Source organism: Nothobranchius furzeri, chromosome 2 (genome assembly GCF_043380555.1).
Source record: "Nothobranchius furzeri strain GRZ-AD chromosome 2, NfurGRZ-RIMD1, whole genome shotgun sequence".
Lineage (NCBI taxonomy): Eukaryota > Metazoa > Chordata > Actinopteri > Cyprinodontiformes > Nothobranchiidae > Nothobranchius > Nothobranchius furzeri.
Window position 1 is genome coordinate 99,059,997 of NC_091742.1, and position 68,094 is coordinate 99,128,090.

The 68,094-nt window shown below is 43.8% G+C and overlaps 3 protein-coding genes and 1 long non-coding RNA gene across 5 annotated transcripts in view; 1 reads left to right on the forward strand and 3 right to left on the reverse strand.

Moving 5' to 3' along the window:
* The first annotated feature begins 9,054 nt into the window (after nucleotides 1-9,054).
* On the forward strand, nucleotides 9,055-10,492 carry LOC139066255 (uncharacterized). The gene is made up of 2 exons (XR_011519179.1): nucleotides 9,055-9,516; nucleotides 10,246-10,492. It is a non-coding gene; the product is annotated as an uncharacterized lncRNA (long non-coding RNA).
* An 8,053-nt stretch (nucleotides 10,493-18,545) lies between these two features.
* On the reverse strand, nucleotides 18,546-60,393 carry LOC129154749 (zinc finger protein 721-like). The gene is made up of 20 exons (XM_070542434.1): nucleotides 59,989-60,393; nucleotides 57,215-57,299; nucleotides 51,220-52,731; nucleotides 50,047-50,182; nucleotides 46,966-47,028; nucleotides 46,765-46,856; nucleotides 46,374-46,403; nucleotides 45,627-45,729; nucleotides 39,261-39,409; nucleotides 38,463-38,526; nucleotides 37,259-37,336; nucleotides 37,036-37,145; nucleotides 35,625-35,687; nucleotides 34,499-34,646; nucleotides 34,306-34,408; nucleotides 33,091-33,159; nucleotides 31,926-31,998; nucleotides 30,753-31,049; nucleotides 22,852-22,911; nucleotides 18,546-20,880 (listed from the first exon to the last, which is right to left on the reverse strand). Exons 2-20 carry the CDS (start codon nucleotides 57,222-57,224, stop codon nucleotides 19,280-19,282), a joined length of 4,761 nt encoding a protein of 1,586 aa, XP_070398535.1. The 5' UTR covers nucleotides 57,225-57,299; nucleotides 59,989-60,393; the 3' UTR covers nucleotides 18,546-19,279.
* LOC139066247 (gastrula zinc finger protein XlCGF57.1-like) lies at nucleotides 25,419-30,509 on the reverse strand. The gene has a single exon (XM_070548674.1). The coding sequence runs from the start codon at nucleotides 30,375-30,377 to the stop codon at nucleotides 29,562-29,564; it is 816 nt and encodes a 271-aa protein (XP_070404775.1). The 5' UTR covers nucleotides 30,378-30,509; the 3' UTR covers nucleotides 25,419-29,561.
* Nucleotides 60,394-65,865: 5,472 nt separating the features above from the next.
* kif1ca (kinesin family member 1C, a) overlaps nucleotides 65,866-68,094 on the reverse strand; it is a 39,110-nt gene continuing 36,881 nt past the window's right edge. For both annotated transcript variants that reach the window (XM_070548404.1, XM_070548402.1), the window contains exon 28: nucleotides 65,866-68,094. This exon is cut by the window's right edge and continues 788 nt beyond it. In XM_070548404.1, the coding sequence (XP_070404505.1) occupies nucleotides 68,077-68,094 (18 nt within the window). In that variant the 3' untranslated portion in view covers nucleotides 65,866-68,076.

Genomic DNA, 68,094 nt, shown 5'->3' on the forward strand with positions numbered 1-68,094 from the left:
CAGATGAGGAACTGAGTGAGAAAGATGGAAGATCTTTAATCTCAGATGAGGAACTGAGTGAGAAAGATAGAAGATGTTTAATCTCAGACGAGGAACAGAGTGAGAAAGATGGAAGATCTTTAATCTCAGATGAGGAACTGCGTGAGAAAGATGGAAGATCTTTAATCTCAGATGAGGAACTGAGTGAGAAAGATGGAAGATCTTTAATCTCAGACGAGGAACTGAGTGAGAAAGAGAGAAGATCTTTAATCTCAGACGAGGAACTGAATGAGAAAAATGGAAGATCTTTAATCTCAGATGAGGGACTGAGTGAGAAAGATGGAAAATCTTTAATCTCAGATGAGGAACTGAGTGAGGATGACGATGCAAGATCCTTAATCTCAGATGAGGAACTGAGTGAGAAAGATGGAAGATCGTTAATCTCAGATGAGGAACTGAGTGAGAAAGATGGAAGATCTTTAATCTCAGATGAGGAACTGAGTGAGAAAGATGGAAGATCTTTAATCTCAGACGAGGAACTGAGTGAGAAAGATGGAAGGTCTTTAATCTCAGATGAGGAACTGAGTGAGAAAGTTGCAAGATCTTTGATCTCAGATGAGGAACTGAGTGAGAAAGATGGAAGATCTTTAATCTCAGATGAGGAACTGAGTGAGAAAGATGGAAGATCTTTAATCTCAGATGAGGAACTGAGTGAGGATGACGATGGAAGATCTTTAAACTCAGACTAGGAACTGAGTGAGAAAGATGGAAGATCTTTAATCTCAGATGAGGAACTGAGTGAGAAAGATGGAAGATCTTTAATCTCAGATGAGGAACTGAGTGAGAAAGATGGAAGATCTTTAATCTCAGATGAGGAACTGAGTGAGAAAGATGGAAGACCTTTAATCTCAGATGAGGAACTGAGTGAGGATGAGATGGAAGATCTTTAATCTCAGATGAGGAACTGAGTGAGAAAGATGGAAGATCTTTAATCTCAGATGAGGAACTGAGTGAGAAAGATGAGATCTTTAATGTCAGATGAGGAACTCAGTGAGAAAGATTGAAGATCTTTAATCTCAGAAGAGGAACTGAGTGAGAAAGATGGAAGATCTTTAATCTCAGATGAGGAACTGAGTGAGAAAGATGGAAGATCTTTAATCTCAGATGAGGAACTGAGTGAGAAAGATGGAAGATCTTTAATCTCAGACGAGGAACTGAGTGAGAAAGAGAGAAGATCTTTAATCTTAGACGAGGAACTGAATGAGAAAGATGGAAGATCTTTAATCTCAGATGAGGGACTGAGTGAGAAAGATGGAAGATCTTTAATCTCAGATGAGGAACTGAGTGAGGATGACGATGGAAGTTCTTTAATCTCAGATGATGAACTGAGTGAGAAAGATGGAAAATCTTTAATCTCAGATGAGGAACTGAGTGAGGATGACGATGCAAGATCCTTAATCTCAGATGAGGAACTGAGTGAGAAAGATGGAAGATCTTTAATCTCAAATGAGGAACTGAGTGAGAAAGATGGAAGATCTTTGATCTCAGATGAGGAACTGAGTGAGAAAGATGGAAGACCTTTAATCTCAGATGAGGAACTGAGTGAGGATGACGATGGAAGATCTTTAATCTCAGACTAGGAACTGTGTGAGAACGATGGAAGATCTTTAATCTCAGAAGAGGAACTGAGTGAGAAAGATGGAAGATCTTTAATCTCAGATGAGGAACTGAGCGAGGATGACGACGGAAGATTTTTAATCTCAGATGAGGAACTGAGCGAGAAAGATGGAAGATCTTTAATCTCAGATGAGGAACTGAGTGAGAGAGATGAGATCTTCAATCTCAGATGAGGAACTGAGTGAGAAAGATGGAAGATCTTTAATCTCAGATGAGGAACTGAGTGAGAAAGATGGAAGATCTTTGATCTCAGATGAGGAACTGAGTGAGAAAGATGGAAGACCTTTAATCTCAGATGAGGAACTGAGTGAGGATGACGATGGAAGATCTTTAATCTCAGACTAGGAACTGAGTGAGAAAGATGGAAGATCTTTAATCTCAGAAGAGGAACTGAGTGAGAAAGATGGAAGATCTTTAATCTCAGATGAGGAACTGAGCGAGGATGACGACGGAAGATTTTTAATCTCAGATGAGGAACTGAGTGAGAAAGATGGAAGATCTTTAATCTCAGATGAGGAACTGAGTGAGAAAGATAGAAGATGTTTAATCTCAGACGAGGAACAGAGTGAGGATGATGATGGAAGATCTTTAAACTCAGACTAGGAACTGAGTGAGAAAGATGGAAGATCTTTAATCTCAGATGAGGAACTGAGTGAGAAAGATGGAAGATCTTTAATCTCAGATGAGGAACTGAGTGAGAAAGATGAGATCTTTAATCTCAGATGAGGAACTGAGAGAGAAAGATGGAAGATCTTTAATCTCAGATGAGGAACTGAGTGAGAAAGATGGAAGACCTTTAATCTCAGATGAGGAACTGAGTGAGGATGACGATGGAAGATCTTTAATCTCAGACTAGGAACTGAGTGAGAAAGATGGAAGATCTTTAATGTCAGAAGAGGAACTGAGTGAGAAAGATGGAAGATCTTTAATCTCAGATGAGGAACTGAGCGAGGATGACGACGGAAGATTTTTAATCTCAGATGAGGAACTGAGTGAGAAAGATGGAAGATCTTTAATCTCAGATGAGGAACTGAGTGAGAAAGATAGAAGATGTTTAATCTCAGACGAGGAACAGAGTGAGAAAGATGGAAGATCTTCAATCTCAGATGAGGAACTGAGTGAGAAAGATGGAAGATCTTTAATCTCAGATGAGGAACTGAGTGAGAAAGATGGAAGATCTTTAATCTCAGATGAGGAACTGAGTGAGAAAGATGGAAGATCTTTAATCTCAGACGAGGAACTGAGTGAGAAAGAGAGAAGATCTTTAATCTCAGACGAGGAACTGAATGAGAAAGATGGAAGATCTTTAATCTCAGATGAGGGACTGAGTGAGAAAGATGGAAGATCTTTAATCTCAGATGAGGAACTGAGTGAGGATGACGATGGAAGTTCTTTAATCTCAGATGATGAACTGAGTGAGAAAGATGGAAAATCTTTAATCTCAGATGAGGAACTGAGTGAGGATGACGATGCAAGATCCTTAATCTCAGATGAGGAACTGAGTGAGAAAGATGGAAGATCTTTAATCTCAGATGAGGAACTGAGTGAGAAAGATGGAAGATCTTTAATCTCAGATGAGGAACTGAGTGAGAAAGATGAGATCTTTAATCTCAGATGAGGAACTGAGAGAGAAAGATGGAAGATCTTTAATCTCAGATGAGGAACTGAGTGAGAAAGATGGAAGACCTTTAATCTCAGATGAGGAACTGAGTGAGGATGACAATGGAAGATCTTTAATCTCAGACTAGGAACTGAGTGAGAAAGATGGAAGATCTTTAATCTCAGAAGAGGAACTGAGTGAGAAAGATGGAAGATCTTTAATCTCAGATGAGGAACTGAGCGAGGATGACGACGGAAGATTTTTAATCTCAGATGAGGAACTGAGTGAGAAAGATGGAAGATCTTTAATCTCAGATGAGGAACTGAGTGAGAAAGATAGAAGATGTTTAATCTCAGACGAGGAACAGAGTGAGAAAGATGGAAGATCTTTAATCTCAGATGAGGAACTGAGTGAGAAAGATGGAAGATCTTTAATCTCAGATGAGGAACTGAGTGAGAAAGATGGAAGATCTTTAATCTCAGATGAGGAACTGAGTGAGAAAGATGGAAGATCTTTAATCTCAGACGAGGAACTGAGTGAGAAAGAGAGAAGATCTTTAATCTCAGACGAGGAACTGAATGAGAAAAATGGAAGATCTTTAATCTCAGATGAGGGACTGAGTGAGAAAGATGGAAAATCTTTAATCTCAGATGAGGAACTGAGTGAGGATGACGATGCAAGATCCTTAATCTCAGATGAGGAACTGAGTGAGAAAGATGGAAGATTTTTAATCTCAGATGAGGAACTGAGTGAGAAAGATGGAAGATCTTTAATCTCAGATGAGGAACTGAGTGAGAAAGATGGAAGATCTTTAATCTCAGACGAGGAACTGAGTGAGAAAGATGGAAGGTCTTTAATCTCAGATGAGGAACTGAGTGAGAAAGTTGCAAGATCTTTGATCTCAGATGAGGAACTGAGTGAGAAAGATGGAAGATCTTTAATCTCAGATGAGGAACTGAGTGAGAAAGATGGAAGATCTTTAATCTCAGATGAGGAACTGAGTGAGGATGACGATGGAAGATCTTTAAACTCAGACTAGGAACTGAGTGAGAAAGATGGAAGATCTTTAATCTCAGATGAGGAACTGAGTGAGAAAGATGGAAGATCTTTAATCTCAGATGAGGAACTGAGTGAGAAAGATGGAAGATCTTTAATCTCAGATGAGGAACTGAGTGAGAAAGATGGAAGACCTTTAATCTCAGATGAGGAACTGAGTGAGGATGAGATGGAAGATCTTTAATCTCAGATGAGGAACTGAGTGAGAAAGATGGAAGATCTTTAATCTCAGATGAGGAACTGAGTGAGAAAGATGAGATCTTTAATGTCAGATGAGGAACTCAGTGAGAAAGATTGAAGATCTTTAATCTCAGATGAGGAACTGAGTGAGAAAGATGGAAGATCTTTAATCTCAGACGAGGAACTGAGTGAGAAAGATGGAAGATCTTTAATCTCAGACTAGGAACTGAGTGAGAAAGATGGAAGATCTTTAATCTCAGAAGAGGAACTGAGTGAGAAAGATGGAAGATCTTTAATCTCAGACGAGGAACTGAGTGAGGATGAGATGGAAGATCTTTAATCTCAGATGAGGAACTGAGTGAGAAAGATGGAAGATCTTTAATCTCAGATGAGGAACTGAGTGAGAAAGATGAGATCTTTAATGTCAGATGAGGAACTGAGTGAGAAAGATGGAAGATCTTTAATCTCAGATGACAAACTGAGTGAGAAAGATGGAAGATCTTTAATCTCAGACGAGGAACTGAGTGAGAAAGATGGAAGATCTTTAATCTCAGACTAGGAACTGAGTGAGAAAGATGGAAGATCTTTAATCTCAGAAGAGGAACTGAGTGAGAAAGATGGAAGATCTTTAATCTCAAAAGAGGAACTGAGTGAGAAAGATGGAAGATCTTTAATCTCAGATGAGGAACTGAGTGAGAAAGATGGAAGATCTTTAATCTCAGACGAGAAACTGAGTGAGAAAGATGGAAGATCTTTAATCTCAGATGAGGAACTGAGTGAGAAAGATGGAAAATCTTTAATCTCAGATGAGGAACTGAGTGAGAGTGATGATGAAATATCTTTAAGCTCAGGTGATGAGGTTTATGTGGACATAACATGGTCAGATATTGAAGAAGGATTAGCCGATGGGTTAGGATTAGATGCAAATGCAGCTCAAAGGTTGCGGGATTTTGTAGAGAAAGGTAAAACATCTCAGAGAAGAGAAGAAGGCAACGTTGAAAACGTAAGTTCAGGTGAGGAAGAAGATGGAAGATCTTCATATGAGAAGACAAGTGTGGACGACGCCCTTCCAAGCATGTCCTCCGGGATGTCGTACGAGCCAACCCCGTATCCTCAGAGGAAACATAATGGATGTACGGTTAAAGAAAAATCATCAGTTCCTACAGGAACGAGTTCAGGAGTAAATAAAAGTGGAACCTCCATCACAGGAGCCAAAGCTCTGAGGTCTCTGGTTTCTGGCAGAGAGACTGAACCAGAGTCCTCACAGGTAAGCCAGACTAAAGCGTCAGTCACACCTGGAAAACACCTGAAGGGACTGAAGAAGAGGTGGGGTATGTTTAAGAAGAAGATAAAGTTTTTTTTACTGAGGAAGTCAAGAAAATTAAATCTCTAAAAAAAAGTAGATGCACACATATTCTATCACTGCTTTTTAAGTTTAGGCTCACTTGGTGACTTAGAACCGAGAAGCTGTTTAGATTTCACTAGCAAGTAGAAAACATAGAAGCAAGAACAACAACATTTTTATAAAACTTATGTCTTTTCTATCAAATAAAATAAAATAAAAAAACTATTTATAAAATACACAAAAATAAACGTCCCTCCTGCAGAATCGCCACCTTATCGTGGTGGGAGGGTTTGAGGACCTCCATGTTCCTGGAAGCTGTGTTGTCTGGGCCATCAGTCCCTGTTAGGGGCTCCATGGCAGCAGGGTCTCAGGGAGGCGGTCGGACTAAGAGCGATTCAAACACCTAAAGATGAAACCTCCTGTATATGGATGACAAGAGCGAGCTCTTCCATGTAGAGAAGGTGCTATCCACGGCCAGTCATGTTGATTATTTCATAGACGGGGATCTGACCTCTGCAGGACAGCAGTGGGGACACGGCGTCTCCTTGGTATTTGATGGAGACTGGTGCGCTCTTCACTTAGACACTGAGGGCTGTGGGTGTAAAGTGGGGTGGTGTGGTGGCATCAGCTGGCATAGGCCAGATGATGCCTGCACTGCCCGCTCACCGCAACCACGAATACACCTCATCAACACGCACCAACACTGTATTGGAGCAGGCGGAGGGAGACTAGGGGTCTTAGCACACCTCTGTTGTCGCTTGGCTTCCTGGGGCTGGAGGCTAGGAGGGAGATCTGGCCGTCTGGTTGGGGTCTGGGGTGGTGGGTTGTTTTGTTCGGGGTTGGGCGGGGGAGCCTGCTCATCAGCACCCCAGCAGAAAGGGTCAAACTCTGGTAACCGGTGATGGTTGTACCCCATGTGCAGCAGTACCGGGGCCAGAGTGAATTTTTGAAAATACTGTCAGTACTACTGAGTCAAAAATATGTTTATATGACTAATAAATAAAAAATGTGGTAATTGCAGCGTCGAAACTTAATCATCCCATAAAATTACAACACAATTTTATTAGTAATTCTAATGATTCTAAAGTTATGCAGGGATGAAGCAGAGTAGGTGAAGATGTATATTAAAAAAATCCCCATCTCACCCTCCATGGGCGGTCTCATCCTTCCAAGCTCGGGTGCTCTACCAGAGGCCTGGGAGCTTGAGGGTCCTACAGTACCTTAGCTGCTCCTAGAGCGGCACCTTTCTGGACTCAGATGTCTGATGTTTTCCTGGGATCTGCTTTAGCCACTTCTCCAGTCTGGAGTTAGTGCCCCGATGACCACAAGTCCCACCGATGTCTTCACCCTCTAGCCTTTTTCAAGTTCTTCTGTGAGGCCCTGGTTCTTCTCTAGTATCTCGTGTTCCTTTATCCTGATGTTGCATCACTTGGTATCGCCACATCAACCACAACAGCTGTCCTCTGTTGTTTGTCCACCAACTCAATGTCCGCTTGGTTCTCCATCACCATGTTGTTGGTCTGGATCCAGAAGTCCCACAGGAGCTTGGCTCTCTGGTTCTCTACCACCTTAGGGGGTGTTTCCCTATTTGACCTTGGGGCTTCCAGTCCGTACTCTGCACAGATGTTCCTGTAGCTCAGGAGTGGGGAACCCTGGTCCTCGAGGGCCGGTATCCTGCATGTCTTTGCTCCAACACTTCTATTTCAGTGGTTGGTTCACCTGTTCTGCAGCTCACCAAGCTCTACAGAAGCTTGTTAATCACCTGCTGATTGAAATCAGGTGTGATGATGCAGGGTTAAAGTTAAAGTTAAAGTCCTATTAGTTGTCACACACACTAATGTGTGTGCGAAATTTGTTCTCCGCATTTGACCCATCCCCTGGGGGAGCGGTGAGCTGCAGACACAGCCGCGCTCGGGAACCATTTGGTGGTTTAACCCCCCAATCCAACCCCTTAATGCTGAGTGTCAAGCAGGGAGGCATTGGGTCCCATTTTTTCAAAGTCTTTGGTATGACCCGACCAGGAATCGAACCCTGATCTCCCAGTCTCAGGGCGGACACTCTACCACTAGGCCACTGAGCTGGTTAAAATTAAATATGCTGGATGGCGGCCCTAGATGGACCAGGGTTCCCCACCCCTGCTGTAGCTGATGCTAGCCAACTGGTTGTGGCGTTCCAGGTATGCTTTCCCTGCCAGCATCTTACACCCTGCAGTTATGTGGTGATTGTGTCAGGGGTCTCTTTGCATAGCCTACACCTTGGATCTTGCCTGGTGGGGTAGATCTTAGCCCCTGTTGCGCTGGTGTTTTATATATGTATATAAATTTAGTGCATGGTATGCTTTTATTTTGGGGAACCCAGGAAACTGGGAGGGTGTGTGATTTTATTTTGACGAGCTTGGACAGATGACATCCGGACCGGAGCAATTATCTGCACCGGTGGCAGATTAGGAGCGCCTTTTCTTTTGGTGGAGACGGTGGCAGGAAGCGGAGAGTCGCCGGGTGAAAGGACACCGATTGTCTGTGACGAGGCTTCATGGAGATGTGGGCAGGGTATTCCTCTGCCCTGGCGTGTGAGTAGCGGCCTGTGACAAGGTGTGACCCGCGGTGTGCGATCGAGCAGTGACTGCTGTTAAATTGCACTGACAGGTGGACCCGCGACGGAGGAGGACGACAGCGTGGCGCGGTGACGTGGCCGAGCCAGTAACGGATCTGCAGGAGGAGGCGGCCGATCAATGGAAACAGCGGTGCGGCAGACACGCGTCTTGAAGGAGGAGGCGAGCTATCGAGGGAAGAGGAAACCGGCGGCGTGGCGGCAAGCGTCCCGAAGGAGGAGGAATCTGCCCCGCAGCATCCAGATAAGGCTGCAGACTCACTGGGCCCAGTTCCGGCAACCGTTTATAGTGACTGGCCTAAGTCTTTTTTTAAAATGATGTTTTAATTAGTATTTTTAATAAACCCTGGTGCGGTGGTCAACGGCTGTTTCCTTTGATCTCTGGCAGTCGCTCTCAACTTACCTGGTGTAACCCTTGGGTGGGATTTTGTATCTTGTAGATAAATAGTATAGCCCACCCACCCGGTAGGAAGGTGCCACACATCTTCCACTTTCTTTAAAAGTGGGATGTAGTTTAGTTTGGTTAGATCTGCTAACTTGGGAGAGACATTAATTCCCAGGTATGTGATATTCCCTGACTCCAATTGTGTATTAAGTAAATTGACAAATGTAGAGCTGAAACAACTAATCGATTTAATCGATTATAATCGATTATTAAAATAGTTAACAACTTTTTTAGTCATCGATTAGTTGTTTAATAATCATATTTTACCGCATAAAGTCTATTTTTTACCACAATCTGACATCGGTTACAAGCTGTTAAATTTGCCGCCAGTGTGTGGCAGTAATGAGCCACTGATCTACCAGTGGAGCCGTAGAAGAAGAAATGAGCCAATGGGTGCCCTCGGTTTTCATGACGTATCACGTTACTGACGCTCATCTTGCTGTGAGAAAATGGCGGAACAAGAGGAAATACGGAAGAAAAATAGAAGCGACAAAACTGAAGAGAAACCCCGGACAAAAACCTCACGAGTATGGGAGCACATTTGAGACGAAAGCATGTGGGGGCTGATGCAGCAGAGGAAGAGCACCGCGGTCAAGTGAGCCGTCATTTGGAAGAGCCAGCCCGGTAAGTAACAGAAAATAAACAAGCTGGACTTAGTGTTTTAGCTGAGTTCGTTATAGTGGATGTTAAACATGTTTTTTTGCCGCGTCAGTCTGCGGTGTTCTACTTCTGATTGACTAGATGCAATCGTGAATCTCCTCCGTGTTGTGTATCATGCGCTTGCCAAATTTAGCACGTCTGTTTATAAGAATGTTCTCGTTAAGAGAAAAACGGCACAAACCCATAACTATGTTCCTCATTCAAAAAAGGACAACTCCGCGGAGAAAAATATACAGACAAGCTGTGTCCAGGTGAATATAACGCGGCATAGTTGTACACTTTCAATTTTTAAATACAGGAGAAATTCAGAAAAAGTCATTTTTTTACTATTAAAAGGCTGTTTTACTATCTAACGCTGTAAAACGCCTCACAACACATTTTTATCATGTTTCTTAAACAGTATTACACAAAATAAACATTTTTCACATTTCTCTGGCTAATTTAAACACTCCCGACTCAAAGTAAAAACCTCATGAGCTTCTTACTTAGAGCTTTTTAATAGTAAAAATGTTTTACTTTTTTTCTGAATATCTCCTGTTGCGGGCTATTTTGTAGAACGTAACCCTCAAAATAAATGATCACTGTATATTGTTAATTAATTCAAATAATATAATATTGATTTAGTTTTGTAGTGTGTGTGCTGCTTTATTTTATATGTGTACTTATTTCAGTCTATTTGTGTTTCTTATGCAGAAAAAAACAAGCAACGATGGACAACTACATGGGGAAGAAGACACTCACCCCCCAGCAATTCATACCACTTACAAACTCTATTCTAAACATGCTGGTAAAAGACATGAGGCCACTATCCATGGTGGAAGGAGCAGGCTTCCAGCTAATGCTAAAAATTATTCTGGACTGATATTTTGCACTGTTTAGCTCATTTTATACTGCTGACTGTGTTCATGTGCAATAAAATAGATTGCAGTCAACTGCACAATTCTCTTATGTTTTTTTGTTCTTAACTGAAATGCATCCATCACTTGTATAGGTTAAATAGCTAAACAATAACAAACCGATTAATCGATTAATCGAAAAAATAATCGACAGATTAATCGATTATGAAAATAATCGTTAGTTGCAGCCCTAGACAAATGAGAAATTAATTGGTAGAACTGTGGATTTTAACCAGTTTATAGAGTAATCTGAAACTTTTGAAAAAGAGTTTATCAGTTCTATTGAATGAGAGAGAGAGACGATTGAGAATTCCGGAGAAAGAGTAAAACATCATCTGCATAAAGACTTATCTTATGTTCTATTTTCTTACACTTTATCCTTTTAATACCTGTTGTTTGCCTAATTGTTGCCACTAGTGGTTCGATAAAGATAGCAAACAGTGAGGGGGAGAGTGAGCATCCCTGCCTGGTCCCCCTCTGAAGACAGAAGCTAGCTAGTATTTGGTCGTTCGTCCTGACACGTGCAGTTGGCGAACTGTATAATGTTTGTAGCCAGTTTATGAAGAAGTTCCCAAAACCAAATTTATGTAAAGTTGTAAATAAGAACTTCCAGTTAACTCTATCAAAAGCCTTTTCTGCATCTAGAGATAATATACTAGTTTCTATGTTTCTACTGTAAGAGACATCTATCAAATTAAGTAATCTATGTGAGTTTGTGGATGACTGTCTACCCTTAATGAAACCAGTTTGGTCAGGGTGTATTATGAAGGGGGTTACCTTCTCTAATCTTCTTGCCAGGGCTTTACAAATTATTTTGAGATGAACATTAATAAGGGAAATTGAGTGATAGCTGGTAGGAAATGCTGGGTCTTTGCCTGGTTTTAACAACAGACTAATATTGGCTGAATTCATGTTTGGCTGTAATTTGCCGCTTTCTTCGATTTCCCTCACCATTCTGAAAAATGTTGGAACCAGAATGATCCAGAATTCTTTGTAGAACTCTGCTGGAAACCCATCTGGACCTGGAGCTTTCCTATTCGTCATGGATTTAAGGGCCTCCTGGAGCTCCGCTGATGTTAGTGGCGAGTCCAGGACTGTAACTTGGCTGTCTGATAATTTAGGAAGTGTTATCCTGTCAAGGAACTCATTGATCTCGTTATCTGATGGGTTTATCTGTCGTGAGTACAAAGTTTGGTAAAAGTCTCTGAAAGTGTTGTTTATTCTTTCAGGGTCATAAACTATATTCCCGGTTGAGTCTTTTAACAGCAGATATGGTAGTTTTCTCTTTATTTATTTTTAACTGGCTAGCCAAAAATTTACCTGATTTATTACTATGTTCAAAGTTTTCTATTCGTAGTCTTTGTGCTAAAAATTGTGTCTTTTTGTCAATAATTTCATGAAGTTCTAATCTAGCTTTACGTAATTTGCTCATTAACTCTTCTTCTGTGGATGCCTCTAAAGACTTGATGATTTCTTCTAACTCCTGAATACGTTTGTTTTCCGTTTTTTTCTTATGTGATGAGAAAGAGATTATTTTAACTCTCATCGCTGCCTTTCCTGCCTCCCAGAGAATAGATGCTGATGTTCCAAGCAGGTCATTATGTTCTAAATATAAAGCCCACTCCTTTTTAAAAAATTGTATAAAACCTTCGTCTTTGAGCAGTGATGAATTAAACCTCCAGTTTTTGCTTGGTGGGATTGTCTTCTTATTTACCAGAGTTAATGAAACCGGAGCATGGTCGCTGACAACAATAGGATGTATCTCAGTGTCTGAAATGTCAGCCAACAATGAGATGCTGATGTTGTGAACCTAAATTAGGCTCTGCCAATTATGTAGGACTATGGTTTATGCTCTTTTATGAAAGAGGAACCATTCTACATATTAATTTGTGATATTAATTTTATTAAATTAATAACCAAATTGTATAGTTTTAAGAAGACTCAAAGGTTGTTTTCATCGATAAACTGACAATAATATCTGTGTGTCTGTGTTTCAGTTCAATGAAGAAACAAGTTTGAAAGTTAAAAGTTTTAATTCTTCAAATTAAACTAGTGATTTTGAAATAACAAGCATATGAAACAACAATCAACATTGGCAACTTTGTTGAACAATCTTTAACAGTTGATATTGTAAACTTGCTCAAATAGACCTTCTGTTGGAGGTGCTGAAGATTGAGAGTGATATGACGTGATTATGGATGCGTGTGTGCAAAGTGTAGTGAGAATTGAACATGAGGTGAGATGGATGCGTGTGTGCGTCTGATTTTGCTTCAGGAAGAAACAGGTGTCTGAGTGAAAAGTGATAGTTTGAATAAACTTAGGTTTTGTTGGAAAAGATGCATCAACGCTATCTATCGTGTTCTGTCTCACCGTATTCGGACCCTCCTCTTGGACCCGGGACGTCAAAGGACGATGTTTCATCCAGGGGTGACACCTTGGCTGGCAGAGAAGACGAAGGCGTGCTGCGATCCGGTCCAGGAGATGACCTCGGTACACGTGATGATAAAGCGTTTGCAGATGCGCTTCCTTAAGTTTAATTCACTCAGAAAATCAAAGACTCTGGACGAGTCTGCGTTAGCGATTGTAATTCAGCTATTCCTGTCTGTCTTGGCAGGAACAGCGTGAGAGGGGGGGGAAGGAAGGAGCCGGTGGGCTCCGTTCCCCCGTTAGCGGTTGTTCACATGTCCTCTCTCTCCCGATGTCAAGCACCAACTGAATCATAAGACTGAAACTTACCAAAAGCCTTTCTCTTCTCAAAGCAAAACGTGTGCGTCAGCAAATGTGTTTTGGAGTTTACTGTGAGAATCTGTGTGTGGGTGTATTTGAGTGTGTGTGTGCGTGAAGGTCGTTAACAAACATCCTCAACCATTATTTAATCAAGTATGGATTCATTAATCCATTATAATTACCCAAAGCATAATAATCATTCATTTGATTAAAACACATTTATAATGAGCAAAATGAGAATGATTAATCGTTATCATTAAAATAGAGAAAAGGAAGTTTAAGACTTGTTATGACTACATTTCCTGGGAACACATCTTCTGGCAGACTGCAGGTGTTCAGATGTTATGGTTTCCAGCAGACTCTTGCAGACTTCATGTCTGCAAAGGTCTCAATCTGTGGGTGAAAGTTCTCAGCGACCCAGCTCTTTGACCCTGCCGAGTCAAATGACCTTTGTGAGAGAAAACCCAAATTTCCTCACGTTACACTGACTAGAAAATAATCCAAACGTGAATGAGAGTGATGGACGTGTGAGAAAAAAGTATACTCACTACGGTTAGGATGAAGAGATCGCCATGCATCACAAAGCCCATAATCACTCATGTACTGTTTAATTATATTAGTGGATTGCCAATTGCGCTGAGTCCCAGCTGTACTGAGCCTGTCTGTTAAGGAATTCATCCAAAAATTAAAATCACCTCCAAGTATAAGTGGACAGTCCAAGTGTTCGGAGAGTACAGAGAAAAAATTATGAAAGAATGGAGGGTCATCAATATTTGGACAGTAAATGCTGACAATACATAAGCTTTGGTTCTGTACAGATATTTTTAACATTATAAATCTACCCACTGGATCAAAGACTGTGTCCAATACTGTGAAATTGATGTTTTTGTGTATTAAAATAGCTACACCTCTTTGCCTAGAGTTATAGCAGGCAGAGAACATGCTGGGAAACTCAGGTGTTTTAAGTTAATCTGCAGATGTGGCAGATCTATGAGTCTCTTGTAATATTATTACGTCTGCTTGCACTCTCTTTAGCTGATCAAAAATCTTTAATCTTTTCTCTCTAGAGCCAGCTCCATGTACGTTCCATGAGACAAACCTTAGTGCACCCATAGATGTGTGTGTGAGTAGCTATAATATGACACCTTCATGTGAATAAGATGGAATAAGTATCGAAATGTATAAAATAGTATGTTAATAAATAGCAGAAAAGTAAATAATAATAATAATAATAATAAAGATCCAACAGTTTGTGGTTGTATTATTTGACTCATAAATTATGATATTGTGCTGTGAAATTAATGTATGTGTGTGTGTGTGTGTGTGTGTGTGTGTGTGTGTGTGTGTGTGTGTGTGTCAAGCCTGATGCAGTGTTGGAAAGTTGTGTGGTTGTGCCATACAGGTGTAAAGGTGCAGAAGCAGGTAAAGAGGAAGGGAAAATACAGATACAGGTTAAAAAAGAAGAAAGAACTAAAAAAAGGTGGTAGGGGTGTGAAGTGGTGATGAACAGGTGATCTTATCATCTAGAATACGGATTTAGCAGCTGTTTAATCCTGACGTGATCAAACCCAGTGAATCCTGATAAGAATAGTAAATGTCTGACCTCATGTTGGGCTAATACAGCCAGTCTGTCACTCCTCGCTCCTTGTAAAGCTTATTGTCCACATAAAGCTTACCCACCGAGATGACAGCTCTCTTCCCATCCTGGATAAACTTTTTGCGCAGTGGAAAGAGGACTCGGCGCCAATCCAGAATTTCCTTAGGGAACTGATCATTAACGCTGAAGTCTTTCCCTTTGAGCTCTCTTCCGTGACTTTTAACAAGATTCTTCTGCTTAAAATGTTCAAATTTAGCCACGATGGGACGAGATCTTCTGCTGTCCCCTCTTTTAGCTCCAAGGCGATGTACCCGGTGAAAGGTGATGTTTTTTACCTTTTCTTCGGGTATCTTCATTCGGGTCTGGAGAAAGTTTTTTATTGTTTGCTCGCAGTTCTCCGTCCCTCCCACCTGCTCCGGCAGGCCTGCGAACACCAAATTATCCCTCATGCTACAGGCCAGAAGGTCCAAAACCATCTCCTTCAGAGTTTTGTTGTCCTGGGTGATCCGCGTTATTCCCTCTTCCAGGGAAGAAACGGACTCCCGCAGAGACGCGCGTTCTCAGCAGCAAGCCGCTCCACCTGCTCCTGGCTGAACTCCAGAGACTGACGGAAGTTCTGAAACTCCTGGTGTAGAACCTCAAGCAGATGAAGACGCCCCTCAAATCCCAGAAGCCGTTCATCAATAGAATCTAATAATTCTAATGTCTTTCCGGGGAGATGAGGCCTCAGGCGAGTCCTGAGGACGGCTCCTCTTGGTCCCAGGAGTTTCAGGCTCAGCTGCTGATTTCTTCTGACCCATGACGAAAACTTCAAAAACTTTGTCAATATAATTTAGCAAACTTTCTAAATTTCCTTCACTTACCTCCAGATTGAGCGAGTAAAGCCTGCTTTACGCTTCTTCGTCAGCTCCGCAAGGGACAGACACGCACGGATTAACGGAAGCATTTTGCTCTTTTACTTCTCCGTCTCCTGGGGAGTGTTGCAAAGCAATTGCCCGGCAGGACAACAGAGGGCGTAGCGCTGTTCTGTGGTATCATGTCATGTATCCGGTCCAAGATAGTGCATTTATATTGTGTTATTTGTGAATATAAGAGACTTTTAACACGGACATATTTGTCTCTCATTCTCCCACCTCTTCATGCGCTCCCCACCTCTAAACCCACGTTTCCTGTCATTTCCGTCCACAAATAAAACGCTTGCTGCGCATCTTTTCACTCCTCCAGTCACGGGAGGATTAAACGTTCACATTTTTAGAGATTTTTCGCGAGGTATTCTTCAAGCTTCTCCGTGTCTGCCGCTAGTTATCCTCGGCTCTCTTTGCACTGGCGGCGCTGTAAACAACAGCGGCGTCCTGACCAATCACAAGCTTGCGTAATCCGTCTCGTTCGACGGATGTTTAAAAAAGTGGGCTCGACTCCGTACGTACATGCGTGCTTGCAGGATCCCTACGCAAGGATGGATAATGGCGTTGCGTGTGCTCTGCACTGACGCAGACGGAGAAGCATAAATCAGGCTTTATACTTATCAGATTATTTTTGCGTTGTCAGTAGTTAAATTAGGCAAAAAAGCATCTGAATTGTTTGTGGATGTTTGCTAACGAGCTGCCATCAGCTTCAAACGCTGCTGTGTCCGGTGATCGGCCGTTAGCGCATGTGCATCTCTCCCGCCATGTTTGAAGTCTGTTGCAAAGAAGGATTCTCCAGAGAATCAAGAAAATGATGGACAACCCTGAGCATTCTCTTCACAAGACTGTCCGACAACGGAAGAGTGTCTTCAGTCAGAGGCTTCTTCAGTTTGGCTGCAACACTGACCGCTACTGGAGATCCTTCCTGCCAACAGCCATTGTAATATACAATAACTCTTTGATGACTTGATTATTATTATTATTCTGAGCTACTACAGCAATCAGTTTCCCTCTGGGATTAATAAAGTATTTTTGAATTGAATTGAATTAAAGTTGTTGCTGCTGAGGGCTAAGGGAATAGATGGTTCAGAGCTATGATTCTGTGTAAGTTTGGCAACTGTACTGAAAATAAATTCTGGATTATTCTTATTTTCCTCAATTAGCGATGAAAAATATGTAGTTCTAGTTTGTTGAAGCTTATTTTTATAAAGCACAAGACTATTTTTCCAGGATCAGTAGGACGCCTCCTGGTGTGTAGAGTATCATGTTCTCTCCAATTTTCTAGTTTTGTTTTAAAGGGATAGTTTGCTTTTTGAGATATGAAGTTGTATGCGTTCCTTATCCCACCCAGTGCTCTGTAAACAATGACCCATTTCACACACACACCCTGCTCAGAGATTTTCAGAGGGAAAGGGATTCAGGAAACAACTTCTGGCTAGTTTCGGGGGTACTGCATCGCCGCCGTTTAGCGTCACAAAAGGATTTGCCTCTGAAAGCATGACTAATGTACATCTCAGAAACACAGCCAGGTAAATTGACAACTTCACATTAAAACGGGACTTTTTATCATTCCTATCATGCGCCACTCGGCGCAGGGACAAAACGGCGTCATCTGGCTGCTATAATCCTGGCTGTATGAGTGAAACAACAACTTCCAAAATCACTTAAAAGGAGTTGTTCTTACATATATAGAGCCATGGTGCGTACTTGCAGTTTCCCGGTTGTAACAATAAGGATGTTACAGGATCACCTTTTAGGTTCCACACTTTCCCTGTGAAGGCCGCTTCTCTAGCATCACTTTTGGCAATCGGCTACACCATGGATACTCGGCTGGAATGACTCAAAACATTCTGTTTGTGCAGTGCACACTTCAAAGAGGACGATTACATCAAGAAAACATTCGGGAACAATGAGAGACTCTTTTTGAAGAGTTTGGCCGTACCAGAAATCTGGGTAAGTTTTGTATTTTTTTATTAATTTATTCCGGCTATGTCCGCCGTATTCATGCAATCATCTTCACACCAATGATGGTTGATCGTAGACTGCAGTAGCTTTGTCAACAATCTGTGTTGATGTGTGAGTTTTGTGTAGCAAATGCACGTAACGTAGCACAGGGGATCATCATGTACTGTTATACCTGTTGAAGCGTTGCTAAACTGAAAAATGAATCGTATTACAGTTGTGCAAAGTTGCAGTGACAGTGGCTTTCAACTTCGACTGGGCGGGGGCTGGAACATCACATGGTAACTCTCCCGGTTCATGACAGAGAACTGTTTCTCTACGACAAAAATCATCAGCTAGCTATTAAAAACTGGCTTGTTGTTGTACAGGGAAACATTTATCTAACCGTGCATAGGACAATAAAAAGTTTCAGTCTAATTAAACCTATTTGATCTGATGTTCAACAAGGTACGCAGTAGTACACCTTCTGCTACTAGTGGAACCGAAACCACAGAGGCCTGCAGTTACACCCAGCATATGCAGAACTTGAAGGACTCCCAGAGTCAACACCTCGAAATTCTTCAGCTCAAGTACAGCACATGGAGCTGATTCGGAAAAGTCCTGCTGACACCTTCAGAGGAACAACCAAAGCCAGACTTGAGATCCGCCTCCTAAAGGCTACGCTCAGACAAGCTGGTCTCTCCACATCAGATGAGGAAGTCTGAAATTATTGTGGAGTTGCAAAATTGTTACACCAGTTTCCAGCACTCACCTGGAAGGTATCTCAGAACAGCGGTTTGGTTTTTGGGGTGAAACTATGTGCTCCAAATACCACAGAAGTCAACTCTACTGGCTGTTTGTATCAACTTCTCCGACCGCTGGATCACTGGCAGCCTTGACCACAAGGACTCGTAGATTCTGCACAACTGGCGTGGGATGGTGTTTTTAATAGAGATTGTTAAACCATACATTCAGACGTATTTTACAACCCAGACATCACAATTTTCTAAGACACTTGGTTTTGCTACATAACATCTAAGTACACATTCCATCATTTCACTCATTGTCCCAGTTATCTTGTTTCAACCATAATTTATCATCATTTGTTCCGTGTCATCATTAGTAAATGGTAAATGGCCTGTATTTGATATAGCACCTTCTAGAGTCCTGGAACCCCCCAAGGCGCTTTACAACACAATCAGTCATTCACCCATTCACACACACATTCACACACTGGCGGGGATGAGCTACGATGTAGCCACAGCTGCTCTGGGGAGCACTGACAGAGGCAAGGCTGCTGAGCACTGGTGCCACCGGTCCCTCCGACCACCACCAGCAGGCAAGGTGAGTTGTCTTGCCCAAGCACACAACGACAGTGACAGACTGAGCGGGGGCTCAAACCTGCAACCTTTCGATTACGGAGCGAGCACTTTACTCCTGTGCCACCATCCACACAGTAGTAGAAATGTAGTATTAAATTTGTTTTTAGAAACTATTTTTCACTCGGTCTCAAAATATTACAAAGGTGTGATTTCCCCGAACTACCAAAATGACCTGGTTTCATTTTAGATAAAATTTCAAAAGATCAATAATATTGATATTTCATATTTATATGGAAATATCACATCTTATTGATCATTTAATAAAAGTAACCACTTACATCAAGTTACACAACCAAAAGGCTTCTGTCCTGTGTGGACAATTGTGTGTCTCTTTAAACTTGTCTTCTGACTAAATCTTTGTCCACACAGCTCACAGGCAAAAGGCTTCTGTCCTGTGTGGACAATTGTGTGTCTCTTTAAACTTGTCTTAAAACAAAATCTTTGTCCACACAGCTCACAGGCAAAAGGCTTCTGTCCTGTGTGGACTCTTGTGTGTCTGTTTAAATCTGTCTTTCGGTTAAATCCTTTTCCACAGAGCTCACAGGCAAAAGGTTTCTCTCCTGTGTGGATTCTCATATGATCATTTAAATGTGTCTCATGACTAAGCTTTTGTCCACACAGCTCACAGACAAAAGGCTTCTGTCCTGTGTGGGTTCTCATGTGATCTTTTAAATGTGTCTTTCGGTTAAATCTTTGTCCACACAGCTCACAGGCAAAAGGCTTCTGTCCTGTGTGGATTCTTATGTGTCTGCTTAAATTTGGTCGTCGGTTAAATCTTTTTCCACAGAGCTCACAGGCAAAAGGCGTCTGTCCTGTGTGGATTCTTATGTGTCTGTTTAAAGTTGTTCGTCGGTTAAATCTTTGTGCACATAGCTCACAGGCAAAAGGCTTCTGTCCTGTGTGGACTCTTGTGTGTCTGTTTAAATCTGTCTTTCGGTTAAATCCTTTTCCACACAGCTCACAGGCAAAAGGTTTCTCTCCTGTGTGGATTCTCATGTGATCTTTTAAATGTGTCTTATGACTAAACTTTTGTCCACACAGCTCACAGGCAAAAGGCTTCTGTCCTGTATGGGTTCTCATGTGATCATTTAAATTTGTCTTTCGGTTAAATCTTTGTCCACACAGCTCACAGGCAAAAGGCTTCTGTCCTGTGTGGGCACTCATATGACTGTTTAAACTTGTCTTATAACGAAATCTTTGTCCACACAGCTCACAGGGAAAAGGCTTCTGTCCTGTGTGGATTCTTATGTGTCTGTTTAAATCTGTCTTTCGGTTAAACTTTTGTCCACACAGCTCACAGGCAAAAGGTTTCTCTCCTGTGTGGATTCTAATGTGATCTTTTAAATGTGTCTTATGACTAAACTTTTGACCACACAGCTCACAGGCAAAAGGCTTCTGTCCTGTGTGGATCCTCATGTGACTGTTTAAACTTGATTTTCCTATAAATTCTTTTCCACAGTGATCACAACTAAATGTTTTAGTCTTTTTCTGGACTTCCCTACATGAGTCTGCATGTTGCGTCACTATAACACATTCCTTACTAGCACAACAGCCTGAAGACCTTGTTGCTAAATAACTTGTCATTTCTGCTGTCACATGGTCAGCTGAGCTGCTCGCTGGAACATGTCGGTCTTCTGTTTGCTGCTGATGAAGCTGTGAGACGAGAGGTTTTTCTTCATCATCCTCACTCTTTATAGAACCAGCAGTGAATAGAAATCTGGCAGCATCAGTCTCCTTCAAATGTCGCTGCTCTCTCTCCAGACTGGTCCAGAGGTTGTCCTGTTCGTCTTTTATGTGGAGGTGTTCTGGTTCCTGCTGGTCCTCACCAGCACTCTGTTCTTCATGAGCTTCTTCTTTAACCAGCGCCATTATTTTAACACCTGTAGGAAAAACAGAAACACAGTGAATTACTGAATGCTGTAACTTTCTATTCACACATTAAACAGTAATATTATTGCTTTAAAGAGCAAGTAACACCCAAACCAACTATTCTTTTGGCTGATAAACTGTATAAATGAGTATCTAATAGTGTTGTAGACATTCAAGTTTTTTCCTTTCAATTCAATTCAAGTTTATTTATAAAGCGCAAAATCAGGACCAGAGTCGTCTCAAGGACCTTCCACTCCAGTACAGGTCAGGTCATTAAGCCGATCAGTAACAAGTTCCTTACATAAGGAACCCAGCAGGTCACATCAAGTCACTGACTAGTGTCAGAGTCTTTACAGCAGTCCTCATACTAAGCAAGCATGCAGAGACAGTGGGGAGGAAAACTCCCTTTTAACAGGAAGAAACCTCCAGAGGATCCTGGCTCTGTATAAGCAGCCATCCACCACGACTCACTGGGGATGGAGAAGACAGACACACACACACACACACACAGACACACACACACACACACACACACACACACACACACACACACACTCGCTCCGAGCCTGCGGCAGTGCGGACTGATGCTAGCTAAATTACGTGAACCAAGTCCACGTCTCTCTTACTTTGTAACTATAGATATAGCGATTATAGCTGCAACATTGCAGGAAGGGAACGATCTTCAGAAGCAGTTAAAAGTAATTATTTAGCTTACTCATCCAAGTGGTACCGTTACGTACCGGTATCGATTCGTAGGTACCGGGAATTAGTACCGGATCGATTCAAATGTCAAAGGTACCCATCCCTAAGACACGCCCATCTACTTCTGGACCACGGGTCCCCGCAAGAACGAGGAAATGAACGCAAGTCAACGGGGCTAAAAAGGCTATTTTCTAACCCCGCTTATGTGCCATGGACTTCATATACGATGTTCGTCTATTTTAAAGACGCATTTTCATGCCAAAAACGCGCTCGTTTTCAGACGGTTGTTTCAGGTTTTGTGTGAAAACGTGCAGGACTACAACTGTGCATCACCAAAGTGACTTCATTCAACCAGACACGGAGAAAAACGGAAGAAAAATGGCTGAAAGTTCAGCGACCCTCAAATCCTTCCTTCAGGAGGAAAGAACCACCATAAATCTGGTCATGTGGTGAGTAGCAGCTATGCTAGGGGGAGGACTATGTGGTGACGCCAATGTGTGACTCGTAGTCATAGTACTTACGAACTTTTACAAGTTGAAAGGCAAGTTTGTGCCTGGACTGGTCCAAACACACATCATTGCTTTTTATTTAAATTGCAGTCTAACGCGTGTGATCCTGGCTCTAAGGCTGATTTCGCCCCGCTCAGGGACCCTTAAACCGAGCGGAGAGGGAGGAGATTAGGCTCCCTATGTCGTGGTTCTGCTGTCTTCTCATCTTGTTTTGCTCCTCTAAGTTTGTTGCAGGTGGGCGTGTCGGAGTGTCAGCTGCGGCTGATTTCCCATCAGCATGGCCAGGGGATTTAAGGAGCGGTGTTGCCACACTTCAGCGCCAGTTGATACTCTCACGTAGCGTAACCTCTAGCCACATCCCGCCCAGTCGGATTAGTTCTGTATCCTGTGCGTTTTGTCCTGTGCTTATTCAGCCCTCCCTGTTAACCGCAGTATCTGCCATGGATCCTCGTCTCAGTTTGCCTCAACGTCGCTCACCTCCCCTGGTCGTCCGCTCTCCACAGTCCACCTGCCCTGGATCCTCCTCAACCATCAACCACTCGCCCCCGCCTGACCCCTCTCTGCACAGACCTGACTTGCCTCCCCTTTCAGCCCATTCTCAGCCCAGCACCGTAAGATCATTCCACTTTATTCTCTTGGTTCTCAGTTTCCTGTTTCTCGCCTCGTTTATTCTTGTTTTAGACCCGGAGTTACATCCTGTCTCGCTTATGGAACAGCGCCCTTAGTTTCCCTTCTAGTTTCTTTAACAATAAACTTTTTGTAATTTCTTACCTGTGTTCCTGTGTGGGATTCTCTCATGCGGGTCAGGAAACTTCCACCCACCATGACACCCTATGGAGAGCAGATAGGTGGTGTCACTACAGTTTACAATGAAGAAGCTAATGAACATCCCAAATGATGATAAAGGATCACCGAACGTGTTACTGGATTAAACTAACTGATGCAATGTGGTCAGCATGTGTGCAGTGGTATGGCGTGTTAACCTGGTCCCACTGCAGTCAGTGTGTTTTAATATCTGAGCCGTTTCTGGTGGATCTATTGGCAGATGGTCCCTGAGCACTGGCTCACCGGAGGAAGGTATCGCTGCAGACCCGGAGACCGCAGATTCAGGCCGACTGCAGATTCAGGCCGACTGCAGATTCAGGCCGACCGCAGATTCAGGCCGACCGCAGATTCAGGCCGACTGCAGATTCAGGCCGACTGCAGATTCAGGCTTGTACTGTTTTTGAGACAGCGCCGCCCACTGTTTGTTTGCTAGCATTCCAAGATGGAGTACGATCGGATAGAACGTGGAGAACAGTATTTAATTAGTAAAAAGGAAGAAAACCAAAAACATACCATCCAATAGGACCAATAATGATGCAGCTGGGTTTTAAATAAAGTTTTACTTGAATAAAATGTGTTCAGTTCATCATAGCAAAGTTCCACAGCATTCTGCATTGAATTAATGAGCCACGTGTGTTTTGGCCCATCAGGGCGTTACGAGGTGGTTGAGCTAAGGATGTCCAGAACCAGGAAATTGGAAAAAGTTTTTTTTTTCTACAAACAACTTCAATTAGATAAATATGATAAAAGCTTTTATTAAAGGTTACTCAGGAGTTTCCACATTTGTATTCTGAGAGCGACTTCACTGAAGATTTAACAACGAATTAACTATTTTTAATAAGCTTCACCAGTCATTACATGTTTTTATATGTAATGGTTAAACAGCAGAAGCTTCAATCTGCAGTTGCAGTTACACGTTGGTCCTTTAGAGGGCGCTGTCTCAAAAACAGTACCAGCCTGAATCTGCGGTCTCCAGGTCTGCAGCGGTATACTCTTGCAGCGAGCAAGGCCGGATTAACCATATGGGCAACTGGGCAATTGCCCAGGGCCCACAAACTCTAAAGGACCCAGGGCAGCAAGGGCACGAGCAAAATACTGTAGGCCTATCTGTAATCTCCCGCTTTATATTAAACTAGGGTGACCGTACGTCCGGTTTTCCCCAGACATGTCCACTTTTCACTCTCTGTCCGGGACGTCCGGACTGCGGGTTCTTGTATTGATGAAAATGTCCAGCTTTTCATCCAGGAGCAGGAACCGAATTATGGGGAGCTGTATATCCTACACATCCAGGGGAGCCGGAAAAAAGTTTTCTACCTATATTACATCATTTATGGACTCTTGAGCAGAGAGCACAGAGAGCGGCACAGCGCTGCATTGTTGCGCAGCGATCCAGGCTGCTGCTTCCAGCACACGGTCCATTCTCAAAGTGGCGCAACCAAAAAACTATAATTAACACACGATATTCTTGGAACCACCAGTAGACCTGCAGTCTGAGAGCGAAGTGCTCGGTTAGGAACATATGGAACAATCAGATCACTGATGTATGATGGAGCTTGATTATTAAGAGCTTTATATGTGAGAAGAAGGATCTTAAAATCTATTCTGAATTGAACAGGTAGCCAATGTAGGGAAGCTAAGACAGGAGAGATATGATCTCTCTTTTTAATTCTCATCAGAACTCTAGCTGCAGCATTTTGGGCAAGCTGAAGACTTTTATCTACATTCTGTGGACTTCCTGAGAGTAATGAATTACAGTAATCCAGTCTTGATGTAATAAATGCATGAACTAGTTTTTCAGCATCACTCCTGGAAAGGATGCTTCTAATCTTAGCAATATTCCGAAGGTGGAAAAAGGAAATCCTACAAACTTGTGAAACCTGGGATTTGAATGACATGTCCTGGTCAAAGATAACACCAAGGTTCCTTGCTTTGTTCTCGGAGATCAATGTAATGCCATTAAGGTCAGGCGATTGGCTAAGCAATTTCCTTTTCTGGATTTCTGGTCCAAAGATGAGAACTTCCGTCTTGTCTTGATTTAAAAGCAAAAAGTTTAGAGTCATCCAAATTTTTATGTCCTCAAGACAAGCCTGTAATGTACCCAAACGATTAGGTTCATCAGGGTTAATGGATAAATATAGCTGAGTGTCATCAGCATAACAGTGGAAGTTTATCCCATGCTGTCTAATGATTTTACCAATTGGGAGCATATATATAGTAAAAAGAACTGGTCCAAGCACTGAACCCTGTGGTACTCCGCAAGTAACCCTGGAGTATGAAGACAATTTGTCATGTACGTTTACAAAATGAAATCTGTCAGACAGGTAGGATTTAAACCAGCCTAACGCTGTTCCTTTGATCCCTACAACATGTTCAAGTCTTTCTAAAAGAACATTGTGATCAACCGTGTCAAAGGCAGCACTGAGATCTAACAAGACTAGAACAGACACAAGATTCTTATCTGAGGCCATGAGAATATCATTTGTTACTCTCACTAATGCAGTTTCAGTGCTGTGATACTCTCTAAAACCAGACTGAAATTCCTCAGAGCATTAGTGTTTAAATGCTGACATACTTGGATGGCCACTATTTTCTCCAGGACTTTGGATAAAAATGGAAGGTTAGATATTGGTCTATAATCACAACTTTAATGAATTTACTTTGAGTACATGATACGCCATAATTATCTATGAATTTATTATACGATAATGCGTTGCCATCATTGTCTAACAGGTGTAAAACAGTCCAAGTTCCATGATCCATCCAATCCTTACAAAAAATGGATTTTCTTTTTAGCAATATACATCTGTTGTTCCAAACTGAATTTGTATGTGGAGAAAAATGATGCTTGTAAATCATTTTCCAGTACTGTTTATGAAAATTAGATAATTTAATAGGTAATTTGGAAATTTCAAAGTCACAATTTAAGAGAAATTCAATGCCACCAAGCTTCTCGAAAATTACTTTAGGGAAATAAAACCAAATACTGTTTGAGTTATTTTTGAAAGACTGCAACCATTTGAGTTTGATGGAACCATCCATTGCTTCAAAATCAGTCGCATTCAAACCTCCTTCTTCAAATGATTTCACTACATCATTCTTCCTAATATAATGTTGCTTGTTTCTCCAAATGTAATTAAAGTTAATTTGATTTATATTATTGATTAGTCTATTGGAAACATATAAGCATTGTGATGGATGAATCAGTCGAGACATACCTTCTGTTTTGGTAAGTAAGACGCGTCCAAAGATGGAGAGGTCTCTTTGTAACCAGCTGATTAGGATCTTTTTAGATTTCTGGGTAATATGCTCAAAATTTAGATTTTCTCTATTATTTGTATTCTTTGAGATTATAATACCCAAATATTTAATTTCAGTTTTAATAGCTATGTTAAGAGAGATACTGGGTTCACAACCATGAATATTTAATAATTCACATTTTCTGATATTCAGGTACAAACCAGAGGCCTTTGAAAATAATGAAATTTCATTTAGTGTGAGAGGAACCTGTGACGTGTTCTTTAAAAATAGTGTAGTATCATCTGCTAATTGACTTATGATCAATGGGGCTCCCATCAAGTTCAGTGCTGGAATATTTGGATTGTGTTTCATGAAAATAGCTAAAAGTTCCATTACAATAATGAAAAGTAGTGGCGAAGCTGGACACCCCTGACGGATTCCTCGACTGACGTTAAATCGTGTTGCAACACATTCTCACTCCCAGCGCGTCAAAAACAAACGCTTGGTCAGCCACCCTCCGCCTCAGACCCCTGACGCCACAAGTGCCCTTTTCTGTTACTTATGTGCAAAAAGGGCTTTTTCCCTTTTCTGACTGCAGATCCCAATGCAGCGTTACACTGACGCAATGGGATGTCCGCAGCGAGGGCACCAAACAAGCTCATTGTACCTCACCTTAACCTTATCCTCTTATTTAACCTTCCCCTCACCCCTATCCTAACCCTAACCATCTTGCTAGCGAACACAGTGATGTGTCGATCAGCTCTATGAAGTGAACGGTGGGAGCTGCCTCGTCATTGGTCGAGTTTGGACCGAGCCAACGCGAGGGGGAGGTTTCAACTACCACGGTGGAGGTTAAAAGTAGAGGGTATGTGTAACCTCCCCCTCGCCAGATGGTATGTTCTAACGTTCCTCTTGGGCGGCAAATATGAAAATTCAGTCAGAATGCATGGGAAACAGACGCTTGATCACAGTGAGAGTAACGTTTTAGGTAGCAAGAGGGCTAAGGTTAGGATGAGGGAGAGGGGAAGGTTATAAATAGTGAAACGTTAAGGTTTAGGTGCGGTTAAATGAGCTGGTTCTGAGCCGCATCAGCGGAACTTGCAAAATCGCAAGGTGTTCAAATACTTATGTTCCTCACTGTACACCAGTAATAACTATTGCTATCATGGACTGGTTTAAAGGCTATGAACCAGACGTCAGACAGAAGTAAAAGTTTATACATTTCATAAATCATAATTAATACTATTTTTCTCTCCTCTGCCTGAGCTGATGACGAAGCCGTATGGACGGCACGCCTCATAGCAGCGATGCGCCTTTTGTGCAAAATAGTAAGAACATTTTATTTATGCAGCACTCATCACAGACAGAACCACAAAGTGCTTCACATAGATCTGAACAAAATAAAGCATAAAGTCATAAAATCAAAATGCTCTCTAAACAGAAATAGATTAACATCAGAAATAAATTGTCATAAAATAATTAAATTTCATAAACAGGTGAGATTGAAAATTTGAGTTAAAATTAAGAAAATAAAAGGTTTAGTTAAAAGCAGCTTTAAATAGAAGGGTCTTCAGCTGTGTTTTAAGTGCCCAGACTGTCAACGCTGCTTAAGGATAAAGGAGATCATTCCAGAGTCGGGGTGCAACATTCTGGAAGGAGCGATCACCTCGACTTTTGTATCTGGTCTTTGGGACTTCTAGAAGGTTCTGGTGGGTGGACCTGAGGGCTCGGGTTGGAGCATAAGGCTTTAACAGTTCAGTAATATAGGGAGGAGCTTGACCGTGTAGAGCCCTAAAGGTTCTAGTCAGGACTCTAAATGAACTCTAACCCCCAAATTCCACTACCTCCGCTCCGCTCCGGTCCGCCCCCGCCTTCCGCAGCCGCTCGCTTCCAAACTCAATTTTTACTGCTACCCGCTCTACAACGGCTCCGCTCCGGTGCGGAGACCTGAGGTGGGCAAACAGGCATGCACAGGATTTTCGAGATCTTGCGATACAGTCCGAGCAATAAACGCGGAAGTTAGATCCAAACACCCGTTGTGTGGGAGAAGCATCGAAATGAACCGTTTAATCTGCCCATCATTTGTGTTGAGAGATCAGCAGTGTTTGGATCAACAAAGTGTGACTACTTTGATAGTGGAAACTGTATTTATGGCTTACTTTTGTGCATTTAAACTTCAGCCGCCATTGATAGTTGTTAAAAGTTGTTAAACCTGTGCATATGAAACAAAAAACGCTTTTTGTTTATCGATTTATTGTGAAAAACGGAAGTTGTGCTTGCTCCTTTTCCTGTTGGGCGGTTGTGATTCCTGTCCATTGACTGCGGAGGTGCTCCGACGTCCGGCAAAAATAGGATTGATTCTATTTTTGCCGGACGCCGGAACAGAGGGCGGCGCACTGCCGGAGCACGGCCGCAGTAGTGGAATTGCTCTGATTGACTACAACGGGACCGATTTTGCTCCGGAGTTTGTGCCGGAGCGGAGCGGAGGTAGTGGAATTTGGGGGTAAAGTTAAAGGGTAACCAGTGCAGAGACATCAGAATAGGAGTGATGTGTGTTCTTCTGTTTGCTCCAGTTAGGAGCCTCGCTGCAGAGTTCTGGACCAACTGAAGGCGGTCAAGGGCTTTTTAGTTAAAACCTGTGAAAAGTGTGTTACAGTTATCTAGACGGGAGGAGACAAAGGCATGGATAATCATTTCTAGTTCATGTTTTGACACCAACCTTCACAGTTTCAGACCGTTTTTGAGTGACCTTCAAGAGACATTGGTTGGCCAAAAACACCCAAATTCCTTAAGTTTGTCCTGACGGAAGAAGATAAATGACCAAGTTTCAGACTAATCAGGGGAAGCATGCTCTCAGGGGCAATGATCAGACATTCAGTCTTTTCTGAGTTTAACTGGAGGAAGTTATCTTCTAGCCAGCTGGTGGTAGCTGATAGACACCCTAGTAATTCAGACAGTTTGTAGAACTCAGAATCCTTAAAGGGGCAGTACGGCTGAATGTCATCTGCATATAGGTGATAGGAGACGTTACGAAAAGAATCAAGTATCTGCGCAAGAGGGTGTATGTACAGCAGAAACAACCGTGGACCCAAAACAGAGCCTTGGGGTACCCCACAGAACAGATCAGTTGAATCTGAAATTATGCCTCAAGGAGCGTGTGACAGGCACAACGGGAGGGGCACGCTAGGGGAAGGACGACGACTGCAGACGCCGGGTGTTTAGAGGAGAGACAGATATTTTTTCATAAATCTACCAGTACACAAAGTCCCGGTATGCTGGGAGTTTATGAAGTGACGGTAATGATGCTGCTGAACACAGCCCACTTAAAACACTGCTCTCTGTCCCTAAAAAGGATATGAGTCTAACGATCTGATCCCCAACACCTGACCACCATAAACAGTTCCTGACAGCCGCTGTTCCTACAAACTGGTGTCAATAACCCCCTGGGGAAAAGACTTCTGTCCTGTATGGACTCTAATATGAATGTTTAAAGTTGTCTTTTGGCTAAATCTCTTTCCACAAAGCTCACAGGCAAAAGGCTTCTGTCCTCTGTGGACTCGCATGTGAATGGTTAAATTTCCCTTTTGACTAAATTTTTGACCACAGAGCTCACAGTCAAAAGGTTTCTCTCCAGTGTGCACTCTAATGTGACTGTTTAAAGTTGTCTTATGACTAAATCTTTGTCCACAGAGCTCACAGGCAAAAGGTTTCTGTCCTGTGTGGACTCTACTGTGAGTGTTTAAATGTGTCTTCTGATTAAATCTTTGACCACAGACCTCACAGGCAAAAGGCTTCTGTCCTGTGTGGACTCTCATGTGACTGCTTAAATTTGTCTTTTGTCTAAATGTTTGTCCACAGAGCTCACAGGCAAAAGGTTTTAGTCCTGTGTGGACTGTGAAGTGATTGTTTAAACTTGTCTTATGACTAAATCCTTGTCCACATAGCTCACAAGCAAAAGGTTTTGGTCCTGTGAGCACTTTCGTGCGATTGCTTAACTGGGTCTCATGACTAAATCTTTGTCCAAAGACCTCACAGGCAAAAGGCTTCTGTCCTGTGTGGATTTGCATGTGATTGCTTAAATTTGTCTTTAGCCTAAATCTTAGTCCACAGAGCTCACAGACAAAAGGCTTCTGTCCTGTGTGAACTGTCATGTGACTTTTTAAACTTGCCTTATGACTAAATCTTTGTCTACAGAGTTCACAGGCGAAAGGCTTCTGTCCTGTGTGGACTCTCATGTGACTCTTTAAACGTGTCTTACAGGTAAACCTTTGCCCACACGGCTCACAAACAAAACCTCTCTCTTGTGTGGACTCTCGTGTGAAGGTTTAAACATGACCCAGAAGACCTTTTAGCTGAATATGTTATCACTCCTATGTGTCTCTGGAGAGACCGCTTGTGGAGAAACTGTTTACCACACTCAGGGCAGCTAAAGGATGTGTTGACAGCCTTAACATTTGACTCAGAAGACCTGCTTTCATTCCAGTCAATGTCTCCCATTTCTGACCCAGAGTCTGACAGCTCAGAGTCTACATTCACATCATCATCCTCTTTATCATCTCCACTAACTTCAGTCTCTGAAGAATCAGATGTCTGTTCATGAGGGTTCAGACCTGGGTTCCTGCTAGTTTCTGCTCCTCCACCAGCTGAGCTGCAGGCTGGAACATCTCTGTCTTCTAGTTGCTGCTGATGAAGCTGTGAGATCAGAGGTTTCTCTTCATCATCCTCACTCTTTATAGTAACTACAGTGACTGGAAACCTGGCAGCATCAGTCTCCTCCTTCAGATGGAGCTGCTCTCCCTCCAGACTGGTCCAGAGTTCCTCCTGTTCCTCCTTTATGTGGAGGTGTTCTGGGTCCTGCTGGTCCTCACCAGGAGCTTCTTCTTTAACCAGCACCAGCTGCTGAACATCTGTAGGAAACACAGAAACACTTTGTGTAAATTACTGACTGTACCTTTGAATTCAGTTCAGTTTATTTATAAAGCGCAAAATCAGGACCAGAGTCGTCTCAAGGACCTTCACACAGTAAACATTCCAGTACAGGTCAGGTCATTAAGCCGATCAGTAACAAGTTTCTTATATAAGGAACCCAGCAGGTTGCATCGAGTCACTGACTAGTGTCAGAGTCTTTACAGCAATCCTCATACTAAGCAAGCATGCAGCGACAGTGGAGAGGAAAACTCCCTTTTAACAGGAAGACACACACACACACACACACACACACACACACACACACACACACACACACACACACACACACACACACACACACAGGTTACATTGTGATGTCTTAGTAAATATTCTATTTGGTGAGAGATAAACTTTATAGTATTTATCCTAGTGAATCTATAATTAAACGGGTAAACTAGTAGTAGCACATCCAACATCAAAGAGAGTAAAGTGTTATTATCAGGAGAGGGAGAAGTGGTTAGCAGCAGTGTGCCGGTCGATGGCTAGGGTTAGGGTTCGATCTGGGCTAACATCAGATTTTAACCATAGGCCCTATCAAATAAAACAGTTTTAAGCCTAGTCTTAAAAGTAGACATGATGTCTGCCTCACAAATGTTGTATTGTTGCTTTAATTTGGTGCGATGAGAACTGACCCAGAAAAGAGGAAATGACTTGCTGAGTGACATTTGAATGTGAGGTGAATATACAAATATATTATAAATGTAGGCCTAGTTAGATTATTAATGCTTCTGAGAACGCTGACCAGCATCACTAACGGACACTGGCCTGACACCAGGCCACACTTCAACGGTTTCTTTGGTATCTTCAACAGGTACTTGTATCACTTGTATCTTGCCTCATAATCGCTCCAGAACATTCTCTTTTCTTAGAGTTTCTCCCAATGATGTACTACAGACAATAAAAACACTGTTCAACTAAAGCTACTGGTCCTGATGGGATTGAGAATCCGTTATAGTTAGCTTCTGATGTTCTTGCACATTCTCTCTCAGATCTTTTTCATTTGTCACGTGACACTTGCTCTGTTCCAAAGGAGTGGAAATGCACCAAGATTAGTCCTTTATTTTTTTTTGGGGGGGGGGGGGGGGGGGGTCGTGTGAACCAAGTATCTATCGACCAATTACAATAACAATGTAGTTGTGAAAACATTTGAAAAGTTAATAGTTAGAGTTCTATTGAAGAAAACCATTTATTGTCTCCTATCAATCAGGACTCTGCAAAGCCTTTTCTACCACCACCACCGCTCTCTTGAACCTCAGTAATGACGATACTCTGGCTTTGATGATAGCATGGCCACGGGGCTGTTTCTCTCCACTTATCTAAAGCATTTGATTTGGCTGACCACTACGTGCTCCTAGACACATTCATTTGGCGTATCTATCCTCTGGTTTCATTCTTTTTTTTCATAATTGTTTGCTAATTATTGCTTTTAACAGGTCAGAGTCTAGACAATGCAGAGTTGTTGGAGGTGTTCCTCAGGGTTCCTCATTGGGGATTCTTATTTTCAATCTTTATTAATGAATAACGCTCTGTTGTTGCTGATGATACAATGTTATACTGCTTGAAACCTAGCTTAACTGAGATCCAAGAATGTCCTCAGTCTAATTTTAACAGCGTACAACACCGGTTAGTTCATAACAACTTAAAAAAATTTAAGTCATAGTCAATGCTTTTTTGAGAGAAATCCTCCCTTTGCTGTGCTTCGTGAATTCAATTTACAATTTTTAGATTCGTCTAAGCCGAAACCTTCTGCTTCCATCAAACATTTGGGTGTTTGGTTAGACCCGGATTTGTCCTTCAAAAATCTGTTACAAATAAGATCAGCTTTCTGATGCTGCCAACAGGACCACTTACACATAGGGGGACCAGATGTCCAGCATTTTCATCACTTTTCACGTGTCCCGCAAATCGAGACTCATGTCCCGCATTATTGACAGTTTCCCCTTTCGAGTTTCAATCTTAAAGAAGAAACTGTGGAGAAACCTGCCTGTTGCTGTCAATCAAACGGAGGCGGAACTTTATCGCAGATCCGGAGCGTGTGTGGAGCACGCCCTAACCACCAAAACAAGCGTGAGTGAGCAGGGAGGAAAAAAATGCTGTAAACTCATGAATTCAACGAGTTCAGAGATACTCAATTCAATTCAATTCAAGTTTATTTATAAAGCGCCAAATCACGACAAGAGTCGTCTCAAGGCACTTCACATAATAAACATTCCAATTCAGGTCAGTTCATTAAGCCAATCAGAAATAATGTTTCCTATATAAGGAACCCAGCAAATTGCATCAAGTCACTGACTAGTGTCAGTGACTATACAGCAATCCTCATACTAAGCAAGCATGCAGCGACAGTGGAGAGGAAAACTCGGTTTTAACAGGAAGAAACCTCCAGAGAATCCTGGCTCAGTATAAGCAGCCATCCTCCACGACTCACTGGGGATGGAGAAGACAGAGCACACACACACACACACACACACACACACACACACACACACACACACACACACACACACACACACACACACACACACACACACACACACACACACACACACACACACACCAGTACCTGTGTCCATGCTGATGGATGATCCTGAAGTGGTAGCAGGTTTTCTTTAGCCGTGTTTAGCTAACAGCTGCAATAGAAACAAAGCAGGAGAGCTGATTAAGATGCTGCTTCAGAACAACGCAGGAGATTAAAGATCCAACGCTTTGGTTCTGATCAGCCAAAGAGGAGCTTCTAACAGCCTGCGATGTTAAAATGACTCAGATTCAGGAAACTTTTCGTTTGTAGCATACCACGAAAACAACATTGTACAAACAGTCAATCATGTGTATGACTAGCAGCATTACAACAGACGTAGAGGCTCTAGTGCTGAATATCCACCACCCTGGGTCCATGTTCCTTAGACACCTCCTTCCAGATGTAACAGTTTAATAACAGAAGGGACTAAAGAGTTCGAGCAGCAATTTGTTTTCCTAAAGCCTCCCGCACACAAGAGCAATCAGCCTCGAATGACCGTTAGCTCAGCCGATTGCTCTCGTGTGCGGCAGGCTTAAAGGATACATAAAACGATGCCCTGGGGGCATGAGCGCAAACTCAGAGCGTAGGGGGTGGAGAGGCTGACCCAAACAGCGCCTGCTCCTCCCTTAAGCCTAATTCATGCTTCTCCATCAGCTCCAACAGGGAGAGACACGCACAGACGGAGATGTTTTGCTCTCATACTTCTCCGTCTCCTGGGGAGTGTTGCAAAGCAATTCCCCGGCAGGACAGCAGAGGGCGTCGCGCTGTTCTGTATTTATACTGCGTTTTTTGTATATAAGAGACTTTTTAACAGACAAATTTGTCTCATTCTCCTCCACCTCTTCATGTGCTTGCCACCTCTAAACCCACGTTTCCTGAGGGGCACCAGGCTGGAGGAGCGTCAGGCTGGAGGGGCGCCAGACTGGAGGGGTGCCAGGCTGGAGGGGCGCTAGGCTGGAGGGGCACCAGGCTGGAGGGGCACCAGGCTGGAGGGGCACCAGACTGGAGGGCTGGCAGGCTGGAGGGAAACCAGAATGGAGGGGCGCTAGGTTGGAGGGGTGCCAGGCTGGAGAGGTGCTAGGCTGGAGGGGCACCAGGCTGGAGGGGCGCTAGGCTGGAGGGCTGGCAGGTTGGAGGGGCGCCAGGCTGGAGGGGCGCTAGGCTGGAGGGGCGCAAGGCTGGAGGGGCACCAGGCTGGAGGGGCGCTAGGCTGGAGGGCTGGCAGGCTGGAGGGGCATAAGGCTGGAGGGGCACCAGACTGGAGGGGTGCCAGGCTGGAGGGGCGCTAGGCTGGAGGGGCGCCAGACTGGAGGGGCGCTAGGCTGGAGGGCTGGCAGGTTGGAGGGGCGCTAGGCTGGAGGGGCGCCAGGCTGGAGGGGCACCAGGCTGGAGGGGTGCTAGGCTGGAGGGCTGGTTGGCTGGAGGGGCATAAGGCTGGAGGGGCACCAGACTGGAGGGGTGCCAGGCTGGAGGGGCGCTAGGCTGGAGGGCTGGCAGGTTGGAGGGGCGCCAGGCTGGAGGGGCGCCAGGCTGGAGGGGCACCAGGCTGGAGGGGCGCTAGGCTGGAGGACTGGCAGGCTGGAGGGGCATAAGGCTGGAGGGGCACCAGACTGGAGGGGTGCCACGCTGGAGGGGCGCTAGGCTGGAGGGGCGCAAAGCATGAGGGCTGGCAGGCTGGAGGGGCGCCAGACTGGAGGGGCGCTAGGCTGGAGGGCTGGCAGGTTGGAGGGGCGCCAGGCTGGAGGGGCGCTAGGCTGGAGGGGCGCCAGGCTGGAGGGGCACCAGGCTGGAGGGGCGCTAGGCTGGAGGGCTGGTTGGCTGGAGGGGCATAAGGCTGGAGGGGCATAAGGCTGGAGGGGCACCAGACTGGAGGGGTGCCAGGCTGGAGGGGCGCTAGGCTGGAGGGCTGGCAGGCAGGAGGGCTGTCAGGCTGGAGGGGCGCCAGGCTGGAGGAGCACCAGGCTGGAGGGGCGCCAGACTGATGATGCAAAAATACCTTCAGCCTGCATTTCCTGTGGGTAATAACAGCTGTGTCCGTTTGCGATCTGCAGCTTATTTACTGAATAACAGAGAAGCACGTCAGTGCCTAAAACACAAGAAGAAGAAGCAAAAAGCCTTTCTTCTAAAGCAGGGGTGCCCAATCCTGGTCCTGGGGGGCCGGTATCCTGCATGTTTTAGTTTGAACTCTGTTTCAACACACCGGATTTCAATCAGCAGCTAGTTAACAGGCTTCTGCAGAGCCTGATGAGCTGCTGCACATGTGTTTCAACCACTGAATCAAGTCTGTTGGAGCAGAAAAACCACAAAACCTGCTGGATACCAGCCCTCCAGGACCAGGATTGGGCACCCCTGTGAGAGGTGTTTGCGTCGTCGCCAGAGGCCATCTTTGACTACAGTTAAAAACTACAGTTTCACGCGGTACAGTCGGCATTTCCGCCGTTTTCTGATTGGTTATTTTCGAGCTGACTAGTCCCGCCCCTCATGTGCTTCTGTGCCTGTGAGTAACCAGACTAGTTCTCTGAGTAGACCAGAGGACGAGTCTGGCAGGTCAGGCTACCTAGTGACATCAGTGCAGGTCTGGTGCTGAGCAGCATGGATGCATCACAGGGTTTTGCTGTAGTCGGGGTTCATGATGGATTAAAGACAGGACAGTACGCCAGAGCCACCATCAGGGGTAAGAATGGACTACAGCGTGTTGCACGCTCTGCTGAGAAGGTCACTGGCTGCTAACTCCCCTCCATACAGGACCTGTACACCTCCAGGTCACTGAGGCATGCAGGTCGGATCAGAGCTGACCCGTCTCACCCTGGACACAGTCTCCTCAACTCGCTCCCATCTGGCAGGAGGCTCAGGTACAGTCGGACCAGAACCTCTCACCACAAGAACCGCTTCTTCCCCTCTGCTGTCGGACTCATGAACAACAATCGTAGACCCGCCCACTCCAGCTGCTTGGTTCCAGTCACATGACCCGGTGTTGTTTGCACCTGAACTGACCCGCTCTGACCAGAACCTACACTGACTTGTATAAAGTAGCTGCTTAAAATTACTGTTTCTCTATATTATTATCGAGGCTGAAGTTAGCTTCAGATTCCAGCTTCTGATTCAGGAAACGGCTAAAGGGCCAATACACCCAATTTTTCTCTACTCTGACCATCTTTAATCTGCTCTAGCTCAAAAACTACAACAGCCACACTGTTCAGCCCTGTTCTAGATTATTCTACTATAACAGCAGATCAAATAAAACACAGTGTGGGATTTGTGACACATTTCCCTGATTTGTGAAACTTCAACAAAGCCTTAAATAATCGGTCTGCGCATGCCCCATAGTAACACGACGAGCACGGATAGTCCGACTATCTTGAAAATACGCCTCCACAACAGTTCCTCCGCTCCTCCATTGTTCTAACGGCGTCGTCTTTTTCTCCCGGGCCGGCTCTCAGACAGGAACTCCGTCATATTACCGTAATGTATCGTACACCTCTGAAAAGCGCGGAGTGTCACCTTTCTGAAACCAGGGCTGAGGCAGAGGAAAAGAATGAGCATGGTGAGATGGATGAGAGGTAAGACAATCTGGCTGTGTCTATATTCAGGGTCTGCATCCTACGTCGGCCGGATTCGTCAGCCGGTTACGTCACAGCGCCGCGACTAGGCCTGTCCCGATTCGAAGATTCCTTCAAATGCGGTCGACGAATGCGGCCTTCTTTTCGCCTGAATGAAGGATGGGTCCGGTGTATCCTTCAATAGGTAGCATTTCCCAAGATGCCTTGCGGGCCGGCCGGCAGAAAAACTTAAAAACAATGGCGGACAGTGAAGCGGGAGCTGTTGGAGAGGATTGCGCACATAAATGTCAGTATAAACCTAAACTGTTAGGTTAAGGACTTTTTGTGATACATGAACGTTATTTTAGTTAGAAATGTTACAGTAAAAGTGCTTGTATTGCGGTCTCGGCTCGTATGTTCGGCCGCTCGGTGTCGTACTTCTCCCACTACGTTTCCCCCTGATTTTAATAGAAGTTTGTATTTTAGGGACAAAAGAGAAAACCAGGGAATTTATTAAGCTTAGGGCGGAGATGGACCACATGATCACTGGAGCAAAGTATTCGGCGGCTGTGGCATGGAGGTACAATAACATCTCATATTTTAAAAACTCGTTTGAGTTTATTTTTTTCTGCGAAAACATGAAAGGAATAACCCGTTGTCCTCTTTTCTCTTCCTGTTTCTTTTCTTACATGTTTGTTAAGACTATTCTGGAGAAGATGGGCATCCAGGGGAAGGTGACAGCGATGACCAGCTCCTGGAGCTGATCAGGGAGGACATGAGGCTGCAGAGGGAGGCAGAGCAGCAGAGGGCACAGGAGAGAAGGAAGAACTTTGACAGCTTTTTACTTTGCTAGAAAAAAATGGTTAATGAAGATTAAACATGTACATGTAAAAGAAATATCTAAATAAAATCAGTTCTGCATTAAACTCTTGAATTTTATTTTTGTTTATAAATGAGAATTGTTTACTAGAGGGTATCCGCTGGGTCTTGAAAAGTCTTAAAAGGTGATAAATCGGTTTTGGTCAAATGAAGACCCTTAGAAAGTATTAAAAACTATTATCACATCTTTGCTCATGCTCAGCTTGTCTAAAGTATTTTCTCTGAATTAGCTCTCCAACAGTAAAGGAAATGATTAAAAAGCTAAATAAAACTTCCAGCTCCATCGTTTAAAGTTCCTTCTCCCTTCTGCTCAGCGGTTCCACGGTTGCTAGGCGACGGAACGTTTACCGAGGGAGAGGCGGGAATTCATGAAGGCTAGGCCTGTCCAAATTCACAGCCGTTAACATCCGGTCTACCCGGCCGACGGAGGACCCAGCCCACGTCGGCCGAGTAGACCGGGTCCTTCGAAGGATGCAGACCCTGGATAGAGACACAGCCAGTTTGAGTCACTGAAAGATATCTGCAAGAACAGATTTGTTGTATGTCTTTGGGAATGGAGAAATATAGAATAGCTGAAAAATTCTTTTCTTGCAGCAAAAAAGCGAAACTTCTCATGAAACTGAAAACAGAAATGGAGAGACGTTCAATTATCTGAAGTTCTCTGGAATGTGGAGACTAAAAAAGTTTGAGGCTGAACATTTATGCTTGTTTTTAATTAAGACACGCAAACATCAAAGTAATTGTTGCATAGTTGTGGCTGTTGTGTAACTGTGCTACATGTCACCGAGAAAATACTATCTGTGTTGGAGTTTCACAAATCAGGGAAAGGTGTCACAAATCCCACACTGTGTTTTATGTGATCTGCAGTTATAGTAGAATAATCTAGAACAGGGCTGAACAGTGTGGCTGTTGTACTTTTTGAGCTAGAGCAGATTAAAGATGGTCAGAGTAGAGAAAAATTGGGTGTACTGGCCCTTTAGCCGTTTCCTGAATCGGAAGCTAACTTCAGCCTCGTATATTATTATCAGAATTTCATTCTGTTTATTTCTTAGTATTTATTATCATTTATTGTTTCGTGCACCGCAGTAAAGCCCTAAGAACCTTCTGGTTCTGGTACCAAGAGCGTGTATAAATACTTGCACCCGGACCCTTACAGCACTTATTTGTCATGTCTGCTCTGTGGTGCTGGTGCACATCTAGGGTGGGTTAAATACCTACACACTTCATAAAGATGGGGCTCTGGGAAGCGGGCTGTGTGCTGCACACCCCTCCGAAAGCAGGTAGATGCGCCCCTGTCCGGCTGCAGACAATGGATGACGCCGAACCCACCGCGGACTGGAGGTGTCTCTGGTGTCCAGCATCACTAGTGAGCAGGACTAAGAGCGGTAAACAGAGTCTAGAGGAGTCCTACCTGAGTCCCAGCCTCAGTCCAACACTTAAAGCTGCTGTTGGTTCTCTCACACCGCCTGTAGAAACACTAACACACACCTAAATCCACCCAGACACCTACCAGAACGTTCCTCCAGCAGCTCCGTGGAGAACCAGAGTAGCGCATGCGCAGTGCTGTGGTCTCCTTCTTCTTCTATGACGGTTGGTAAACAGCTCAGGTGCATTACTGCCATCTACCGGCTCGTGCCTCACCAGAAAGAGCAAGTTGCTACTATAAGATTTCTGATTTGTGATATAACATGACCAGAGCTGACTTGTCATTAACGCTAAAGGAAGGAAAGGTTAAGTTAATAAATACAGCAATGACACGAGTCATCAAGTTGTAAGTTAATAAACTACAGCAATGACACGAGTCATCAAGCTGTAAGTTAATAAACTACAGCAATGACACGAGTCATCAAGCTGTAAGTTAATAAACTACAGCAATGACACGAGTCATCAAGCTGTAAGTTCATAAACTACAGCAATGACACGAGTCATCAAGCTGTAAGTTCATAAACTACAGCAATGACACGAGTCATCAAGCTGTAAGTTAATAAACTACAGCAATGACACGAGTCATCAAGCTGTAAGTTAATAAACTACAGCAATGACACGAGTCATCAAGCTGTAAGTTAATAAACTACAGCAATGACACGAGTCATCAAGCTATAATTTAATAAACTACAGCAATGACACGAGTCATCAAGCTATAATTTAATAAACTACAGCAATGACACGAGTCATCAAGCTATAATTTAATAAACTACAGCAATGACACAAGTCATCAAGCTGTGAGTTAATAAACTACAGCAATGACACGAGTCATCAAGCTATAATTAAATAAACTACAGCAATGACACGAGTCATCAACCTGTAAGTTAATAAAATACAGCAATGACACGAGTCATCAAGCTGTAAGTTAATAAACTACAGCAATGACACTAGACATCAAGCTGTAAGTTAGTAAACTACAGCAATGACACGAGTCATCAAGCTGTACGTTAATAAACTACAGCAATGACACGAGTCATCGAGCTGTGAGTTAATAAACTACAGCAATGACACGAGTCATCGAGCTGTGAGTTAATAAACTACAGGAATGACACGAGTCATCAAGCTATAATTTAATAAACTACAGCAATGACACGAGTCATCAAGCTGTAAGTTAATAAACTACAGCATTGACACGAGTCATCAAGCTGTGAGTTAATAAATTACAGCAATGACACGATTCATCAAACTGTAAGTTAATAAACTACAGCAATGACACCAGTCATCAAGCTGTAAGTTAATAAACTACAGCAATGACACCAGTCATCAAGCTGTGAGTTAATAAACTACAGCAATGACACGAGTTATCAAGCTGTAAGTTAGTAAACTACAGCAATGACACGAGTCATCAAGCTGTAAGTTAGTAAACTACAGCAATGACACGAGTCATCAAGCTGTAAGTTAGTAAACTACAGCAATGACACGAGTCATCAAGCTGTGAGTTAATAAATTACAGCAATGACACGAATCATCAAACTGTAAGTTAATAAACTACAGCAATGACACAAGTCATCAAGCTGTAAGTTAATAAACTACAGCAATGACACCAGTCATCAAGCTGTGAGTTAATAAACTACAGCAATGACACGAGTCATCAAGCTGTAAGTTAGTAAACTACAGCAATGACACGAGTCATCAAGCTGTAAGTTAGTAAACTACAGCAATGACACAAGTCATCAAGCTGTAATTTAGTAAACTACAGCAATGACACGAGTCATCAAGCTGTAAGTTAGTAAACTACAGCAATGACACGAGTCATCAAGCTGTGAGTTAATAAATTACAGCAATGACACGATTCATCAAACTGTAAGTTAATAAACTACAGCAATGACACAAGTCATCAAGCTGTAAGTTAATAAACTACAGCAATGACACCAGTCATCAAGCTGTGAGTTAATAAACTACAGCAATGACACGAGTCATCAAGCTGTAAGTTAGTAAACCACAGCAATGACAAGAGTCATCAAGCTGTAAGTTAATAAACTACAGCAATGACACCAGTCATCAAGCTGTGAGTTAATAAACTACAGCAATGACACGAGTCATCAAGCTGTAAGTTAGTAAACTACAGCAATGACACCAGTCATCAAGCTGTAAGTTAGTAAACTACAGCAATGACACGAGTCATCAACCTGTAAGTTAGTAAACTACAGCAATGACACGAGTCATCAAGCTGTAAGTTAGTAAACTACAGCAATGACACGAGTCATCAAGCTGTAAGTTAGTAAACTACAGCAATGACACCAGTCATCAAGCTGTGAGTTAATAAACTACAGCAATGACACCAGTCATCAAGCTGTGAGTTAATAAACTACAGCAATGACACCAGTCATCAAGCTGTGAGTTAATAAACTACAGCAATGACACGAGTCATCAAGCTGTAAGTTAATAAACTACAGCAATGACACGAGTCATCAAGCTGTAAGTTAGTAAACTACAGCAATGACACGAGTCATCAAGCTGTAAGTTAGTAAACTACAGCAATGACACGAGTCATCAAGCTGTAAGTTAATAAACTACAGCAATGACACGAGTCATCAAGCTGTAAGTTAATAAACTACAGCAATGACACGAGTCATCAAGCTGTAAGTTAGTAAACTACAGCAATGACACCAGTCATCAAGCTGTGAGTTAATAAACTACAGCAATGACACGAGTCATCAAGCTGTAAGTTAGTAAACTACAGCAATGACACGAGTCATCAAGCTGTAAGTTAATAAACTACAGCAATGACACGAGTCATCAAGCTGTAAGTTAATAAACTACAGCAATGACACGAGTCATCAAGCTGTGAGTTAATAAACTACAGCAATGACACGAGTCATCAAGCTGTAAGTTAATAAACTACAGCAATGACACGAGTCATCAAGCTGTAAGTTAGTAAACTACAGCAATGACACGAGTCATCAAGCTGTAAGTTAATAAACTACAGCAATGACACGAGTCATCAAGCTGTAATTTAGTAAACTACAGCAATGACACGAGTCATCAAGCTGTAAGTTAGTAAACTACAGCAATGACACCAGTCATCAAGCTGTGAGTTAATAAACTACAGCAATGACACGAGTCATCAAGCTGTAAGTTAGTAAACTACAACAATGACACGAGTCATCAAGCTGTAAGTTAGTAAACTACAGCAATGACACGAGTCATCAAGCTGTAAGTTAATAAACTACAGCAATGACACGAGTCATCAAGCTGTAATTTAGTAAACTACAGCAATGACACGAGTCATCAAGCTGTAAGTTAGTAAACTACAGCAATGACACGAGTCATCAAGCTGTAAGTTAATAAACTACAGCAATGACACGAGTCATCAAGCTGTAATTTAGTAAACTACAGCAATGACACGAGTCATCAAGCTGTAAGTTAGTAAACTACAGCAATGACACGAGTCATCAAGCTGTAAGTTAGTAAACTACAGCAATGACACGAGTCATCAAGCTGTAAGTTAGTAAACTACAGCAATGACACGAGTCATCAAGCTGTAAGTTAGTAAACTACAGCAATGACACGAGTCATCAAGCTGTAAGTTAGTAAACTACAGCAATGACACGAGTCATCAAGCTGTAAGTTAGTAAACTACAGCAATGACACGAGTCATCAAGCTGTAAGTTAATAAATGTAACGTGAGGAAATATGGGTTTTCTGTCACAAAGGTCATTTGACTCGGCTGGGTCAAAGAGCTGGGTCGCTGAGAACTTTCACCCACAGATTGAGACCTTTGCAGACATGAAGTCTGCAAGAGTCTGCTGGAAACCATAACATCTGAACACCTGCAGTCTGCCAGAAGATGTGTTCTCAGGAAATGTAGTCATAACAAGTCTTAAACTTCCTTTCTTGATTTTAATGTTAAAGAATAATCATTATCATTTTGCTCATTATAAATGTGATTTAATCAAATGAATGATTCTTATGCTTTGGGTAATTATAATGGATTAATGAATCCATACTTAAATAATGTTTGAGGATGTTTGTTAACGACCTTCACGCACACACACACTCAAACACACCCACACACAGATTCTCACAGTAAACTCCAAAACACATTTGCTGACGCACACGTTTGCTTTGAGAAGAGAAAGGCTTTTGGTAAGTTTCAGTTTATGATTCAGTTCGTGCTGGACAACGAAAGAGAGAGGACGTGTGAACAACCGCTAACGGGGGAACGGAGCCCACCAGCTCCTTTCTCCCCCCCCCACCCCCACCCCCCCTCTCACGCTGTTCCTGCCAAGCCAGACAGGACAGCTGAATTGCAACTGCTAACGCAGACTCGTCCAGAGTCTTTGATGTCTGAGTGAATTAAACTTAAGAAAGCGCATCGACAAGACTCTTTACCATCAACGTGTACCGAGGGCAACTCTGGACCGGTTCGTGGCGCATCTTTGTCTTCTTTGCCAGCCAAGGTGCCCTGGATGAAACATCATCCTAAGGTGACGTCCCGGGTCCAACAGGGAGTCCAAATACGGTGAGGCATTCCACGACAGAGAGCGTTTTGATGCATCTTTTCCAACAAAACCTAAGTTTATTCAAACCATCACCTTTCACTCAGACACCTGTTTCTTCCTGAAGCAAAATCTGACACACACACACGCATTCATCTCACCTCATGTTCAAGCTTCATACACTCACCACAAGGTCTATTTGAGCAAGAACAGCATATCAAAGATTGTCCCACAAAGTTGCCAATGTTGATTGTTATTTCCTGTTTGTCAATTTCAAAATCATTAGTTTAATTTGAAGAGTTAAAACTTTTAATTGTCAAACTTGTTTCTTCATTGAACTGAAACACAGACACACGGATATTATCGTCAGTTTATCGATGAAAACAACCTTTGAGTCTTCTTAAAACTATACAATTTGGTTATTAATTTAATAAAATTAATATCACAAATTCATATGTAGAATGGTTCCTCTTTCATAAAAGAGCATAAACCATAGTCCTACATAATTGGCAGAGCCTAATTTAGGTTCACAACAGTACATACTAAATTCCATTACACGTACAACCAAACTGAAAAGCTCATCAACTATTATATTAATTACCAGTAAAAGAAGAAAAACCATACCAAACTGGATTTTAATTTAATTAAAGGAAAATGACAGACGGTCTAAAAGATACAGCCCTACAATATGCACCAAGTATTACTACTATAAAGGTAATTTACTAGACTAGACCAAGTACATTTTCAAACCTTATTTGGAGAGATTAAATTGAAATGCTCCCACACCTCAGAATGCCCTCTTTTTGCTGCAGGATCCATTATTGCGACTCGGTGTTTAATCACTGAATACTGAATCCTGAACCGTCAATCTCAGGTCATACACACCTGCGCCTCTCGGTTTGCGTTGCTTTAAATGTTTGAAACAACGTGTGAAGCGGTCACGTGGGTGGAAGGGTGAATCGAAGCGTCGTCGCTCATTGGTCACGTGACTTTCAGTAAACAAATCATGCTCCGACACAGTGCTTTGCTCTGCGGTGGTTCGTTTTGGTGATACAAGCTTCGAATCTTGCGTGTCACAGGTAACATCACCACCAAATGTCTGCTGCTGTCTGGCCTGGGTTGATTTACCTGCCTGAAGGATCCGCTCTTCCTCCCTCACCTTCCCTCCACATCGTGACACCGCTACTGGAGATCCTTCCTGCCAACAGCCATTGTAATATACAACAACTCTTTGATGACTTGATCATTATTATTATTCTGAGCTACTACAGCAATCAATTTCCCTCTGGGATTAATAAAGTATTTTTGAATTGAATTGAATTATTGCTGCTGAGGGCTAAGGGAATAGATGGTTCAGAGCTATGATTCTGTGTAAGTTTGGCAACTGTACTGAAAAGAAATTCTGGATTATTCTTATTTTCCTCAATTAGCTATGAAAAATATGCAGTTCTAGCTTGTTGAAGCTTATTTTTATAAAGCACTAGACTATTTTTCCAGGATAAGTAGGACGCCTCCTGGTGTGTAGAGCATCATGTTCTCTCCAATTTTCAAGAGTTTTGTTTTAAAGGGACAGTTCGCTTTTTGAGATATGAAGTTGTATGCGTTCCTTATCCCACCCAGTGCTCTGTAAACAATGACCCATTTCACACACACCCCTGCTCAGAGATTTTCAGGGGGAAGGGATTCAGGAAACAACTTCTGGCTAGTTTCGGGGGTACTGTATCTCCGCCGTTTAGCGTCACAAAAGGATTTTCCTCTGAAAGCATGACTAATGTACATCTCAGAAACACAGCCAGGTAAATTGACAACTTCACATTAAAACGGGACTACTTTTTATCATTCCTATACCATACCATACCATACCATCTTTATTTATAAAGCACATTTAAAAACGGCATGGCAGCCGGCCAAAGTGCTGTACAGAATAAAAAGTAAAAACACAATATAAAACAATACACAGTCAACAATAAAATGCACAACAAGGCAGATAATTACAGTCAATAAAAAGACACATAATAAAATAAAAGTCAGGGATTTAAAAATGCCTGGTCGTAAAAGTGAGCCTTCAGCAGCGATTTGAACCGGAGGAGGGATGGTGCCAGCCTCACCGAAAGAGGAAGTGCATTCCATAGTGTCGGAGCAGCATAGACAAAAGCACGCTGCCCCCGCGTTTTGTATTTCATTAATGGAACACGAAGCAGCAGGCAATCAGCAGACCTCAACGCCCGGTTTGGCACATACCTAGTGACAAGATCCGACAGGTACTCCGGTGCCAGACCGTTCAGGGCCTTAAAAACAAAAGTCAGGATTTTAAACTTGACCCTAAAGTTTACGGGTAGCCAATGGAGCCGCGCCAGTACAGGTGTGATATGTTCTCTCCTAGGAGTGTTTGTTAAAAACCTGGCTGCCACGTTCTGTACGACTTGAAGCCTGTTAAGAGCGGAGGCAGGTAAACCAATTAAAATGGAATTTGCATAATCCAGTCGAGAGATGATAAAAGCATGGATTACGGATTCCAGGTGTGCTCGTTTCAGGATCGATTTTAAGCGGACTAGTCTGTGCAGCTGATAAAAACACGATCTGACCACTGCGTTAATCTGAGGGCCCATGGAAAACTGTGTATCAATTTTCACCCCAAGTTTGGCAACACACTGCTTGAGGTCAAAAGGGAGAGTGGCCAAATCAGAAGATACTTGTGTGGTTTTGTTAGGGGTCATCAGGAGTGCCTCAGACTTAGAATCATTTAGCTTAAGGAAATTATTGGCAAGCCAAACCCTCACTTCAGCCAAACATTGGTCCAGAAGAGAGAGGGAGTCTGGTTTTTTCAAAGCCAGGTAGATCTGGCAATCATCTGCATAAATATGATAGCCCAGGCCATATTTCCTCAGGATGAAACCCAGGGGGAGGATGTAAATTGAAAACAGGAGAGGCCCAAGCACAGATCCCTGCGGGACTCCCCATGGAAGTGGGAGGAATGCAGAGGAACAATTACCCAACTATCATGCGCCACTCGGCGCAGGGACAAAACGGCGTCATCTGGCTGCTATAATCCTGGCTGTATGAGTGAAACAACAACTTCCAAAGTCACTTAAAAGGAGTTATTCTTAAAGGCCCAATGTGTGATATTTCATCTTATAAGTTATCAAATTTCTTGTATCACATTCTCAAATTTGTTTTTTTTAATGATAATTCAAACAAGCATTTATTCTAAGCATTATTATTAGCTTTATATTTTAATATTTTAGACAAAAGAAGCAGACCGGTGCTCCATATGGCATGCGCCATCTTAAAATACAGTGACCTTTTAGGGACATACAACATATTAAGCTTCGCATTTGATGTTTGCGTTTTTAAATGATGTAACCTCAAAGAATCAGCAGGGGGCAGAAGTGCGCCTTGTAAGCATGCAGTCTGACAAAGTAAAGCCGGGCGTACACTGTGCGACTTTTTCACTCGCGGCGTTCAGCTTCAGCTCAAACTGTACGACTTCCTCGCAGAGCAGATCTTACGAGTCGTGTGCTCACACTGCACGACCCATTTCTCGCATGCGACCTGACTGCTCACACTGTACGTCTGGTAGCAACACGTCGGCCCTATAAATGTGCTAAAAATAGCAATTTTTACTCAACACGTCAGACTTTTTTTGTCTTGCCTGTTGTCCTTCGGGAGTGCTGCAGGAGGACACACGGGGATTTATGGGGGTTGGATGAGGAAAACGAAATAAAGTAAATCTGTGTTTTGTGATCGGTTTAATTTGACACGAACACGACAAACACGCTTTCTTGACAATCTTTGTGAGTAAAAAAATAAACGTGTAGAAACAAAAACGAACAGCGTGTGTTATTAGGGAAATAGCGAGCGACCGGCCGGCGTTGATGCAGGATTGCGCGCGCATGCGCCGTGAGCGGTTCTGATACTTTTTGGATCGTAGCTGCTCGCAGCGCCGCTTCAACAGTGCGATACCCTCACGAGGGACGAGCGAAATATTAAACACACCAGAAGTCCCTGCGACCTCACGACTGCTGATCGGCGGCTGGTCACGTGGTGTTGATCACCTCTCGTAACCCCCTGTACACTACACGACCGCTCGGCGCAAAACTCGCCCCGATGTCGTGGCTTCTCGCACGACTGGAAAATCGGCTCAAAAAAGTGAAAAAGTCGCACAGTGTACGCCCGGCTTAACTAAGAAGAAGAAGAAACTAGCCACACCGTACTTCTAGCGATGGAGGATCACACATATTTTACGTTGCGGCTGGTTTGAGCAAATTCGGCTCCTTCATCTTGGGATGCTTGCCCTGCTTCTGTCGCATGTCTAACACCTCTGCCTCTCTGTGCGCTGGCACACGTCTGTCCTCTCCCTCTTCCTCTCCCTCTTCCTCGCCCTCTTCCTCTCCCTCGTCCTCTGTCTGTCTCCACTGATGAACCATCGGATGATATCTGACTCTGTTTACGGAGAGAAAACAATTACAGACTACACTACCTTGTATATTTCCAAAATGGCAAATAGAAATATAACATTTCTCAAATAAAATGAACAAAATATTGTCATTTTTTGTAGTCAGAAGTCATCACTAACTAGCTGCCGTTTGCTATTAGCAAACATAACTGACATAAAAAAGTTTTTCTTATTCAAAACCTATTTAGATTAAATTAATAAAATAAGTTAGATGAAAACAACTAACCTGTTCGCTGACTTGAAAGCTGGAATTAGATGATGACATGCTGCCGTTTACAGCAACACGATTTTGTATTGTATTTGTTATATTTGTTAATAAAGTTTTAAATAATGATAAAAAAAACCCTTTTTGATCCTCGGGGGCTCCAATAGCTGCAATACCGACTCTAAACTGCGTGGTGCTAAAGAGTCGGATCTTTTTACTATGATTTCTGTGAATTTCACACACGGGGCCTTTAAATATATAGAGCCATGGTGCGTACTTGCAGTTTCCCGGTTGTAACAATAAGGATGTTACAGGATCACCTTTTAGGTTCCACACTTTTCCTGTGAAGGCCGCTTCTCTAGCATCACTTTTGGCAATCGGCTACACCATGGATACTCGGCTGGAATGACTCAAAACATTCTGTTTGTGCAGTGCACACTTCAAAGAAGGCGATTACATCAAGAAAACATTCGGGAACAATGAGAGACTATTTTTGAAGAGTTCGGCCGTACCAGAAATCTGGGTACGTTTTTTTTATTTTAATTAATTTATTCCGGCTATGTCCGCCGTATTCATGCAATCATCTTCACACCAATGATGGTTGATCGTAGACTGCAGTAGCTTTGTCAACAATCTGTGTTGATGTGTGAGTTTTGTGTAGCAAATGCACGTAACGTAGCACAGGTGATCATCATGTACTGTTATACCTGTTGAAGCGTTGCTAAACTGAAAAATGAATCGTATTACAGTTGTGCAAAGTTGCAGTGACAGTGGCTTTCAACTTCGACTGGGCGGGGGCTGGAACATCACATGGTAACTCTCCCGGTTCATGACAGAGAACTGTTTCTCTACGACAAAAATCATCAGCTAGCTATTAAAAACTGGCTTGTTGTTGTACAGGGAAACATTTATCTAACCGTGCATAGGACAATAAAAAGTTTCAGGCTAATCAAACCTATTTGATCTGATGTTCAACAAGGTATGCAGTAGTACACCTTCTGCTACTAGTGGAACCGAACCCACAGAGGCCTGCAGTTACACCCAGCATATGCAGAACTTGAAGGACTCCCACAGTCAACACCTCGAAAGTCTTCAGCTAAATGTGGCAAGGTGGAGAAACGAGGGCCCGGGCGGGATTCGATCCCCAGACTCCCGGGTGAGAGTCATACGCTCTAACCAGTCAGCCAAAGGGACATCCCCTTGGCCAAGTAGTTAGGGCGCATGATCAATCGGAACACTGTGAGGTTTTAGTTTTATTTGTTTTTCCGTCAGGCTACAGTGATTAAGTAGGCTTTAACGTATTCAGCCTTTCAGTACAGGCCTACTGATCCAGAGAGCGTATTTATATTGAATCTCAGCTCTGTTCGTGAGGAAGCAGCTGGTTTCTCATTGGTTGAGCCAGTGGTAGTTGCCACAGGATCTCAGAGGAGAGGCTTGAAGCACCCTTCATCAAACAAAGACGATGGTTACAAGGCACTTCAGCAAAAAGAGACTGACAGGGCAGAAGCACAGCTTCGTCTGGCAGAGGAACAACAGACTCTGACCACACTGCAGCAAACCAAGGCCAGACTTGAGATCTGCCTCCTAAAGGCTACGCTCAGACAAGCTGGTGTCTCCACATCAGATGAGGAAGTCTGAAATTATTGTGGAGTTGCAAAATTGTTACACCAGCTTCCAGCACTCACCTGGAAGGTATCTCAGAACAGCGGTTTGGTTTTTGGGGGTGAAACTATGTGCTCCAAATACCACAGAAGTCAACACTACTGGCTGTTTTTATCAACTTCTCCGACCGCTGGATCACCGGCAGCCTTCACCACAAGGACTCGTAGATTCTGCACAACTGGCGTGGGATGGTGTTTTAATAGAGATTGTTAAACCATACATTCAGACTTATTTTACAACCCAGACATCACAATTTTCTAAGACACTTGGTTTTGCTACATAACATCTAAGTACACATTCCATCATTTCATTCATTGTCCCAGTTATCTTGTTTCAACCATAATTTATCATCGTTTGTTCCGTGTCATCATTAGTAAATGGTAAATGGCCTGTATTTGATATAGCGCCTTCTAGAGTCCTAGAAACCCCCAAGGCGCTTTACAACACAATCAGTCATGCACCCATTCACACACACATTCACACACTGGCGGGGATGAGCTACGGTGTAGCCACAGCTGCCCTGGGGCGCACTGACAGAGGCGAGGCTGCCGAGCACTGGCGCCACCGGTCCCTCCGACCACCACCAGCAGGCAATGTGGGTTAAGTGTCTTGCCCAAGGACACAACGACAGCAACAGATTGAGCAGGGGCTCGAACCTGCAACCATTCGATTACGGGGTGAGCACTTTACTCCTGTGCCACAGTCGCCCACACAGTAGTAGAAATGTTGTATTAAGTTGGTTTTTAGAAACTATTTTTCGCTCAGTCTCAAAATATTACGAAGGTGTGATTTCCCTGAACTACCAACATGACCTGGTTTCATTTTAGATAAAATTTCAAAAGATCAATAATATTGATATTTCATATTTAAATGGAACATCACATCTTATTGATCATTTATTAAAAGTAACCACTTACATCAAGTTACACAACCAAAAGGCTTCTGTCCAGGGTGGACACTCGTGTGATTGTTTAAACTTATCTTTTTACTAAATCCCTGTCCACAGAGCTCACAAATAAAAGGCTTCTGTCCTGTGTGGACTCTTGTGTGTCTGTTTAAATCTGTCTTTCGGTTAAAGCCTTTTCCACACAGCTCACAGGCAAAAGGCTTCTGTCCTGTGTGGACACTCATGTGACTGTTTAAACTTGTCTTATCACGACATCTTTGTCCACACAGCTCACAGGCAAAAGGCTTCTGTCCTGTGTGGACTCTTGTGTGTCTGTTTAAAGTTGTTTGTTGGTTAAATTTTTGTCCACATAGCTCACAGGCAAAAGGCTTCTGTCCTGTGTGGATTCTTATGTGTCTGCTTAAATTTGTTCGTTGGCTAAATCTTTGTCCACATAGCTCACAGGCAAAAGGTTTCTGTCTTGTGTGGATTCTCATGTGACTGTTTAAAGTTGTTCGTTGGTTAAATTTTTGTCCACATAGCTCACAAGCAAAAGGCTTCTGTCCTGTGTGGATTCTTATGTGATCTTTTAAATGTGTCTTTCGGTTAAATCTTTGTCCACATAGCTCACAGGCAAAAGGCTTCTGTCCTGTGTGGATTCTCATGTGATCTTTTAAATGTGTCTTATGACTAAATTTTTGCCCACACAGCTCACAGGCAAAAGGCTTCTGTCCTGAGTGGATTATCATGTGACTGTTTAAAGTCGTCTTTCGGTTAAATCTTTTTCCACACAGCTCACAGGCAAAAGGCTTCTGTCCTGTGTGGATTCTCATGTGATCTTTTAAATGTGTCTTAAGACTAAATTTTTTTCCACACAGCTCACAGGCAAAAGGCTTCTGTCCTGTGTGGATTCTTATGTGTCTGCTTAAATTTGTTCGTTGGTTAAATTTTTGTCCACACAGCTCACAGTCAAAAGGCTTCTGTCCTGTGTGGATTCTTATGTGTCTGCTTAAATTTGTCCGTTGGTTAAATCTTTGTCCACATAGCTCACAGGCAAAAGGTTTCTGTCCTGTGTGGATTCTCATGTGACTGTTTAAACTTGATTTAACCATAAATTCTTTTCCACAGTGATCACAACTAAACGTTTTAGTCTTTTTCTGGACTTCCCTACAGGAGTCTGCATGTTGCTTCACTATAACACATTCCTTACTAACACAACAGCCTGAAGACCTTGTTGCTAAATGACTTGTCATTTCTGCTGTCACATGGTCAGCTGAGCTGCTCGCTGGAACATCTCGGTCTTCTGTTTGCTGCTGATGAAGCTGTGAGACGAGAGGTTTTTCTTCGTCATCCTCACTCTTTATAGAACCAGCAGTGAATAGAAATCTGGCAGCATCAGTCTCCTTCAAATGTAGCTGCTCTCTCTCCAGACTGGTCCAGAGGTCATCCTGTTCCTCCTTTATGTGAAGGTGTTCTGGTTCCTGCTGGTCCTCACCAGCACTCTGTTCTTCATGAGCTTCTTCTTTAACCAGCGCCATTATTTTAACACCTGTAGGAAAAACAGAAACACAGTGAATTACTGAATGCTGTAACTTTCTATTCACACATTTAACAGTAATATTATTGCTTTAAAGAGCAAGTAACACCCAAACCAACTATTCTTTAGGCTGATAAACTGTATAAATGAGTATCTAATAGTGTTGTACACATTCAAGTTTATTTATAAAGCGCCAAATCAGGACCAGAGTCGCCTCAAGGACCTTCACACAGTAAACATTCCAGTACAGGTCAGGTCATTAAGCCGATCAGTAAAAAGTTTCCTATATAAGGAACCCAGCAGGTCACATCGAGTCACTGACTAGTGTCAAGAGTCTTTACAGCAATCCTCATACTAAGCAAGCATGCAGCGACAGAGGAGAGGAAAACTCCCTTTTAACAGGAAGAAACCTCGAGAGGATCCTGGCTCAGTATAAGCTGCTGGTCCTGATGGTGTCAGTCCAAGGGCCCTTACGTGTTGTGCTTCCCAGCTGTCTGGAGTTTTACAACGGATCTTCAAGATGAGCCTGGAGATGCAGAGAGTTCCATCACTCTGGAAGACAGAAGTCTGGAAGACATCCTGCCTGGTTCCTGTCCCTAAAAAGATCAACCCGTCGACCCCCAGTGACTACAGGCCAGTGGCTCTGACCTCACATGTCATGAAGACGCTGGAGAGACTCATCCTAAAACATCTGCGACTGCTGGTGGAGCCATGGTTGGATCCCGTGCAGGTTGCTTATCAACCTCGTATCGGTGTGGAGGATGCCCTCATCTACCTGCTGGACCAGGCATACTCTCATCTGGACATTGCTGGGAGCACTGTGAGGGTCATGTTCTTCGACTTCTCTAGTGCCTTTAACATAATCAGACCATCACTGCTGGGCAACAAGCTCACGGAAATGCAGGTGGACGCCCCACTTGTAGGTTGGATTATGGACTATTTAACAAGTAGACCACAGCAATTCAATTCAATTCAAGTTTATTTATAAAGCGCCAAATCACGACAAGAGTCGTCTCAAGGCACTCTACATAATAAACTTTCCAATTAAGGTCAGTTCATTAAGCCAATCAGAAATAATGTTTCGTATATAAGGAACCCAGCAAATTGCATCAAGTCACTGACTAGTGTCAGTGACTATTAGGGATGAGTACCGAATTCGGTACTTTTTAAGGTACCGACCGAATTCCATACTACCGACCGAGCACCGATTCACGTCATTTCAAACGGTGCCTCGTTTCGGTACCCGTCCTTCATAACGAGAACTTGCCAAGACAGCTGCGCATGCGCAAGAGCGTTATGTCGCCGGTCCCTGCGAGCTAGTTGTAAACAGAGCAGCATGGTAGAAAGAACGCACGCTAAAGCTTGGGTCCACTTCACTAAATGTGATGGTAACTGGGTGATGATGAAACCAGCGACAGACAATGATCTAAGTGAGACATCCTCATCTTAATCTGCTCCGGTAGGTAAATAAAATGTTTAAGATAACGTTACCTTGATATGTTAGCTTCCGTTTCGCTAATGGTGCGTTTGCTTTCTCCTCAGAACTCCCATTTTCCGACTAGATGAACATGAACGCGCTCTAAAGTTTGGCTTCACTTTACTAAATGCGACGGGTGATTGGGTGAAGATGAAACCAGCGACAACAATCTAAGTGTGAGGCATCATCGTTTTAATCTGCTCCAGCAGCTAAATAAACTGTTAAAGATAACGTTAGCTTGATATGTTAGCTTCCATTGCCACCATTGTTATCAGCTAATGGTGCGTTCGCTTTCTCCTCGGAAATTCTAACTTCCCAGTAGAAAAAATCAAATGAAAAAGGACGGCAAAAGGAATGAAGATACACAGTAAATTTAGTTCACAGTAAAGATGTTTGCCTCAGTTTAATTATCAGCTTATAAAACTACAAGGACGATGTTAAAATACAAACAGTTGTATGTTATTTATCGTGATATTTATCAAATATGGTTATATATTGAGAAAAATATATATTTAATTATAAAAGAGAATTAAAATAATAAACACTCAAAAGTATCGAAAATTGGTACCGTTAAGTACCGGTATCGACTCGTAGGTACCGGGAATTAGTACCGAATCGATTCAAATGTCAAAGGTACCCATACCTAGTGACTATACAGCAATCCTCATACTAAGCAAGCATGCAGCGACAGTGGAGAGGAAAACTCTCTTTTAACAGGAAGAAACCTCCAGAGAATCCTGGCTCAGTATAAGCAGCCATCCTCCACGACTCACTGGGGATGGAGAAGACAGAGCAGACACACACACACACACACGCACGCACACACGCACTCGCACGCACACACACACACACACACACACAAAATAATGTGTCTATAGTTATATTGTGATGTCTTAGTAAATATTCTATTTGGTGAGATCAACTTTATTGTATTTATCCTAGTGGATCTATAATTAAACGGGTAAACTAGTAGTTAGTCATCCAACGTCAGCATGTCCGACATCCTGAGCAGCACGGGGGCGCCGCAGGGGACAGTCCTATCACCCTTCCTCTTCACCCTTAACACATCTGACTTCAGGTACAAGTCTAAGGCCTAGTCCACACGTAGCCGGGGTTTTTAAAAACGCCCCTCCAAAAACTTGCATCCACACCACCACGTTTTAAAAACAAACTCTGTCCACACGTACCCGGATGAATACGTTGTTAAAGACATGCCAGACCTGTAGGCGGCAGTACTTCCCCCGTTCTTAACCTCGTCCTTCATCTGTGGTCTTCCACAAGGAGCAGTAATTCCGCTTGCAAAACCAAACAAGCAGAAAGCGCTTGGACAATTGATAAAGCGAGCGCAGCTCTGAGGGCATCCATGCTGTCGGCTAGTGTAAACACAGGTCGCACACGTGATGTCAGCATTTTTTTGTCGCGGAAAGTGACGTTGCGGACCTTAAAACTCCGGTTTTGTCCGTCCACACGCAGACACCCAAAACGGAGAAAACGCAGATCTTCACTTTGGCCGGAGTTTTTAAAAAGATCCGTTTTCGTGTGAAAAAACTCCGTTTTCGTGTGGATGACAGGCCAAACCGTAGAAAAATATCTACGTTTTGGCAGATCCCCGGCTACGTGTGGACAGGTCTTGCCATCTGCAGAAATTCTCTGATGACTCTGCCATCGTGGGCTGCATCAGGGATGGTCAGGAGGTGGAGTACAGGAGTGTGGTGGACAGCTTTGTGGAGTGGTGTGAGCAAAACCACCTACAACTTAACATCACAAAGACTAAGGACCTGATTATGGACTTTAGGAAGCAGGCCCCACCTCCTACTCCTGTCACCATCAGAGGGGCTGACGTTGAGATCGTTGAGGACTACCGGTACCTGGGGGTTCACTTGGACTGTAAACTGAACTGGACTAAGAACGCCAATGCTATCTTCAAAAAAGGGCAGAGTTGGCTTTTTCTTCTGAGGCGGCTCAGGTCCTTCAATGTTGGGAGGAAAATGCTGACCATGTTCTACCACTCGGTGTTGGAGAGCGTTGTGTTCTTTGCAGCTGTGTGCTGGGGCAGTGGGGTGAAGATAGCTGATGCCAACCGGCTGAACAAGCTGATTAGAAGGGCTGCGTCTGTCCTGGGTGTTAGACTGGAGAACCTGGAGGAGGTGTCTGAGAGGAGAATGCTAAAAAAGCTTCTCTCTATCATGAACAACCCCTCCCACCCCATGCACGCCCACATGATGGACCACAGAAGCACACGCAGCAAAAGACTCATTGCCCCGAAATGCAGAACTGACCGCCACAGGAAATCCTTCGTACCGGTGGCAATGGGACTGTTTAACTCATTCACTGCCATTGACGACAAAAGTCGTAATTTTAAATCCAAATTTTGAAAATTGCTGGCAGCAAGGGGCTTTACTGACCAGGAACTTCTGGTAGTGAATGAGTTAACTCTTCCTCACCCTGTAGGTGATTCTCCTAATACTGTTACCTAGGTTACTCTGTTCCCTCACCGACTGTGCAATATTACCCAAGAGTTCTGATTGTAAATATGTTTTTATCTCCCATCATATCATACGCTGCTACAAACCCATATTCTATTACACGATACTTTAATCTCTTTTGTGAATCGCCTGCACCGACGGCTTAATTACTTATTCACAAGGATGCAGTCGTGTATTTAAGTATTGAGATATGCGATTGTTTGTTTTGCACTATCCTACATGGTACTACTGTAGATCATTTTTAATGTATATAATGCATACCATATTTCTATTTCACCTGTTCCTTTGTCTCTCCGACTGCTTTGAGCATGTACATGGCACAAAAACTTCCCTCGGGGTAAATAAAGTTGTTCTTATCGCATCTTATAAGCAGCCATCCTCCACAACTCACTGGGGATTGAGAAGACAGCATGCACACGCACACACACACACACACACACACACACGCACACACACACACACACACACACACACACACACACACACACACACACACACACACACACACACACACACACACACACCCCAGTACCTGTGTCCATGCTGATGAAGCAGTCCCAGCTGATGGATGATCCTGAAGTGGTAGCAGGTTTTCTTTAGCCGTGTTTAGCTAACAGCTGCAATAGAAACAAAGCAGGAGAGCTGATTAAGATGCTGCTTCAGAACAACGCAGGAGATTAAAGATCCAACGCTTTGGTTCTGATCAGCCAAAGAGGAGCTTCTACCAGCCTGCGATGTTAAAATGATTCAGATTCAGGAAACTTTTCGTCTGTAGCATACCACGAAAACAACATTGTACAAACAGTCAATCATGTGTATGACTAGCAGCACTACAACAGACGTAGAGGCTCTAGTGCTGAATATCCACCACCCTGGGTCCATGTTCCTTAGACACCTCCTTCCAGATGTAACAGTTTAATAACAGAAGGGACTAAAGAGTTCGAGCAGCAATTTGTTTTCCTAAAGCCTCCCGCACACAAGAGCAATCGGCCTCGAATGACCGTTAGCTCAGCCGATTGCTCTCGTGTGCGGCAGGCTTAAAGGATACATAAAACGATGCCCTGGGGGCATGAGCGCAAACTCAGAGCGTAGGGGGTGGAGAGGCTGACCCAAACAGCGCCTGCTCCTCCCTTAAGCCTAATTCATGCTTCTCCATCAGCTCCAACAGGGAGAGACACGCACAGACGGAGATGTTTTGCTCTCAAACTTCTCCGTCTCCTGGGGAGTGTTGCAAAGCAATTCCCCGGCAGGACAGCAGAGGGCGTCGCGCTGTTCTGTATTTATACTGCGTTTTTTGTATATAAGAGACTTTTCAACAGACAAATTTGTCTCATTCTCCTCCACCTCTTCATGTGCTTGCCACCTCTAAACCCAGGTTTCCTGAGGGGCACCAGGCTGGAGGGGCGTCAGGCTGGAGGGGCACCAGACTGGAGGGGCGCTAGGCTGGAGGGCTGGCAGGCTGGAGGGGCGCCAGACTGGAGGGGTGCCAGGCTGGAGGGGCGTCAGGCTGGAGGGGCGTCAGGCTGGAGGGCCGCAAGGCTGGAGGGGCGCCAGGCTGGAGGGGCGCTAGGCTGGAGGGGCACTAGGCTGGAGGGGCACCAGACTGGAGGGGCGTCAGGCTGGAGGGCCGCAAGGCTGGAGGGGCGCCAGACTGGAGGGGCGCTAGGCTGGAGGGCCGCAAGGCTGGAGGGGCGCCAGACTGGAGGGGCGCCAGGCTGGAGGGCCGCAAGGCTGGAGGGGCGCTAGGCTGGAGGGGCGCCAGGCTGGAGGGGCGCCAGGCTGGAGGGGCGCTAGGCTGGAGGGCCGCAAGGCTGGAGGGGCGCTAGGCTGGAGGGCTGGAAGGCTGGAGGGGCGCCAGGCTGGAGGGCCGCAAGGCTGGAGGGGCGCCAGGCTGGAGGGGCGCTAGGCTGGAGGGCCGCAAGGCTGGAGGGGCGCTAGGCTGGAGGGCTGGAAGGCTGGAGGGGCGCCAGGCTGGAGGGGTGCCAGGCTGGAGGGGCGTCAGGCTGGAGGGGCACAAGGCTGGAGGGGCGCTAGGCTGGAGGGCTGGCAGAATGGAGGGGCGCCAGGCTGGAGGGCTGGCAGGCTGGACGGGCGCCAGAGTGATGATGCAAAAATACCTTCAGCCTGCATTTCCTGTGGGTAATAACAGCTGTGTCCGTTTGTGATCTGCAGCTTATTTAATGAATAACAGAGAAGCACGTCAGTGCCTAAACCACAAGAAGAAGAAGCAAGGGTTAGGGTTAGTGTTGCACGCTCTGCTGAGAAGGTCACTGGCTGCTAACTCCCCTCCATACAGGACCTGTACACCTCCAGGTCACTGACGCATGCAGGTCGGATCAGAGCTGACCCGTCTCACCCTGGACACAGTCTCCTCAACTCGCTCCCATCTGGCAGGAGGCTCAGGTACAGTCACACCAGAACCTCTCACCACAAGAACCGCTTCTTCCCCTCTGCTGTCGGACTCATGAACAACAATCGTAGACCCGCCCACTCCAGCTGCTTGGTTCCAGTCACATGACCCGGTGTTGTTTGCACCTGAACTGACCCGCTCTGACCAGAACCTACACTGACTTGTATAAAGTAGCTGCTTAAAATGACTGTTTCTCTATATTATTATTATCGAGGCTGAAGTTAGCTTCCGATTCCAACTTCCGATTCGGGACGCGGCTAAAGGGCCAATACACCCAATTTTTCTCTACTCTGACCATCTTCAATCTGCTCTAGCTCAAAAACTACAACAGCCACACTGTTCAGCCCTGTTCTAGATTATTCTACTATAACAGCAGATCAAATAAAACACAGTGTGGGATTTGTGACACATTCAGATATATGCAAAAAAGGAGATCATGAGTATAATACTTGTAACTCTAGCAGATAACAGGACTAAATGATTTTTAAACTTTAAATACCGGTGACGTTTATTGAGCCGTCGCAGCTCCTCAAAAATCACAAATAAAATGAAATATTGCTGTGGATCCATTTTCAACGTCGCTACTAGCTTATTAGCTTGTTAGCCTGTTTGCCGCCGTCACGGTAGCTAGGTAACTGGACCTGGGGGCGGGAATAAAAACGAGGCTAGTACTGTCCGAATTCAGAGCCGCTGACTTCCGGTTTTAGAGGTCTAGCAAGGACCCGGCCTTGCTAGACCGGCGATGACCCGTACTCACAAGCATCCTTCCTCTGGATTCGGACACAGCCCACGGATGACCCTGACCCGAACCCACCGCGGACTGGAGGTGTCTCTGGTGTCCAGCATCACTAGTGAGCACGACTAAGAGCGGTAAACAGAGTCTAGAGGAGTCCTACCTGAGTCCCAGCCTCAGTCCAACACTTAAAGCTGCTGTTGATTCTCTCACACCGCCTGTAGAAACACTAACACACACCTAAATCCACCCAGACACCGACCACAACGTTGCTCCAGCAACTCCATGGAGAACCAGAGTAGCGCATGCGCAGTGCTGTGGTCTCCTTCTTCCATGACGGTTGGTAAACAGCTCAGGTGCATTACTGCCATCTACCGGCTCGTGCCTCACCAGAAAGAGCAAGTTGCTACTATAAGATTTCTGATTTGTGATATAACATGACCAGAGCTGACTTGTCATTAATGCTAAAGGAAGGAAAGGTTAAGTTAATAAACTACAGCAATGACACGAGTCATCAAGCTGTAAGTTAATAAACTACAGCAATGACACAGGTCATCAAGCTGTGAGTTAATAAACTACAACAAAAGATGGAAGATCTTTAATCTCAGATGAGGAATTTAGTGAGAAAGATGGAAGATCTTTAATCTCAGATGAGGAACTGAGTGAGAAAGATGGAAGATCTTTAATCTCAGATGAGGAACTGAGTGAGGATGACAATGGAAGATCTTTAATCTCAGATGAGGAACTGAGTGAGGATGACGATGGAAGATCTTTAATCTCAGATGAGGAACTGAGTGAGAAAGATGGAAGATATTTAATCTCAGATGAGGAACTGAGTGAGAAAGATGGAAGATATTTAATCTCAGATGAGGAACTGAGTGAGAAAGATGGAAGATCTTTAATCTCAGATGAGGAACTGAGTGAGAAAGTTGGAAGATCTTTAATCTCAGAAGAGGAACTGAGTGAGGATGACGATGGAAGTTATTTAATCTCAGATGAGGAACTGAGTGAGAAAGATGGAAGATCTTTAATCTCAGATGAGGAACTGAGTGAGAAAGATGGAAGATCTTTAATCTCAGATGAGGAACTGAGTGAGGATGACGATGGAAGTTCTTTAATCTCAGATGAGGAACTGAGTGAGAAAGATGGAAGATCTTTAATCTCAGATGAGGAACTGAGTGAGGATGACAATGGAAGATCTTTAATCTCAGATGAGGAACTGAGTGAGGATGACGATGGAAGATCTTTAATCTCAGATGAGGAACTGAGTGAGAAAGATGGAAGATATTTAATCTCAGATGAGGAACTGAGTGAGAAAGATGGAAGATATTTAATCTCAGATGAGGAACTGAGTGAGAAAGATGGAAGATCTTTAATCTCAGATGAGGAACTGAGTGAGAAAGTTGGAAGATCTTTAATCTCAGAAGAGGAACTGAGTGAGGATGACGATGGAAGTTATTTAATCTCAGATGAGGAACTGAGTGAGAAAGATGGAAGATCTTTAATCTCAGATGAGGAACTGAGTGAGAAAGATGGAAGATCTTTAATCTCAGATGAGGAACTGAGTGAGGATGACGATGGAAGTTCTTTAATCTCAGATGAGGAACTGAGTGAGAAAGATGGAAGATCTTTAATCTCAGATGAGGAACTTATTGAGGATGACGATGGAAGATCTTTAATCTCAGATGAGGAACTGAGTGAGAAAGATGGAAGATCTTTAATCTCAGATGAGGAACTGAGTGAGAAAGATGGAAGATCTTTAATCTCAGATATATACATATATACATATATGTATATATATATATATATATATATATATATATATATATGTGTGTGTGTGTGTGTGTGTGTGTGTGTGTGTGTGTGTGTGTGTGTGTAGCGTAATGAAATGAATGAAATGACCTGTTTTTGACCTAAATGTCCTGCTCTGTTTGCGTCTGCCTAAGCCAGGAGACTCCAGTCTCCCCAGCTAATCTAACAGATACTGAATCAAGGTCTTTCATGCACTCTGCTCTTTCTCAACTGTTTGCCTCCCTCTACAGCACAAGACTGAATACAGAGAACTCTCTTCTTTTTTTAATAAAATAATCAAACAACAATATTACCAATAATAATGTCAGCCCAATGTAATCAATCTGTGAAATGACAATGTTAATTACTTGATATTCATCCTGTGATCAGTAGTATTTTACAAGTAATATAATCTTAAACATTTGCTCTAGACACATAATGTAATCACACGACACATTTGCTTTTGTTCACCAATCAGAACCTTCTTTTCTGACGCGTGGCATAGTTCTCTGTGTGTTTATACAAGCCCCCTTTACTGTCAAATTCTGATTCAACCGTGAATCAAAACATCCAGATTAATAAAACTACTTCCCACGCCATCTTAGTTCAGTTCAAACGTTGTAGAGTTTCGAGCCGGCCACTCGTAACTTTTTAACCACAAGAACCTTGACAAGCTGGCTAATGAGCTGTTGCACTCTACACCTGAGTGCAACAGTTTCCTTCAGAATAAAAGCTGAACTCACTGACCTCTTCAGGGTCTCGGACGCTATAATAACCTGTCGTGACCTGAGGACATTTCGAGGACAGTCTGGTCGGACCACGGTTGTTTCTATGAGCTTTGGTTCATTGACATTCTGGACCTACAACGGAGGTTCTCGAGAGGGTGCGTAGACAGACAGAATGGCGTTTGCATGTGGTTATGAATCTCCAATTATAGTTTAGAGCGAAACATCACTCCCACTCAGACCTGCCTCTCCAGATATGAGAGTTCTGATAACAACATCACTTACACACACACCATCCATCACATCTCATTCACCTAGATCCATCATTACAGAGAGTGTTTAGAGTTAGTAGTCTTGTTTAAATTGTGTAGAAATAAATCTTCTTAAATCTTTAAACCTGACTCTCTCTCTTCTCTTTGAGTTAATACGAAGTGTTAAATAATCTCTGCAATAAAAAGTTCCAATCTTCTGTTTTAAAATATCCAAAGATCCATCAGATCGATATTTCATATTTTTATGGGATTTCACATTTTATGGTTCAGAATTAATGTTCAGATGATTCAGATGTCAGGTGGTGGCACAGGAGTTAAGTGCTTGCCCCATAACCGGAAGGTTGGAGGTTCAAGCCCTGCTCAGTCTGTCGCCTACTGGTGGTGTTCGGAGGGACCAGTGGCACCTGTGTCCAGCTGACTTGCCTCTGTCAGTGGGCTCCAGAGCAGCTGTGACTACAATTTAGCTCATCACCACCAGGGTGTGGATGTGCGTCTGAACGGGTGAATGACTGATTGTGTTGTAAAGCTCCTTGGGGGGTTTCAGGACTCTAGAAGGCACTTTATCAAATACAGGTCATTTGCCATTTCAGACATATGTGCGCTTGGCACCAGGATACCTTAGGCCACAGCTCTATGATTGACTTTGTTGTTGTTTCATCTGATCTGCGGCCGTATGTCTTGGACACTCAGGTGAAGGGAGGGGCAGAGCTGTCAACTGACCACTACCTGGTAGTGAGTTGGCTTCAATGGGGGGGAGGAGGATGCCGGTCAGACCAGGCAGGCCCAAAGATATCGCGAGGGTCTGCTGAGAATGTCTGGTGGAGTCTCCTGTCAGAAGAAGTTTCAATTCCCACCTCCCATAGAACTTCCAAAATGTTCTGGGGGAGGCGGGGGACATTGAGTCTGAGTGGGTCATGTTCCGCGCTTCCACTGTTGAGGCGGCCGATTGGCACTGTGGCCATACGGTCGTCGGCCCTTGTTATGGTCCCCAAACCTGCTGGTGGCCACCGGCGGTTAGGGATGGCGCCAAGTTGAAGAAAGAGTCCTATCAAGTTTTTTTGGCCTGTGGAACTCCAGAGGCAGAAGCTGGGTACCAGCAGACCAAGTAGAATGCAGCTAGGGTGGTTGCAGAGGCAAAAACCCGGGTGTGGGAGGAGTTCAATGAGACCATTGAGCAAGACTTCTGTACGGCGTCGAGGAGATTCTGGTCCACCATGCGGCGACTCAGGAGGGGAAAGCAGTGCACTACAAACACTGTTTATAGTGGGGACGTGTGCTGCTGACCTCTACTCAGGATGTTGTAGATCAGTGGGCAGCGTGCTTCAAAGACCTCCTCAATCCCACCGACACGTCTTCCAGTGAGAAAACAGAGTCAGAGGACATTGGGTTGGGCTCTCCAATCTCTGGTGCTGAGGTCACGGAGATGGTCAAAAAGCTCCTTGGCGGCAAGGCTCTGGGGGAGGATGAGATCCACCCAGAGTTCCTTAAGGCTCTGGATGTTGTAGGGCTGTGTTGGGTAATGTGGCTCTGCAGTATCGGGTGGACATCGGGGGTAGTTCCACTAGACTGGCAGACCCGGGTGGTGGGGCCAAAGGCTGTGTTCCAACTACAGGGGGATCCCACTACTGCGCCTCCCTGGTAAGGTCTATTCAAGGTTCTGGAGAGGAGGGTCCATAGGATTGTCAAACCTCTGATTCAAGAGGAGCAATGTGGTTTTTGCCCTGGCCGTGGAACACTGGACCAGCTCTATAATTTCAAGTTTAGGTCTTCCACCACCTCCCTCGTCCATGGTGTCCCACAAGGCTCTGTGCTGGGGCCGCTACTCTTCCTCCTCTATGGTGAGTATGGGGTACCAGGCCTTCTGATGCGGGCTGTTAGGTCCCTTTATGACCAGTGTCAGAGCTTGGTCCGTAATGCCAGCAGCAAGTCGGGCTCATTTTCGGTGAGAGTTGGAGTCAGCGAACTGCCTTTTGTCACAGAATCTGTTCATAACCTGTATGGACAGGATTTTTAGGTGCAGCCAAGGTGTTGAGACTCATTTTGGTGGCCTGAAGATTGAGTCTCAGCTTTATACAGATGATGTGGTCCTCTTGACTTCATCAGAACCTGATCTCTCATTGGAGCGGTTCACAGCTGAGTGTGAAGCAGCTGGGATGAGAATCAGCTCCTTTAAATCTGAGACCATGGTCTTGAGTCGGAAAAGGGTAGAATGCCTTCTCCAGGTCAGGGATGAGGTCCTGTCCCAAGTATCTCGGGGTCTTGTTCACGAGTGAGGGGAAGATGGAGCGTGAGATTGATAGGTGGATTGGTAGTGCATCTGCAGTGATGCGGGCGTTGTACCGGTCTGTCGTGGTGAAGAGAGCACTGATCTGGAAAACAGTTATTTTATGACAATACATGACAGACGTTATGGGCTCGATACACGGTAGGCGACAAACGACCACTATCAGCGAAATTCGTCGCTGTCGCTTTTATTACCTGTCACACAGGGGGCGACTCGCGGCCAGCGGCAAAGCCGTCGACGCGTTCGGTTCCATGGCGAAATCAAATCTTCCATTGTTTTGATTGGCTGCGTCAGGTTGGAGGGAATTAAGGTTATTTAAGCAGTTCAGAGTTTTAAAAGCGGTAGATATGATGTTTCACAAGGTGCTGCTAGAGTTATGTGAAATCTTACTTCTGATTTTACTTTATATTAAAGAAAACAGAGAATGGGTTCATCCCATATTACAAACCAGAGAAAGAAACGGAGAATACCATCATTTAATGAGGGACCTCAAGGACGATCCTGATCAATTCCGGACCTACTATCGCCTCAGCCCAGAGCTATTTGTCCATCTTCTCACCCTGGTAACCCAAAAGATGAGAAGGTTCACACAAACATGAGAGAACATCGACTTAGTGATGTACGGAGCCGCCCACAGTGAATGAAACCTCCATTGATTGGTCGTCGTCCGAGCGACAACGATGGAAAGTAGAAAATATTTCAACTTTCTGGGATGAGTCGCTGGGCCGCCTGTGCACAAAACGTGCACGAGCGCAAAATTTCACATGCCCGCGATTATTGCTTTGTCGCGCAAGTCTCATTGAAAATGAATGGAGAGGCGATGTCGCCTCTCGTGTGTCGAGCCCATTAGTCTGCCACACACCAGGCAGATCACTAAGGTCTGCAGACCATGAGACTTCAGGTTTTGATGTGGTGAGAGGATTGTCCTCTCTGAGCCACCATAGTGCAGTAAGAAAGACCAGGATGACTTTTTGATTCTTACACTTTATTGCCATCACGTTGTCTGTAAGCAGTGCCTGAGATTGGTTCCTGAAATGACACACAACAACAAAAACCCAGGACCTCTGGGTCAAGAGGAAGGTTTATGTCATGATGTCATCCTGTCCATGTTGCTGCTCCAGTCCTGGAGGGGCACTCATGCTGTGATGTCACAGATTCTAGGGGTTCACTGGAGCAGAGGCGAACTAAAGTGGGGGGGGGGAGGGGTACTGAAATCAGGTCACCATGACAACCCTTTAGGATGTATCTCCTCCACAACAACAAAAACACATCGTAAAAAGAAAAAAGTCAGCTTTATAAAGTAAAACAGGCTTTAGGTTATGATGCTAAATTAAACAAATAACACACACACACATGCACGCATGAACACACACACGCACGTTACACAACAGAAAAGAAGCTCGCTTTAGCAGCATCCAAAAAAACAAATTTCATAGACAAAAACTTTATTATAATTATATTAATATAAATGATGACATCATAAACCGAATTCTGAAGCAGGAGGGGCTGAAATTCCCACAAGTACACAAACAACCAATCAGAAGCCCAAACTGGAGAAAACAACACAGAAGAAAATAACTGTTAAAAAGCACAAAGAGGAAACTTTGTTTCCCATCAGCCCCAGCAGCTTTCAGGATTGTCCTGTGATTGGTCAGCAGAAATTAAATGTGACTGATGTCATACTGCCCGATCCAATCAAAATCAATTATTATGTTTTGTCATGGTAGGCGACGCCGTCCCAGCACAAAGCAGCGCTCTCGTTGTCTGGTTGGGTCCAGCCATGTAGAATGAAAACATGTCAGTCAGAGCACCTAGGAACTCATCTCCCAGGATGCATTGCTCTAAACATGTAGCGTCAGTAACACATTCATCTCCTCTCAGATTCTTTAAGAACTCACTGTCCTCTCGCGGCCTTCCGAAGCTCACTACATCTCCCAGAATACTCTCCTCCACAGCCCTACATCAACCAGATTCCCCTTCTTCCATCATCCCCATCTCTAAAACAAATGCATATTCTAATGACTCCATCACTCACATTTCCTATGATTGCCTGTGACAGTGAACACACCATCAACATATTTCATGTTTTAAAATTCAGAAACACCTCAAATATACACACAGTTCAGAACACGACACACTCGTCTCAGGTGCAACGTTTCACTCACACGCCTCGTCCTCCAAGTGCCTGCAGGAGGCGCTGCAGAGCAGCTCTCTTTGGTTTAAAGCACTTAGCATTGCAGCGTTCAAAAGAAATAAGAAATCCCAGCCTCCAGGACATGTTTGTTCAGGAAGCACCCAGGAGAAAATTATTTCAAAATAAAACTTAAACAAACTGAATTTCCAACAGTGACTATGCTGTTCCTTCAGGTGCCTCCAGGGTGGCGGAAACACCAAATATTACAAAACTTCTTCAAAAAATTATCTGAAGACTTTTTCAGATCTTACATTTATGACTGTGGGAAGAGACAGAGCTCAAGCTAACATGCTAGCGAAACCCAAGTTAACCGACAAATGGACCAAAGACAACATGCTAACAGAGCCAACGGTGACTAGCTAATGGGCCAATGGTAGCATGCTAATGGAGCCAACGGTGACTAGCTAATGGAGCCAACGGTGACTAGCTAATGGAGCCAACGGTGACTAGCTAATGGAGCCAAAGGTGACTAGCTAATGGGCCAAAGACAACATGTTAACAGAGCCAAAGCTAACCGGCTAATGGACCAAAGGTAACATGCTAACAGAGCTAAAGCTCACTGGCTATCATCATCCTGCAAATGAACTAAACATGATTTTGAACCAGCCTTATTTGGGGGTTTTAGCTAACAGCAACAGACGCTTTGTTAAGAACCAGCAGATTAAAATAAATCAACGATTAAAACCCAGATCCCAGCTGACCACCAGCAGCGCAGAGATAAAACCCCTAAAACTGTGTTGCTGTGGCAACAGCTCACCTGTGCAATGACACACACACATACTCACACACAAACACAGCAGGACAGACTCTAGATGTGTGTGATGTTACTTTTGGGTGTGAAACAGACTGTTCGGTAAAAGTGCTGAAACACACACACACACACACACACACACACACACACACTCTCTCTCTCTCTCTCTCTTTTCTACAGCATGAGGATCCCCGTGCATCCTGCAGCCAATCGGAGGCTTCCGTGTGGCGGGCCTCAGATCGGAGTTTCCTT

Bases quoted from the DNA above. Each gene is read 5' to 3' on its own strand.
- LOC139066247 (XM_070548674.1), bottom strand. From the start codon at position 30,377: ATGAGAGTCCACACAGGACAGAAGCCTTTCGCCTGTGAACTCTGTAGA.
- LOC129154749 (XM_070542434.1), bottom strand. The intron at 34,647-35,624 runs GTATTTTTGCAT...GTTTCCCTCCAG, and splicing joins ACAGGAAATGCAGGCTGAAG to CCTGCCAGCCCTCCAGTCTG. The intron at 22,912-30,752 runs GTCTGAACCCTC...TGCTCTCCATAG, and splicing joins AGAAACTAGCAGGAACCCAG to GGTGTCATGGTGGGTGGAAG.